Genomic DNA, 72089 nt, shown 5'->3' on the forward strand with positions numbered 1-72089 from the left:
GAGGAAGGAATTTGAGTAAGAGTCTCAGATTCACAGTCCACTGGTTAGAACTGGTTTTCATCTTCCTACTCCACTGCCAAGCCCTTTGATAGGAGGCTGTTTTGGGAGGGTTGTAACAGCCTTTGAATTCAGTCGCGGATTATCGGCAGCAGGATGGTGTGTTTTGGCAAAGGCAACTAGAAAAATATACTGAACCAATATATAAATGCAACATGTAAAGTTTTGGTCGCATGTTTCATGAGCTGAAATAAAAGATTCCAGAAATGTTCCATATGCACAAAAAGCCATTTTTGCTCAAATGTTGTTTACATCCCTGTTAGTGAGCATTTCTTCTTTGCCAAGATAATCCATCCACCTGACAGGTGTGGCATATCAAGAAGCTGATTAAACAGCATGATAATTACACAGGTGCACCTTGTGCTGGGGAAAATAAAAGGCCACTCTAAAATTAGCAGTTTTGTCCCAGAACACAATGCCACAGATGTCTCAAGTTTTGAGAGAGTGTGCAAATTGCATGCTGACTGCAGCAATGTCCATCAGAGCTATTGTCAGATAATTTAATGTTCCTTTCTCTACCATAAGCCGCCTCCAACGTTGTTTTAGAAAATTTGGCAGTCCGTCCAACCAGCATCACAACCATAGACCACATGTAACCATGCCAGCCCGGGACCTCTCATAAGGCTTCTTTGCCTGCGGGATCGTCTGAGACAAGCCACCAGGACAGCTGATGAAACTGAGGAGTATTTATGTCTGTAATAAAGCATATTCTGATTGGCTGGGCCTGGCTCACCAGTGGGTGGACCTGACTCCCAAGTGGGTTGGCCTATGGCTGAGCCCCTGCCCAGTCATGTGAAATCCATAGATTAGGGCCTAATTTATTTATTTCAATTGACTAATTTCCTGATATGAACTTTAATTCAGTAAAATCATTGAAATTGTTGCATGTTGAGCTTATATTTTTGTTCAGTATATATTTCAAAAAGAATGTGTGTGCTTGTGTAAAGGACGGCACACTGCTTGCTAAGCGAGTACCACTTCCTCCCGATTCGGCCCGTACCGGGCGCGAACTGGGGACCTCTGCCTTGCTAGCAATACGTGACCGTTCCTCCCTCAAGCGTCTTAGCCGGTCGCAACACCTCAGAAGCTACAGTAGCTAATGAGGCGACGCAAGCCGGACACTTAGGTCTGCGGAGTAAGTTTCACACATCCCCATGTGCTACGCTTGCTACTCTTGAATCATTTGTAAAAAAGTAGTAGTAAAGTGGAGGCTGCTGAGGGAAGGACGGCTCATAATAATGTCTGGATCGGAACGAATGGTATTGCAACAAACACATGGAAACCATAGAAACCACGTGTTTAATGTATATGATACCATTCCACTCCAGCCGTTACCACAAGCCCGTCCTCCCCAATTAAGGTGCCGCCAACCTCCTGTGTGGTAGTAGGTAGTAGTAACATAGTAGTAGATAGTAGCAACGACAGTAGGGTTGTCATAGGCTAGGCTATGGGTTAGTTTAGTGAGCAATTTTTTGGGTGGTTTGTAGGTGTGGAGTATCACAGTGGGTTAGTATAGTAGGCAGGCTAGAGTAAGTACTATAGCATCAAAAGCCACCGAATGTGTTTTAAAAATCACAAAATGTTTTAGTTTCAAGATTCTGAACGTTCTGCATGAAGACTCAAAATGTTTGAGTCTGCGTTACACTATTGAAATAAATGTGGGTACAGAAAGCTTCATGGTTTTAAAAGTAAAAATTGGAGCAAATTACTATACTGAAGCAATCTAAGATGAGAAAGTCTGCATATTTCAAAGTTGGTTTGGTGTTTGTAGCTAAAATGGTAAAGTGCAGTGGCAAATGCTAAAATCTACTATAATAGCCCATGGATCTTGTATGCAAATGTAATATGCTTTTAGTTCAAAAGTATAAATATGATCAACAATCTTCTGACAAGCAAAAGTCAACTTCCACATTTTAACATTGGTTCCATGTTTGTATTTTAAACAATTCTAGAGCAGTGGCGAATCCAGGAATGACCCATTGTAGTTTATGGAGCCTTAATGCACATTTTAAATGGCTATAGTTAAAAATAATAAACAGTATCAAATCTCTTTTGACAAGCAATCTACTCTGAGTCAGTCTGCACGTTTTAAAGTTGGTTTGGTGTTTGTAGCTTAAACAGTCGAAGACCTGATATTTTTTTATTCAAGTTTATGGTCCTTGAAATGGATTGGGATTCATTCCAATATGATTGTAGTATGAAAAGTATAACAGTATCAACATATTTTTTCAAGCAACCAGAAGACAGTCAGCCTGCACGTTTTAAAGTTGGTAGCTTTTACGGTTGTCACTACAAGTTCCAGCATAAGGCGATTAATAAGAAGTAATTTTGTTTTAATTTTAGTAGGTTAGTTGTTCTTGATTTCAGCAAGCACGCTAATAGAGGCAGTATAAACCCAGGGGGATTTAAAAAATTTTAGTAGCCTACATTTATGCACTGCAGTATTGTAGAAATCCTGGGTTGTTTCTTTTTAGTATCTCATTTCGTGCATCTGCGCTACTTTGTGTTGCTTTTCCATAGAGCTGAGGCTGTGCAAGGCAATTGAACATGAGTAGATCAGCTGACAGTTAGGCTGTATTGAGTAGAGCTATATTTGATGTGGAAGCTTTAGACTATTATTCTGATCTGTCTGCAAGATTAGATCGGCTAGGCATGGTGTAAATATAGTCTACACAGAAGTAAAATACCAACTTTGTTTCAATATTTTGTTTCCTTAATTTGCAGTTCAATTCCATATCATTCACTTATGCCCCGCCCCCCCCCCCCCCCTCCGCCAAAAAAAAGATCGAGGAAAGGACGGTTCTTTTATACCTCAATTGAAAGAACCACAACACCACATTACACATCCTATAGTGTGTTGTCGAGCAGCATTCGATTGCAACTTGCCTCTTTCTTTGAAGATGCGCGAAAGCATGCATTCCGTTTCGACTTTGCATTTCAGATCTAAGCCTGAAGAAATGTCGATGTTCGCCGGAATGAATAGGGTTTGACTAGCTCAGGTAAGGCATTTTATCATCTTTGTATCAGACAGAGCAATCAATGATGCCATGGGTATTTCAAACAGAGGGATATGATGAGAGGGACGCTTACATAGAGATCACAAAGGGTTTCGACCTGTGCCATGGAAAAGGGGGCATGCAGAATGTCCCTGGCTTCCATCCGAAATATAGCGTGAATTACAAAGTTGCCCACATCATAACAACATTGGCAAAACGTAATGTGTGCCTATTTCATCTACCACAAAAATATGGGTTCCCATCGAACTGCAAACGCCAGTGATATTATATTGTTGTCTAATTGGAATATGTATCAATATTTTGTAACAGTACACAGTCATAATTCCTCCAGTGAACTGATCCCACAGCACACCTATTGAGTGTTATGTGAAGGCTTTTATTATATTTATTTCACCTTTATTTAACCAGGTAGGCTAGTTGACAACAAGTTCTCATTTACAACTGCGACCTGGCCAAGATAAAGCGTAGCAATTCGACACAACAACACAGAGTTACACATGGAATAAACAAAACATACAGTCAATAATACAGTAAAACAAAAGAAAACAAAAAGTCTATATACAGTGAGTGCAAATTAGGTAAGTTAAGGAAATAAATAGGCCATGGTGGCGAAGTACTTACAATATAGCAATTAAACACTGGAATGGTAGATCGGCAGAAGATGAATGTGCAGGTAGAGATACTGGGGTGCAAAGGAGCAAAAATAAATAAATAAATACCAGTATGGGGATGAGGTAGGTAGATGGGCTGTTTACAGATAGGCTAAGTACAGGTGCAGTGATCTGTAAACTGCTCTGACAGCTGGTGCTTAAAGCTAGTGAGGGAGATGTGAGTCTCCAGCTTCAGAGATTTTTGCAATTCGTTCCAGTCATGGGCAGCAGAGAACTGGAAGGAAAGACGACCAAAGGAAGAATTGACTTTGGGGGTGACCAGTGAGATATACCTGCTGGAGCGCGTGCTACGAGTGGGTGCTGCTATGGTGACCAGTGAGCTGAGATAAGGTGGGGCTTTACCTAGCAGAGACTTGTAGATAACCTGTAGCCAGTGGGTTTGGCGCCGAGTATGAAGCGAGGGCCAACCAACGAGAGCGTACAGGTCGCAATGGTGGGTAGTGTATGGGGCTTTGGTGACAAAACGGATGGCACTGTGATAGACTGCATCCAGTTTGTTGAGTAGAGTGTTGGAGGCTATTTTATAGATGACATCACCGAAGTCGAGGATCGGTAGGATGGTCAGTTTTACGAGGGTATGTTTGGCAGCATGAGTGAAGGATGCTTTGTTGCGATATAGGAAGCCGATTCTAGATTTAATTTAGGATTGGAGATGCTTAATATGAGTCTGGAAGGAGTTTACAGTCTAACCAGACACCCAGGTATTTGTAGTTGTCCATGTATTCTAAGTCAGAGCCGTCCAGAGTAGTGATGCTGGACGGGCGAGCAGGTGCGGGCAGCGATCGATTGAAAAGCATGCATTTAGTTTTACTTGCGTTTAAAAGCAGTTGGAGGCCACGGAAGGAGAGTTGTATGGCATTGAAGCTCGTCTGGAGGTTAGTTAACATAGTGTCCAAGGAGGGGCCAGAAGTATACAGAATGGTGTCGTCTGCGTAGAGGTGGATCAGAGAATCACCAGCAGCAAGAGCAACATCATTGATGTATACTGAAAAGAGACTCGGCCCGAGAATTGAACCCTGTGGCACACCCATAGAGACTGTCAGAGGTCCAGACAACAGGCCCTCCGATTTGACACACTGAACTCTATCAGAGAAGTAGTTGGTAAACCAGGCGAGGCAATCATTTGAGAAACCAAGGCTGTCGAGTCTGCCAATAAGAATGTTGTGATTGACAGCGTCGAAAGCCTTGGCCAGGTCGATGAATACGGCTGCACAGTAATGTCTCTTATCGATGGCGGTTATGATGTTGTTTAGAACCTTGAGCGTGGCTGAGGTGCACCCATGACCAGCTCTGAAACCAGATTGCATAGCGGAGAAGGTATGGTGGGATTCGAAATGGTCAGTAATCTGTTTGTTAACTTGGCTTTCGAAGACCTTAGAAAGACAGGGTAGGATAGATATAGGTCTGTAGCAGTTTGGGTCTAGAGTGTCACCGCCTTTGAAGAGGGGATGACCGCGGCAGCTTTCCAATCTTTGGAATCTCAGACGATACAAAAGAGAGGTTGAACAGGCTAGTAATAGGGGTTGCAACAATTTCGGCAGATAATTTTAGAAAGAGAGGGTCCAGATTGTCTAGCCCGACTGATTTGTAGGGGTCCAGATTTTGCAGCTCTTTCAGAACATCGGCTATCTGAATTTGGGTGAAGGAGAAATGGTGGGGGCTTTGGTGGGTTGCTGTGGAGGGTGCCGGGCAGTTGACCGGGGTAGGGGTAGCCATGTGGAAAGCATGGCCAGCCGTAGAGAAATGCTTATTGAAATTCTCAATTATAGTGGATTTATCAGTGGTGACAATGTTTCCTAGCCTCAGAGCGGTGGGCAGCTGGGAGGAGGTGCTCTTATTCTCCATGGACTTTACAGTGTCCCAGAACTTTTTTGAGTTAGTACTACAGGATGCAAATTTCTGTTTGAAAAAGCTTGCCTTAGCTTTTCTAACTGCCTGTGTATATTGGTTCCTAACTTCCCTGAAAAGTTGCATATCACGGGGGCTATTCGATGCTAATGCAGAACGCCACAGGATGTTTTTGTGCTGGTCAAGGGCAGTTAGGTCTGGCGTGAACCAAGGACTATATCTATTCCTAGTTCTACATTTTTTGAGAGGGGCATGCTTATTTAAGATGGTGAGGAAGGCACTTTTAAAGAATAGCCAGGCATCATCTACTGACGGGATGAGGTCAATGTCATTCCAGGATACCCCGGCCAGGTCGATTAGAAAGGTCTGCTCGCAGAAGTGTTTCAGGAAGCGTTTGACAGTGATGAGGGGTGGTCGTTTGGTCTCAGACCCATTACGGATGCAGGCAGTGATCGCTGAGATCTTGATTGAAAACAGCAGAGGTGTATTTGGAGGGCGAATTAGTTAGGATGACATCTATGAGGGTGCCCGTGTTTATTGATTTGGGGTTGTACCTGGTAGGTTCATTGATAATTTGTGTGAGATTGAGGGCATCAAGCTTAGTTTGTAGGATGGCCGGGGTGTTAAGCATGTCCCAGTTTAGGTCACCTAGTAGCACGAGCTCAGAAGATAGATGGGGGGCAATCAGTTCACATATAGTATCGAGGACACAGCTGGGGGCAGAGGGAGGTCTATAGCAAGCGGCAACAGTGAGAGACTTGTTTCTGGAAAGGTGCATTTTTTATAAGTAGAAGCTCAAATTGTTTGGGTACAGACTTAGAAAGTAATACATTTTAATCAGTATTGTCTCTCAAAAGTCACAACTTGGCTACATCATACAGCACAAAGAATCATACACACATTGGACTATTTTGACTCATCTTTTCATAATTTGACTATATTGTTTTACGTTTCAGACATTATAAACTACTTATTATTTCCCTATTGTCTCAGATCTACGCAAGTGCGTATCGCCGTAGTGTCAATTTTGGGATTTGGTGAGAACTTGACATGCAGGTAAAGAACACCTTGTCTCGCAATGTGGTGCCTAAGCAATAAGGCTTGAGGATGTGTGCTATATAACCAATGAATGCCAATAAACCACGGCTAAGGGCTTGCATAAGAACAGCCAATCAGCAGTCAGGGCTCAAACCATCCAGTTTAGATGGTTAAATAAACACCTTCACAGACATGTTGAAAGACAAACTTCCTGCGTTATGCTGAAAGATACAGCATTAATTTATTTCTGGGGCTGTTTGAAAGCTCAATGGTTTGTTCCAGATGGCATTTCCATGTAAAAAGCCCCATGAGCACTAACATGTGAGGTTCCTAGAAGCACATCAAATGAAAGCAAAGAGTCTGTATTTTGAGAAATTAAGGCATATCTAAAAAAAATTTTTTTATCTCCGTCCCAAAAAATTTGAATAAGCAAAGGCTTTGATTTCTAGTCAAACAGATGGAAAATGGGTCTTAGAAAACATGTAGCAGAAAGTATTAGAAATACATCAAAACACAATAACAATAATGTTGAAGTAAAGGCCCCTGCCAACTAATATCAACATTTATAGTAATTATTTTGGAATTATTTGCCTTCTGTAAGTTTAAGAAATATTGCCTAGTGTCTTGTCATTCTGTTACCAAAAACCCACATGTCTTTTAAGATACCATTTTACCATTTCTTTCCCTAATGAGGACAGAGGAGAATGAAAGCTCACGGAATTAACAAGTAAAGGTAGACCTACAAATTAGCTGTAGAGTTTTACTGATATCAATTTGGTTTTTGATTTATTAAGTGATTCAAACACGTCGTTCTGTTACCAAATCAGTAACTGACAGAATTACAAAAAAACTCATATTTTTATTTAACTAGGCAAGTCAGTTAAGAACAAATTCATATTTTCAATGACAGCCTAGGAACAGTGGAGGGTTTGAACTTGCAACCTTCCGGTTACTAGTCCAACGCTCTAACCACTAGGCTACCCTGCCGCCCCTAACAGAATGTCTTGAAACTGAATTGGCTGCAATGGGTATTTATAGTAGTCACAAACCACAGTTGGGTCACCTGCTACTGTCCTCCCTGCTACTGGCATATATTCAGCTCTTAACTGTTTACGTTCTCCTTCTGTCACGTGGTGGTCAAACCAAGAGTGTGAAAACAGTCTGGCCACCCCTCTCTCTCTCTCTCTCCCTGTCTCTCTTCTCTCTCTCTCTCTCTCTCTCCAGTTAATGTCACCTCTCTCAGCTATTACTGGCACCTCCCTATGAGCCCCCTCTCTTTCCATTTACTGTAACCAGCCCCTTCACCCACGGAACACTGACCGACAACGGACGTCCATGGATGTTGAAAATGTGGTCAGTCCAAATCTAAACCAATCAAGGACAGTACAGTAAAGGAAAGTACTGTACAGTAGCCAGGGTTGGGAAGTAACAGATTACAGATGGCTCCAGACTAACATTTTCCCCTGCTGGCACTGGTGACACTAGGATATTCAGTTGGTTGCACCAGTCCATGATTTGGTCTCACCCCAAAAACAATTGCTGCGTCACACAATAATATATATATATTTTTTTCTATCAACTTCTAAAGTAATTCAGTGCTTTATTCAGTGTAAGAGAATCCTGGGATGCTATTCAAGATGGTATTTCTTCATATTTTCATGTTGTGATTTGAATGTGCAACCTAATCCAGTCATTGTGATGCATTCTGGGTGAACAATTAGGCTATTGTTATTTTTGATTGTTAAAATAAGGCTCCAGATTTTTCTGATTTAGTTTTTTGTTCAATATAGATGAATTGTCTTGCATCTTTATGTGCACTTAGGGCTAGTTTACCACCCGAGTAAGTGCAAACTCCAAAAACTTTAGATCGCAATAAATATAATACTCACTGCTTTAAAAAAAAAACGTATTTAACTAGGCAAGTCAGTTAAGAACAAATTCTTATTTACAATGACAGCTTACCCCGGCCGATGCTGGGCCAATTGTGTGCTGCCCTATGGGACTTCCAATCATGTCCGGATGTGATACAGCCTGGATTCGAACCAGGGACTGCAGTGACACCTCATGCAGTGGCTTAGACCACTGCGCCATTCGGGAGCCGCAAGTAGATAGTGCATTGAGTTATATGTTATTTTGTATAACTTGGCAATCAATGTTTTTTGTTTGTCGTACTTTTAAAGTAAAAAATCAGAGTCTTAGCTTCATTCTGTTACCGAGGAATTGCCCCTATATCTGATTTACTATTTAAAAAATAGCTTGAACCCCCTGGCCCCTGCTGTGTGAGTCACTTCTGGTGCCAGCTTGCAGGCCCGCTACAGTAGTTGTTATGAGATATAATTTCATTCAGTCACACCAGACTCAGTCACAAGGCTTAGGCTTCACTTAACAGGGTTTCTCTCCCTAAAGCCACTAGGGTAGAGAGAGCTGTCTTGCTGCTCTCTTTTAATGCAAAACTGGAAACAAAACTGCTTGGTGAGTTTGTAGGCTATATTAAACTGGTCCACACAAGAAGAGACATAATGCCTCTGTCACAATTTTGCTTTTGGGATAGGATAACTGACTCGCCTCAAAGAAAGACTAGATGGAAGAGTAATCAGGCATTTTCCTTCATTCACTCCGGGATCATTTCTATTACCACAGTCGACCCCAGACTTTTATTTTGAATCCGTAGGGAGATGTATGAGGCCCTCAGGATGTTTGTGAATTTTAATACGTTGCCATTACAACCACACACTGGAGCTGAGTCAGCCAGCCTCTCTGTCTCAGGATGAGGTGTTTTTTGCTCTGGAGCCAATGAGAGTCAGAGAATCCTGAGGCTGACATCCATTTTGGGATAAGATAGCATGAAGACTGGGTCACAGGAGGTAGGACCTGATCACCACACATCCCCTAGGAGCCCATATATGTGTGACTCACTTTTCTTTAGTCTCCCATCAAACAAACACAGAACTTTGGTGTGTACTTCCTGACCACAGATGTTATCATGTATATTTTCTGTCCATGCATTGTGTGATATCTGCAGAAATCAGGAAGTGGAGAGGATTATGATCAAAGGTACTTTGTACCTAAGTACAATTATTATCATGATGCAGTGAAGAACATGCGTTTGCTGTCTCCACTGTCGTAGTGTTATCGAGGGAGAAACACGGACCTATAAGTGAATCGCAAGCCAACACAAAACACCTCTCCATTTGCCATTCGTTTTTCTATTCCAGTCATGTGGGCGTTGAGTCTCTATCTTCTACATGTGACGTGAGATGAGAGGCAGTAGAGTAGATTAGCCTGGTGACATAACGTGACGTGTCCTGTAAATTCCCCTCCTGCCATGGTTATTAGTTTGGTATGTTGTATACCATTAGTTTGGTATGTTGTATACCATTAGTTTGGTATGTTGTATACCATTAGTTTGGTATGTTGTATACCATTAGTTTGGTATGTTGTATACCATTAGTTTGGTATGTTGTATACCATTAGTTTGGTATGTTGTATACCATTAGTTTGGTATGTTGTGTTCATTCCATGTGTAACTCTGTGTTGTTGTATGTGTCGAATTGCTACGCTTTATCTTGGCCAGGTCGCAGTTGCAAATGAGAACTTGTTCTCTACTAGCTTAAATAAAAAAATAAAAAATGAGAGAGCCTCCCTCAATGGTGGTTTAGCCAGGAGCCAAAGCTACATTTACCTTCCTCCCACATTAAGATCTTTTGTCATGCACCACATCAATGGGTAGATAATAACAATAAGGCCTGAGGGGGTTCGGCATATGGCCAATATACCACAGCTAAAGGCTGTTCTTAAGCACGACGCAACGCGGAGTGCCTGGATACAGCCCTTAGCCATGGTATATTGGCCATATATCACAAACCCCCAAGGTGCCTTATTGTTATTATAAAAGGGTTACCAACGAAATTAGAGCAGTAGAAAGAGATGTTTTGTCATACCCGTGTGTATACGGTCTGATATACCATGTCTGTCAGCTAATCAGCACTCAGTGGCTCGAAGCAACCAGTTTATAATTCTGCATATACAGAATGCATTATGTGCCATGACAATGGCCATGCAGGAGTGCTTCCTAAACAGGCCATCACCACATGAGAGAAGAGGATAACAGAATAGATGGAGCTTAGCGAGGCGTGTCATTGAAGATGGAGGAAGGCATTTTGTCAGCAGAAACAGGACAGGGGGGATATCATCTCTCCACGGAGAGACCTCCTCCTGCTGCTGGCTCTCTAGAATGACTTCTACAGGCTGTGTGTGTGTGTGTGTGTGTGTGTGTGTGTGTTTGAGAGAGAGAGAGTGTGTGTGTCTCACTGTGTGCCAGTGTGAGTTTGTGTGAGTGTAGGTTTGCGCAAGTGTGTGTTTGCATTACTGGTTGTGTGTGCGTGGGCACTGCCGGAGAGACCAGGGGCCATGTGCCAAACCCCGGCTGTGGCCCATTGTGAGACCAGCTGGTGTGTGAAGAGGGCCAGCGGTCAGTTCAGTTCCCAACCAGACTGGAGCTGAAGATGTCTATATTTTCTACTATGAAATATAATACCTGCTATGTCTATGATTGGATATAAGGCAGGAACCAGGCCCTATCTCTATATTTTTCATCTTTCTATCTCCCCCTCTCTCAGATTTTGTTTTATGAATCATCTCAGTCATCTCAGAGGCACAGAGGAAACATCCACAGCTGTTGTTTGGCTTCCCTTGTCTATCTCAGCCATGCTGTTTCTGTTTTCGCCTACACCTTGACATTACCGTCAGGATCTAGATGGATTGTTTTTATGTGGAGAGGATCTGGCTGTATATGTATCTGTGGGGAGAGGTTCTGGGTGTATGTGTATCTGTGGGGAGAGGTTCTGGGTGTATGTGTATCTGTGGGGAGAGGTTCTGGGTGTATGTGTATCTGTGGGGAGAAGATCTTGGTTCGTTCTTATATGTTGTCTTAGCTAATGTGTGCTTGATGGAGCATTGTGTTATTGTTGTTACAGCACTGTGTTCAGGGTGTGTCGCTACAGCACTGCGTTTAGGCAGGCAAGTGACGCTCATGCTCTCCGCATTGCAATTTGTGACTATCTGGTTGGAGAGAAAGCAGAGGACCAATTGTGTTCCTTCTGGGGCAAGATTGTCTCTTTCTGATTGGAGACGGACGTGTGACCTCTGTGTCCTTATTAGGGGGGGGTGGGTTAGTGGTGCAGGGACCAGTTTAGGCCAGCCAGCTTCCCACAATGCTTTGTAGTGGGGGATATATAGTCAGTGCCAGTGGAGATGTCAGTTCATTCATGGTGTTTTTTGCTAAAAAAAACAAGGTTTGGGAAGCCCAATGTGTTTTTTTTCATCCATGCCATACTAATTCCACTCAAATCCTGCTTTTGAAATGGAGGGTTATCTTAAGTAACCTAGCTTAAGCAGTAATGAACTGAACAAAGAAAAGAGGCCCACATCTCTCTTCAGAATACTGCCAGTGGGTTACCCAGTGGAATTTCAATTCATTACCTTTATTTCCCCCTTTTCAGCAGTGTTTCCCTTTTCCTTTCTGTGCCCCAAGGCAGATTATTTCAGTTTAACCTTCCGTGTCATTCACGCTAGCTCCACTGCACTGGCTCACCGGTGGTGATGGGAAGACCCTTTGAAGATGTACTTTGTGTGGGTAAAGTCCTGAGAGAGAGGCTGGGGCTTGGTGGTTCCCTGCCTGGCCCTGCCCTGCGCAAGCTCTTGCTCTGAGGGGGAATCAGCCCTCTGACTCGTCAAACCCCCTAAACTCATAATTACGACACTAGGTTCTGGCAATACTTAACCTAGTCTACATGTTTGAACTCACATCTACTCTTAACTTAGACCTGTATCTCTCTTTTTTTCTCCTTCTCTCTCGCTCTTTCTCTCTCCTCTTTCTCCTCTCTCCCTTTCTCCTCTCTCTTTCTCTCTCACACGCTGACTCTCTGTCTGTCTATCTTTCATAGCTTAATACTTAGCTGTGATGGCTCAGTCTCTACCACTGCTGTTCGAAAACATCAAGGCTCTCTATTTAGTCTTAAAAGGCTCCAGGGGCCAATTCCACTACAAATTGGAGAACCGTCAACAATTAGCGAGTGCTGTTGTGAGAGCTACGATTAGCATTCTGCATTTGTGTGCCACCGCCTGTGTTTACATTTACCTGCTACTATAATGACTGCCACTGTTCTTGTTCATTTGGTCATCCAATATGTTCCCCCCCATTGGGAAAACTAGTTGACACGCTGGTAACAATTGGCTGCAGTTGCAAAAGAACGTGGCACAGTGGTGAATGGAGAAGAACATATACCAATCTTTTCTGTGGAAAAAATGGCACACCAATTATGTTTTTGCTCAAAAATATCCTTAAACGATGCACGTCACGTTACCTCAGGTTTCACTTCACAAACAGGTCCCACTGTGGATGATGATGATTAAGCATTTTCTACTGTGTGAAAAACTCTCTCTCTCTCTCTCTCTCTCTCTCTCTCTCTCTCTCTCTCTCTCTCTCTCTCTCTCTCTCTCTCTCTCTCTCTCTCTCTCTCTCTCTCTCTCTCTCTCTCTCTCTGTCTCTCTGTCTCTCTCTCTCTGTCTCTGTCTGCTTTGTGTTCACTGTGGTATGTGGGAGAGTTACAGCACAGCTCCCCAACCCTTCCTCTGACCCTGCCCATAGAGAATGTAAACAGACATGACCTGACCCAACCAACTCAGGGCCACAATGCTGTCAACCTCTACAGGATCAAAGAGTGAATGCGAGGATAGATGGAAGGACGGAGTGGATTATTATTCAAATGTTCCCTATTGCTTGGTAAAGCAGGAATCAGCACCTTCTATTTTAAATAGAAAGTTCTGACAAGGGCAGGATACATCCGAGAGAGAGGAAGGCTTTCATGTCTCAAAAGTAAAAGACAATCCAGTTCTGTTCGATCTTCAAAGCGGAGAAAGAAGGGCAGGAAGGAAGCATTTTCAACAAGGGAGATGTGTACATCCTGGTCTTTGTACTGTTTCTTATATATCTCTCTGTCCACGACCCTGTGGAAATCTAATTAGCATAACACAAAAATCACTATCACAATCTGTCCATTTAAGCTAGAGATATCTGTAGTTTTTGTTGTTGTTGTTGCATGGGCTGCATCTCAATCCACCGCCTCCAGTGTTTGTCAGACCAGGAGACATCTCTTCTCATGAAAACGTCTCTGTAGTGTCCGAACACACTACACCCACAAGCCTCACAAAACTCGTCTGTAGGTAGCCCGGTACCAGTTCAAACATTTTTATGGAAGTACTTTAGTGCCAAAAAAAAGGGGGCTAAATATGGGTTTAAAATATTAAAAATAAAAAAAAGTAAGATATAGGACAGACACTTCAAAACATTTTTTATTTAACCTTTTTTTTTATGATTTACTTATTTACAATGATGTCCTACTCCGGCCAAACCCAGACGAAGCTCGGCCAATTGTGAGCCGCCCGATGGGACTCCCAATCATGGCCGGATGTGTTACAGCCTGGATTTGAACCAGGGCTGTAGTGACACCTCTGTGCACTGAGATGCAGTGCCTTAGACCGCTGCGCCACTCGGGAGCCCTAACTTCCTTTTGATGTTTTTTTTTCACTATCTGTTTTGCCATGTATGAATATGTTATTTAATGCATGTCAATGGGCTAATAGCGTTAAGGGCAAATTCAACGTTTCATCAAATACATTTTATTTATAGATATTTTTACAGGGATTCTAAATCCGATAGCTAAATGTTCCTTAGTATGACCTTAAAATAATTCCATATGTTAGCTTAGTAGAAATCTGGGTCCTTAGACCTTATGGGTTAAGCTATTATAGTGCTTACACTTATGGATACATTGTATTGTATGAATTGGTGCGGTACTACTGAAGTTGATCATCTACTTTATTGTATGCAAATGTGCTATTCTAATAAAGTTTGACCTCTTTAGGCCTCATCCGGAGCACTGCCAGGTCGGCTTCTAGGGGTCGCTGACGGGACCGGACCCCAGCTGCACCCACCATGACTCCCAGGTCCTCCACCATGACCCCAACCATGAAGCAGTGGAGGCAGCTGGTTCTGGTGGTGATGCTGGCCTGGCTCCTCATCTTCCTGGCCCTGCTCTCCCACTTCCTGGACCCCCGGGATGTGGATCTCCGCTCGCCCTCCTCGCTCACCCACACCGAGACCCGCCGTCTGGCCTCCATCCAGGGTAGTCCATCGGGCATCAGGGCTTCTCCTCTTGAGGTGACATCCTCATCTTCCCCCACCAACCAGGATCCCAGCCACAGCCAACAGGGAAAACAGGAGGCCCTGGAGCTGAGCCAGAATGGTGACTTGGTGGTCTGGAAAAAGGTGAGCGACCAGGAGGAGAGGGTGTATCAGGAAAGGGAAGAGAAGATAAGGAGGGAGAGACTGAGAAGGAGGAGGAGGAAAGGGAGCATGTCCAGGGCTGAGCAGCGGGGCAGAGACGGCTACTATTTATCCCAGTCCAAGGTAGTGGTCCAGCAGCTGCGAAGGGGCATTGCCTCAGCGGGAATGCTCGCTCCACACCTGCAGAAGTCCATGAGGGACTACCTGAATCTCAACAGGCATCACGTGGCCTACAGGGGGCGGCGCAGGGGTAGGCAGAGCGGAAGGGAGGTACTCTGTGAACTGAAGGAGCAGGCCAGGTTGAGGACACTGGATGGGACAGAGCAACCCTTCTCTGGGCTGGCCTGGGACAGGCTAGTGCCCCCACGACCTCTGGAGCAGCTTTGGGGCCAGGGGTCAAAGTTCAAGTCGTGTGCGGTGGTCACCTCGGCCGGGGCTATCCTCAACTCTTCCCTAGGGAGAGAAATTGGTGAGTGCTGTAGGACAGGTATTTATAACGTAACTGTTAGCTCCATGTAAATAAAGACACTGCTGCCAAGTTCTGGTACAAATCCAGACGAAAGTAAAGCTCAAACTAAGTTTATTACACCCAGCAGGATGTTGCAACTGCATAACACAACATACAAGTCACACAACTAAGTCTGTTCTTTGTAGTGTCGTGGCCCGGCCTGAACACAGAACTTCCGTGTGTGTGTGTGAGAGAGAGAGTGATAAGGCTTCAGTTGGAGTGTTGTTGGGTTGGGACCCTTTGCCCCCCCCCCCCCCCTCCCAGAGGTCTCTTCTCTATTCAACTGTTGTCCTCACCTCAATGTTGACTTCCACATCTCTCCTGACTCTAGTTCCATTGAGACTAACCTAGCTTAACAGGAACTGAGGCTCCCTTTAACTACTTCCTTAAAAAATATTTATGACAAAGGAAGAACATGTCTGGACAGACAGACACTTTCTGTACTTCAAATCAAACTTTATTTGTCACATGCGCTGAATAAAACAAGTGTAGACTTTACCGTGAAATGCTTATTACTTCACTGCGATATTACACACACGCTTCAAAATCCTAAGTAATAACAAGTTAGTACTACTAATCAGACTGATTCTACAGGTATACAAGTTATTACAACTAATTGGCTGGTTGTCAGACTAGTCTTCATCACTGCATAAGTGTATTGCTTTGGTAGGTTTGATTTACCCTTAGAATTGAACTGGCCTCTACCCTTACAGTGCAGAAGAGCTCTGATGCTGGGAAGTTCCTCACGCCTATAGAAATCGCTCCGGCATTCAGTGCACGTGAATGGGAACGCTGACTTACTCTACGGGATCTTTAGACCACTCTACTTTGCATTCATTCAGTAGCCTTTCGTGTTGATACCATCAGATTGGCTTGTCACTCCTCATGGATTTGTTCATTTGATGTGATGAGTAGCCGGCGTGTCCTTGAAATGAGGAGGAAGAGCCATGACAGTAATGCAGGCACCTTTTTATAAATGAGACTTCAGCCGGGAAGATAAGACCTCCAAAGAAAAGGGTTTGCTGCTCTCTAGTGTTGGAGTTAAGTTAGTGATTCATAAGCGTCATGATAAGCATAATATTATGGTTTACCTGGACGAGATATACACTGAAAGAAAATAGAAACGAAACATGCAACAATTTCAAAGGTTTTACTGAGTTACAGTTCATATGAGGAAGTCGGTCAATTGAAATCAATTCATGAGGCCCTAATCTATGGATTTCACATGACTTGGAATACAGATATTCATCTGTTGATCAGAGATTCCTGGAAAAAAAAGAATGTAGGGGTGTGGATCAGAAAACCAGTTAGTATCTGGTGTGACCACCATTTGCCTCTTGCAGCACAACACATCTCCTTCTCATAGAGTTGATCAGGCTGTTGATTGTGGCCTGTGGGATGTTGTCCCACACCTCTTCAATGGCTGTGCTGGATATTGGCTGGAACACGCTGTCGTACAAGTTGGTCCAGAGCATCCCAAACATGCTCATTGAGGGACCTGTCTGGTGAGTATGCAGGCCATGGAAGAACTGGGACATTTTCAGCTTCCAGGAATTGTGTACAGATCCTTTCGACATGGGACCATGCATTGTCATGCTGAAACATGAGGGTATGGCGGCGGATTAATGGCACGACAATGGGCCTCAGGATCTCATCACGGTATTTCTGTGCATTCAAAATTGCCATAGATAAAATGCAATTGTGTTCGTTGTCCATACCATAACCCCACCTCCACCATGGGGCACTCTGTTCACAACGTTGACAGCAAACCGCTCGCCCACACGCTGTCTGCCATCTGCCCGGTACAGTTGCCAAGAGAGTGCATAGCCGTCATCAAAGCAAAGGATGGCTACTTTTAAGAATATAAAATATATTTCGATTTGTTTAACACTATTTTGGTTACTACATGTTTCCATATGTGTTATTTCATAGTTTTGATGTCTTCACTATTATTATACAATGTAGAAAATAGTAAAAATAAAGAACCCCTGGAATGAGTAGGTGTGTGTAAACTATTGACTGGTACTGTGTTTTATATATAAATATATATAAATATAAAATAAAACAAATTAGAGTACAGACTATTGTCCCCACTGAAAAGCTTTAAATACCACTGCACTCGAGCGAGACATTCACTAACAACATTACTTATGCTTGTAGATAAACCATGCCGTTTTCATGGTGCTGTTTCATGGGTGATGCATAGAGCTTATGTCCATACCCTGTACTCAGATTCCCATGAGGCTGTGCTTCGCTTCAACGCTGCTCCTACAGAGGGCTATGAGAATGACGTGGGCAACAAGACCACCATCCGCATCATCAACTCTCAGGTAGGTCGCCCACTTCTCCTCCTGTGACTTTTCTTTAGTACTCAGGACCACCTATTGATTGACAGTGGAATCACTGACACGCTGCCTTATGAAAATGATTTGAGTTGATCTAGAGCTGAGTGAAACCACTAGTCAGATCATTAAAGACAGTCTATCCCAGCACTACCACGCTTATCTAGTCAATCATTGATGATACACCTATCATTTGGGAGAGGGCAAGTTGGCGTATGGGATCTGTACATGTGGACTAGGTGAGATGTACTCGTATTGCTTGCCTCATTACATTTAGCCTGGGGTGCTGGAGAGCAGTACAGCAATCAGTCATTTGTCTCCCTGCAGATACTTGCCCGGCCCAGGCATCGCTTCACCACCAGCTCTTTGTATAAGGGTATGACACTGGTGGCCTGGGATCCTGCACCGTACTCTGTGGACCTGCCCAGGGTAGGTCTCTCTGCTCTTTCTCTCTCACTGTCAGTCACGCGCTGTAGTGTGCGTGTGTGTATGTCATTAATGACTTCTTAATCATCTCCTGGTTCATCTTAGGGAAAGTCTGGTGCAGAGTGAGTAAGCAAACATCGCCGTTGTGGCCTTAAGCAAAGCACTTAACACCCTACAATTGTTCCAGGAGCACTGTAGCCGACCCACTGCTTCCAGCCCATCTGGTGGTGTGTCTTGTGAGAGAGACGATAAGCACTCATTTCCATTCTAAATGGACTATTATCAAATATGAGGCATTTTATTGTCATCTTTAGGTTTTTACTGAATAATTCAGAAAGTGTCTGTGTGTCTATATTCAAGTTTCTGGTATGTAGCTCAGACAGGCCCCTTCCTGAGATGCTGTTAGCAGTAGCGGTCATGCTAACATTTTAGCAGAGGCTTTTCTCCAGTGCAACTAACAGTCAGTTAACCAACCAACGGGACCTTATAGAGACAGGTGTGTGCCTTAACAAATCATGTCAAATCAATTGAATTTATCTCAGGTGGACTCCAATCACGTTGTAGAAACATCTCAAGTCTCATAGCAAAGGGTCTGAATACATATTTACATAAGGTATTTCTGTTTTTAAAGTTTAATACATTTGCTAGATTTTCTAAAAAACTGTTTTCACCTTGTCATTATGGGGTATTGTGTGTAGATTACCGAGGAAAATGTTTTATTTAATCCATTTTTAGGATAAGGCTGTATATAACGTAACAAAATGTGAAAAAAGTTGTTTTTTCTGAAGGCACACTATATGGAGAACAATGTAATCAAGTGTTTCACATGACTTCTGCTGTCTGCCACACACATTGGCATGGCATTAGTTCAAATACAGATTGGAGACACACACACACACACACACACACACACACACGCACACACACATTCATAAGGCCAATGATCAAGGGCTGCATGTTAATCAAGGTATTCTAATGGCATCTACTTTGAAAATGAAAGCCATTGTTTGTATTTGTGTGCTTTTGTTTGTGTGTGCACATGCATGCGTGTGTGTTTGTGCGCTCGCAGTAGAGCATGTGTGTTTTTGTATAGCCTACTGTACTACATGCACCCAATTTGTACGGACGGTTGAACACATTCATTGGGACTTTTCCCAAGAAATTTGCTCCAGGCCCAGAATACATCTGAAACAAATTGCTGTTCTTTATCTGATGCTTAAAAGGCATAATTTACTCAATTTTGCCTCATGTTATCTCGACTGTTTGAAGAACCAGAGAGTTAACACGGTATCTGTCACCTAGCAGCTTAATGTTACCGGGTGTCAGAACAAAGGCTGATGTTTTCACTCTGCGGTCAAAGCATCCCCACATTTATTGAGCAGATTACCTCTGTCAAATTCTGCCACCATATTCCCTATTTAGTGCCCTTGTACTGTAGGGAATGCAAAATAAAATGAACTTCCAGAATAGAAAGTTAATTAAAGCATATCTGCTGAAGTCATTCATCAATACCTCCATTACACCTGCTATGGGTGCGGGGGAACGAGTATTTGGTGTAACAAACCTTGACTTTTAAAGGTTGGTCTCCCGTCATATTTTCAAGGGAAATATCCTGACTTTGTCCCCTGAATCATGGATTTAACTGACTCTTGTGTAAGCAGTGGTGTATGACAAGACCATGAATTTGTACAACATTTTAGCTTGGGGCGTTGGGATTCCTGTGGGGATGTCGTGAGTCAGTCAGTATGGTGGTGATGAATTCAAGCAAACCTGCATCACAATATTGGCACAATAGCTGTAGCATTTTAACATGCATTCTTTCCCGTAGTCAAATAAAAGCATAGTACTAATACTCATTTTAGGTGCTCTTGAAATACATTAGCAGGTAGACTGCTCCGTAGCAGGCTGCTGTGCTACCGGAGTAGTTAGATTTTTAACAAAGACACCGTGTCAACACTGCGGTGGCAGCAGTGAGTCTGACACTCGGCAGATGCTGTCATGATTGTGCTGACCCGGAGTAGCAGCGTTCTATTTCAGACAGGGTTAATAAAGATGCTTGGTGCTGACTGAAGTGTCCTCTCCTCTTCTCTTCAGTGGTACAGGAACCCAGACTATGACCTGTTCACCCCGTATGAAGAGCGCCGGCGGCTCCACCCCACACAACCGTTCTACATCCTCCACCCCAAGTTCATCTGGCAGCTGTGGGACGTGATCCAGGGGAACACCCAGGAGAACATCCAGCCTAACCCCCCGTCCTCTGGGTTCATAGGTGGGCAAGCGCCTCTGATCATCCACCCGGGCAACCCACTCATCCACTTATCGGTTTGACCGCTGTGTCTGAAATGGTACCCTGTTCCCCATGACAGGAACACGCTTCAGCCAACGTGCATCGAATTCATAAAACTTTATTAACTATTGAGATGCAGCACATACTGTAGGCCTAGTTCAGAACACATATGGTGGTATCCTTGGTTCAATGAGACGAGCAGGCTTTAAGTAAATGGCAGCCAGAAGGATGCATGTTTTTTTCTATTTTTTTTTGCTTTAGTGAGTGAGACCTGCGATTTCTCAAAGGTAAAAATATAACAAAGAGCTTCATTGTTGTTCCGTGTGTGTTCAACCTCAACATCTATTTACAAGGTTACACAGTCAAGAGGGCACAGGTGCTCAATAACAATTGGCATTCCAGGAAGTCAATCATTGATTTTCTAAACAAATACTAATTTTCAAGGTAGCCTGGTGGGTAGGAGCGTTGGGCCAGTAACCGAAAGGTTGCTGGATCAAATCCCAGAGCTGACAAGGTACAAATCTGTCATTCTGCCCTTGAGCAAGGCAGTTACTCCGCTGTTCCCCGGGCGCCGATGACGTAGATGTCAATGTAAAGCAGCCCCCCGCACCTCTCAGATTCAGAGGGGTTGGGTTAAATGTGGAAGACACATTTCAGTTGAAGACATTCAGTTGTACTGACCAGGAATCCCCCTTTCCCATATTGTGTCCCGTGTTGGTGTTTTGGAAGGGCAGAGCGGTGAGACATGAGAAATTATGTGAATATTATGGCAAGGCAAAAAAAAAGGCATCTAGTGGTTAGAGCGTTGGACTAGTAACTGGAAGGTTGCGAGTTCAAACCCCCGAGCTGACAAGGTACAAATCTGTCGTTCTGCCCCTGAACAGGCAGTTAACCCACTGTTCCTAGGCCGTCATTGAAAATAAGAATTTGTTCTTAACTGACTTGCCTGGTTAAATAAAGGTAAAATAAAATAAAAAACCTGCGTAAATATTACCTCTCACACATGGACCAAAAGCACAGAGGAGAGTCCAGAAAGAACAACATTCATTCCTGTGTTGTTTTTCCCCCTCTTGTTTTGTTCTCTTACGACATAGACCCCGTGGCAATTCCTGGAATCCCAGCAGGAGGGCTTGAGGGGGCTGTGTCGTCCTGAGCACGTTACTGCGCTACCACCACACACACACACACACACAGAAAGAGAACACACACTCACTGCCAGCAGCAGGACTCAGTGAGGCAGACCATGACTCACAGAAGGATTTTATTTGGGTTGCAGTCCATTTTATTTAACTGTTTTTGGGTTACAGTTTATTAGGCAGTGAGAGGCAGTGCTGTTCAGTATGTCATCTTGATAAAGACAAGCAAGTGCCGTATGATGGCTACAGCCAGCCACTTATGTGGCAGCCCAATGGGGTGCCAGGCTGTTTGACTGCCTGCTGGGAGCTTTAGACTTGTAGATTGAGGAACATGTCAACATGCAAAGCCAGATACTGCATGACTCAACACTACAGACACAGAAAGATGGTAACTTTAACAGGTTGTGGCTTTCATACAACGCCTGGCTGTCATCCCGACATGCAAATATTGGTTGGATCAACACTGTTTCCACATTGTCATAACTGTAAACAACATTTCAGTCAACTGACAATTGAACATTGTCATGATCTCTTTTGCCCAATGGGATGATGGCTTCAAGAGTGCAAGACAAGTGTTGCAAACATGAACACTTTCTGTTACACTTCTCCAACTGTTTCTGGTTTATTACCCTCCCCACCCTGCAGTGAAATGGAAAATCCCTTCACATTGTTCCCATACGTTTAATACCAGTTTCGGTTGTAATTACTAACCAGTTTTACACAGATCACCCAGGTGCATCATTTATAAAAAATGTTCTTACGCACATATGATAGTTGGAATCCACAGCTATATAGTGATTTAATATATAGTGATATATATTGATTTAGCAACTTAGTGTGATGTAGAAATGATCATGATTGTGTGTGATTTACACCCTTCGACATGTGTATAAACACTGTGATTGTTCTTCCTATTTGTTTCAAGAACTGATGGTATGCTGAAATGTAGAATAAAAACCGAGCAAATAAATGAGGCCCGAGGTGATTTGATGTCACAGATGAGGTACAAAGCATTCAGCTTCACCGGCATCATTCACATAGGCTTCATAGCTGCTTTAGAACAAATGAATAGATGGACTGTCTGTTATTGCACGTCATCGGAAATGGCCACGGTTATGACAGCACACTGTAACAGTTATGACCAAATAGTTTTTTGTACTGTAACAGCAACGACAACACTAAAGCCACTGCAGTCTTAATACAACTCTGGTGTCTATCGACGTAACACATGTAACAATATGATAACGGAGGTTGAGGAAAAATACACGTTTTTGTTTTTAAGTAAACAACACCACTGTTGCGTTTTCTCACGGCAAGACTTGACAGGAATTTATATCTACACCTTTACTGAGTGACAAAGTAACAGTTGACCATCTCTATGGGTTGGGGCGGTTGACACACCTTCTATAACGTGGATCATCAACTAGATTCAGCTGCGGGCCGACGTATCTATTTTTTGGGGGCCAGAACATAATTACTGCCAATTGACAGCAAGAAGCCCAAACAGATATAACGGTTAACTAAAGCATACTCATTTCAAAACAGATTTCAAAACTTTAAATCAATTGGCGCTGATTTCATGTTCTTACAGTCTCATATCCAACGACAAAAATACCACACAAAAAAAGATATGATTATTTATATTTGCCATGAACTTGGGGGGCCAAATAAATCCACCCGCAGGCCGCCAGCTGGGGTCCCCTGTTCTATAAGATAATAGAGCACAGTGTAGTTTCTGGGGTGATGATGTGGAATAGATCACTTTGTTCGTAGAAGATATTGATAGTTCTCTGTCTGGGTAACGTTGTGGATTAGATCACTTACTGTGTGTTTAGAAGAGTTCTCTGGTGACACAACGTTGTGATGGATCATTTATGGATCATTTATGGGTAGTCTGTTGTTGAGGCGTTCTCATGATGACAAATCACTATGGGGAGTTGTTGGGTGATGCCACATGATATATCGCTGTGTAGACTGAGTTTTTGGGCGACACCACATGACAACATCATGTCATGACACCACATGACAAATGCATGACAAATGCCAACACCGTATCCTCTAGAGTTCTCGGTGGTGACACTATCATATAACACAGTGGATCACTGGATAGCGTTTGTCACGTGGGGGAAAAGGGGGGCGGGTTGAGAGGGGCTTCGGGGGGTATGCGGCTGTCCACAGGAGGTGATCTCTTGGTTGGGGTCTGGGCTGGTCTGTTCGGAGACGGGGGTGGTGACTTCACGGTTGTTAGTGCTGCACTCCACCGTGTGGTTGTAGTTATGGTGGTTGGCGCCGGTGGAGAGCTGGGGCGTGACGGCTACGTTGTTACTGTGGCCCCGGCGGTTGAGCTGGATGACGGTGGTCTTAGAGGGCATGGAGGAGACGCCGTTCTCAGAACTGGGCCGCTTGCAGTGGAACAGGATCAGGAAACACCTGTAGAACTGCAAGGGAGGGACAAAGAGAGTGTGTGTGTGTGTGTGTGTGTGTGTGTGTGTGTGTGTGTGTGTGTGTGAGAGAGAGGGTGTGTGAGAGTGAGGGTGTTTGTGAGATGGGGGGGGGGGGGGGGGGTGTGATGAGGGGGGGGGGGGGTGAGAGAGAGGGTGTGTGTGAGATGGGGGGGGGGGGTGATGAGGGGGGTGTGCTTTGCTAAATAAAGTTACACGTTATTCAATCGTTGCACCCATAGTGCTTGCGTGTGCTAACGAGCATCTGCGTTGGCAGGCGCTAAAATAGAAGTTGCTTCTATTTGTGACGCCGAACGCGATGCAAGTCCTGCCTCTCCCATCTCCTCATTGGCTTTTAGAAGCATATACCCACGTGCCATCTCCTCATTGGTTATACCCACGTGGGTGATTGAAAGATGAACTGAGATCGGTTGGTCGGCTGTGGTAATACACCTTATTATGACGGTTAGTTATTATGAAAGTTAGATGCCAATTGCCATATAAAGTCCAAAGAAGAAAAAGCCTGGAAGAAGGAGAGATGACTAGAAACGATTCGGTTGACTGTTTTATGTGTGGATTAATTGGTGGAGTATAGGACCTTGTGCATTTCAGGTAAAATAACAACTCAATGTTTATATCCCATGACAAATTTAGCTAGCAACAACAAGCTAGCTAGCTAAATTGCCATAAATGTTTAATGCTTTTCGACCTGTCTCCAAATTAATATAATTGGTTCAGAATTGGTTCAGAGATGGTTTTGATACTTCAACCTGCGTTAGATTGCAGTATGAGCTGTAATGAATTCATCTTTGCCCTTTTTGTTTTGATTACAGGCATTGTCCTGATGATGTCGCTGTGCGAGGAGGTCCATGTCTATGAGTACATCCCTTCTCTGCGTCAGACAGACCTGTGCCACTACCACGAGCACCACTACGACCCAGCCTGCACCCTTGGGGCGTACCACCCCCTGCTCTTTGAGAAGCTACTGGTCCAGAGGATGAACAGCGCCTCCCAGCACGACCTCAAAACCAAGGGCAAGGTCACGCTGTCGGGGTTCAGCGCGATCAACTGTGGGCCATGACCCCTGACCTTTGACGACCTATGGCCATCAAGAGACAGAGAGTGCCGATACTAATCAAGCGACTGAAGAGGCTAAGTTGAGTCAGCACTGTCGTCCGTGGGCCATGATCTGGCTTTTGACCTTTGACCTGGACTGCTGTCTGGAAAATCAGGATGAAAGTGAAGAGGAGGAGAGTGTTGCCACTACTAATCAATCTTAGGCTATAGAGGCTAAGCGAGCGTGCTCGAGAACTGCGTTTGTCACAATGGATAGTGTCAATTGTTGAAAGGAGGGGGGTTTAGGGAATGTGGATATCATGTTGTTGTATTGTGTAATGAAGTAGTCCTTCAGGGATGTATTCCTACTGGAGAGATGGGTCATCTTTTTAAGGTATTGTTCTTGTGACACAATGTTGTACATGAGAGAGGTCTGGGTATGAATGTGGAAAAGTGATCTATAGATTCAAATATTGAACATCGGTCAAAGGCATGTTTTTCTGATTCAACGAATGGGGTGCATTGTCATGTTTAGAAACATGGATATAGAGAATTGAAAACATGCAGTGTAAAGGGTTTACTTGTGAGGGGAGGTTTGAATTTAAGCACTTCAAAAAGCATGTTGTGTTCCTTTTGGTATAAAAAAAAGAGCTCATTTGAGAAATTCAGGGATAGTAGTGTATGTTGGTCTATGAGGGAAAACAACCACTTTTCAGTTTTTTGTTGTTGTTGCATGAACCAGTCAACCTAACCACTGATCTGTGTGTATGTGAGTAAGGAACTGAAACTGTCTTATCAGTGTTCTCCTGTCCTCTGTACGTACGCTATTTAAAGTTACTGTACCTCAACGACCAGATGGTAAAACTGACAGCAGTTACTTATCCTGGCCTTGATATGATTCTACAGCCACACTGTAAATATAATGTAAATGTGGTTTGTTTGCCTGTAGAAGTCTGGTCAAGTGTAATGCAATGAATGTAGCTATGAATAGTTTGAGGCACATTTTTATAAAAAAAATAATTAAAAAAAAACCTTATTTAACTAGGCAAGTCAGTTGAGAACAGATTCTTATTTACAATGACGGCCTACCCTGGCCAAGCCTGGTGTGCGCCGCTCTATGGGACTGTAGTGACGCCTCTTGCACTGAGATGCAGTGCCTTAGACCGCTGCGCCACTCGGGAGCGCAGCGGTCTAAGGCTTTTGGCAATGGTGATATAGACTTGATAACGTGCCAAATGTTCCCTGTGTGAAGTTTACTGTTAGTTAACACTACGTCTTCTAGGAGTTAACCACTGCAAAAGCAAAGCAGAGGCCTCAGCTTGGAATAATATAAATGGACAGAATGTCCTTACGATGATTCACGTGTTTGTTTATATTGGGAATGGAATGCACCAAACACGGCAATAGAAATGTCATTTTTCTTTTGAATTGATTTTTTTTGAGAAGTGTTTGCTGATCTACTGTTGAGGGTAAACACTATAATATTCACACCTTTTTTGGGATCTTTAAACAAAAATCATGTTGTTTTTACAGATAATTTTCTATAGCCAGAATCAGTTTGTACTGAACATAATTTGTTAGTTTGTATAAAAATTCTACTTGTATAAAAATTTCTACTTAAACTGTTGTGAATAAAGATATTGTACTTGCCTTGTGATTTGACCCTTGTCTAACTAGCTGTTTAACTACATATCCCACAATTCAAGTGGCAAGGGCTGTATCTCAATTGCTTAAAAATGTATTACCTGCTCGTCTCCTCCCTTTGATTAAAAACACTTGACTAGTGTAAGAAATAATGTTGGAAGCTCGTCATTGGGCTGGCTTTCATCTGGTCACGTCTTTCACATCAACGTGACGAAGGAGGTGAGGTGAGTCGAGGACACATTTTTGGTTTAGGTTCTGCTCACCTGTTTGTTCATGAGTATATAGATGAGGGGGTTGATGACGGTGCTACTCTTAGCCATGATGGAGGGCACCACGGTCACGATGGGGGTGATAAGGCCCGGGTGTCCAAAGGTGGCCATCATGGCGATCACGCCGTAGGGCATCCAGCACAGCAGGTAACACACCACCGTGGTGATCACCATGAACAGGATGTGGAACTCTCTCCGCCGCGCCGCCGACTTACGGATCCTCCCCACCTGGGAGGAAATGATCATACATAAAGTTGTGCATAAATGCATGTCCTGAGAGGCCAATCACATAGGAGAATGTAGAAGGACATACAAGGTATTGTTACAATACTTAAGAGAAATGTAATTTCGTTCCTTCACTGCTTAGGCTAATCAATGTTTACATTTGTATTTTATATTTAAAAAATGCCTCCTTTCCCTCCTTAACAGGCTAATCAGTGTCATACTTATCACCAATACTTAAAAAAAACATCCTTCCTTGTGATAGGCTAATCACTGTTTCAATTGTTTTAATAATGAAGACTTTCCCTTCCTTCCCTAATTGACTTTAAAACAGGACTGGTTGAGTGTTCCAGTTCACTACCTTTTACTTATCCTGTCATGTCACATCAGTTATTGCTTAATCTTCCAGGAAGGCAGAGTGCTTTTCAAAAAGTATTCCAATAGGGCCACGCAAGTCGAAACACTTACAATCTCATTACCAGGCCAGACCTGTCTGATCGGAGTGTTCTGAAACACCTGTAGCCTTAAGATTCATCCCAGCTGAGAAAGAAAAAAACAACTGCCTAATTATCTAGTAACAAGATGTTTTCTTTCTAGGATAGTCTTAATTGCAGTGGAGGAAAGGGAACCAAGTGTTAAAAAAACACTAAAAAAACACCATCTGTCCAATGAACACAGTCTTAATCATGTAAAAGTACTGTTCAGTGTCTCTCTTTGCGCACACTCTCTCCTACTCTCTACTCTCAATCCTACCAATCCGTAACCACCAACTTCCTTTCCAAGCATCTCAGTCTACAGGCCACTTAAGACAGGGCATCTTTCTACAGGAAGTCCATATGAAGGAGAAGTACTGAGTGCATATTACGTCTCTCTATATATATATGTCATACACCTTATTACTTAAACAGGGGGTGGGGGGGGGGGGGGTGGAGACACCAGATAACGCTGACTGAGAGGGCGAGATATCACTACGCAGGGCTTCAGGGCTTCAGTATTCTACCCAATAACTGACAGTTTTAACGCTGCAAGTCTTTCTGATCATCAGTGGTTTATCAGCAGGTTCAGACCCTGTCCCAAAATGCTGATCTCCTCTGGTTCCTATCTCCTCTGTTCAAGCCTCACTTCTATTGATGTTATATTGACGAAAACACACACGTGCACTGGCAAACGTAGCCATCCATGTTGGTTTTAGGCACTGTAAACACCTACCACTTCTACAGATCACTTCTTCACAGGTAGATGATTACAGTTTTCAGAATAAGAAGTGTTTGCGTGAAGAGTAGCGAATAAACAGAATATGTGAAGGCTAAACATGGCACGGTGTGTTTGATTTCAAGCCATTTTTCATTTGAACCCATGTGGACAGGTGGGACAGCCCACCTGTTTGACAGCGTAGAGCAGCCTCCCGTAGCAGTAGACCATGACCAGCACAGGCAGCCCCAGACAGAAGATGAACAGGCAGATGATGTAGGAGTGAGACTGGGGTGTCTGGGATGTCCAGGTGACCGAGCAGCTGGTCCCGGCCCCCTCTAGGCCATAACTACTCCAGCCCAGCAGGGGGGGCACTGTCCAGAACAGGGAGTAGAGCCAGGAGCCCGCCACGGCCAGCAGAGGCTTACGGTAGTCGGGGGCTTGCTTGTTGTACACGGTTAAGGTGCTGTAGCGGTCATAGGAGAGGAAGGCCAGCGAGATTAGCGACACAATTCCTGAGAGATGGATAGAGAAATAGAGGGAGGTAGGGAGAGGAGGGAGGGAGAGAATGAGAGAAAGAGAGACAGACAGAGGGAGAGAGAGAGAGAGAGAGAACAAGAGGGATGGTGGTAGACCGTGATTACCCATGGATTGTTGCGAGAGCAGTCACTTGAGACAGATTATGGTGGGCAAACTGGCTGGCGTCGGTCGGTCGGTCGTGCGGGCGGTCGGTCGGGGTCGGTCGGTCGGTCGGTCTTCGGTCGGTCTCGGTTCGGTCGCGGTTGTCGGTCGGAGCGGGTTGGTCGGTCGGTCGGTCGTCGCTTCGGCGGTCGGCTCGGTCTCGGTCGGTCGTCGTCGGTCGGGCGGTCGGCGGTCGGTCTGGATCGGTTCGGAGGTCGGGTCGGTCGGTCGGCGGTCGGTCGGTCGGCTCGGGGGTCGGTCGGTCGGTCGGTCGGCGGTCGGTCGGTCGGTCGGTCGGTCGGTCGGTCGGTTCGCGGTCGGTCGGTCGGCGGTCGGTGGTCGGCGGTCGGTCGGTCGGGGCGGTCGTCGGTCGGTCGTCGGTCGTCGTCGGTCGGTCGGTCGGGGTCGGTCGGTCGGTCGGTCGGTCGGTCGGTCGGTCGGTCGGTCGGTCGGTCGGTCGGTCGGTCGGTCGGTCGGTCGGTCGGTCGGTCGGTCGGTCGGTCGGTCGGTCGGTCGGTCGGTCGGTCGGTCGGTCGGTCGGTCGGTCGGTCGGTCGGTCGGTCGGTCGGTCGGTCGGTCGGTCGGTCGGTCGGTCGGTCGGTCGGTCGGTCGGTCGGTCGGTCGGTCGGTCGGTCGGTCGGTCGGTCGGTCGGTCGGTCGGTCGGTCGGTCGGTCGGTCGGTCGGTCGGTCGGTCGGTCGGTCGGTCGGTCGGTCGGTCGGTCGGTCGGTCGGTCGGTCGTCGGTCGGTCGGGTCGGTCGGTCGGTCGGTCGGTCGGTCGGTCGGTCGGTCGGTCGGTCGGTCGGTCGGTCGGTCGGTCGGTCGGTCGGTCGGTCGGTCGGTCGGTCGGTCGGTCGGTCGGTCGGTCGGTCGGTCGGTCGGTCGGTCGGTCGGTCGGTCGGTCGGTCGGTCGGTCGGTCGGTCGGTCGGCGGTCGGTCGGTCGGTCGGTCGGTCGGTCGGTCGGTCGGTCGGGTCGGTCGGTCGGTCGGTCGGTCGGTCGGTCGGTCGGTCGGTCGGTCGGTCTGTCTGTCTGTCTGTCTGTCTGTCTGTCTGTCTGTCTGTCTGTCTGTCTGTCTGTCTGTCTGTCTGTCTGTCTGTCTGTCTGTCTGTCTGTCTGTCTGTCTGTCTGTCTGTCTGTCTGTCTGTCTGTCTGTCTGTCTGTCTGTCTGTCTGTCTGTCTGTCTGTCTGTCTGTCTGTCTGTCTGTCTGTCTGTCTGTCTGTCTGTCTGTCTGTCTGTCTGTCTGTCTGTCTGTCTGTCTGTCTGTCTGTCTGTCTGTCTGTCTGTCTGTCTGTCTGTCTGTCTGTCTGTCTGTCTGTCTGTCTGTCTGTCTGTCTGTCTGTCTGTCTGTCTGTCTGTCTGTCTGTCTGTCTGTCTGTCTGTCTGTCTGTCTGTCTGTCTGTCTGTCTGTCTGTCTGTCTGTCTGTCTGTCTGTCTGTCTGTCTGTCTGTCTGTCTGTCTGTCTGTCTGTCTGTCTGTCTGTCTGTCTGTCTGTCTGTCTGTCTGTCTGTCTGTCTGTCTGTCTGTCTGTCTGTCTGTCTGTCTGTCTGTCTGTCTGTCTGTCTGTCTGTCTGTCTGTCTGTCTGTCTGTCTGTCTGTCTGTCTGTCTGTCTGTCTGTCTGTCTGTCTGTCTGTCTGTCTGTCTGTCTGTCTGTCTGTCTGTCTGTCTGTCTGTCTGTCTGTCTGTCTGTCTGTCTGTCTGTCTGTCTGTCTGTCTGTCTGTCTGTCTGTCTGTCTGTCTGTCTGTCTGTCTGTCTGTCTGTCTGTCTGTCTGTCTGTCTGTCTGTCTGTCTGTCTGTCTGTCTGTCTGTCTGTCTGTCTGTCTGTCTGTCTGTCTGTCTGTCTGTCTGTCTGTCTGTCTGTCTGTCTGTCTGTCTGTCTGTCTGTCTGTCTGTCTGTCTGTCTGTCTGTCTGTCTGTCTGTCTTGTCTGTCTGTCTGTCTGTCTGTCTGTCTGTCTGTCTGTCTGTCTGTCTGTCTGTCTGTCTGTCTGTCTGTCTGTCTGTCTGTCTGTCTGTCTGTCTGTCTGTCTGTCTGTCTGTCTGTCTGTCTGTCTTGTCTGTCTGTCTGTCTGTCTGTCTGTCTGTCTGTCTGTCTGTCTGTCTGTCTGTCTCTGTCTGTCTGTCTGTCTGTCTGTCCTGTCTGTCTGTCTGTCTGTCTGTCTGTCTGTCTGTCTGTCGTCTGTCTGTCTGTCTGTCTGTCTGTCTGTCTGTCTGTCTGTCTGTCTGTCTGTCTGTCTGTCTGTCTGTGCCTATGTTTGTGTTGCTTCACAGTCCCCCGCTGTTCCATAAGGTGTTTTTTTTAATCAGTTTTTTTTAATCTAATTTTACTGCTTGTGTCAGAAACCTGATGTGGAATAGAGTTCCATGTCGTCATGGCTCTATGCAGTAGTGTGTGCCTCCCATAGTCTGTTCTGGACATGGGGACTGTGAAGAGACCTCTTGTGGCATGTCTTGTGGGGTATGCATGGGTGTCCGAGCTGCGTGCCAGTAGTTTAGACAGACAGCTCGGTGCATTCAACATGTCAATACCTCTCATAAATAACAGTTGTGATGAAGTCAATCTCTCCTCCACTTTCAGCCAGGAGAGATTGACACGCATATTATGAATATTAATATGTGCAAACCACGTTACATGTCTCAAGCCTGCAAAGTCTTCTACAATTATAAATACTTGTAAACAGTAAATAAATACTAATATAAATACTTATAAAACACTTACATGATTATAGCTTCCTTTGTAATTATAATATCCTTGGGTGAGTTTAAACCTACAGTGCATTTGGAAAAGTATTCAGACACCTTCTCCTTCCCACATTTTGTTATGTTACAGCCTTATTCTAAAATGGATTAAATTGTGTTTTTCCCTCAATCTACACACAATACCCCATAATGACAAAGCAAAAACAGGTTTTTAGACAATTTGGCAAATGTCTTACCTTATTTACATAAGTATTCAGACCCTTTGCTATGAGACTCGAAATTGAGCTCAGGTGCATCCTGTTTCCATTGATCATTGTTGAGATGATTCTACAACTTGACTGGAGTCCACCTGTGGTAAATTCAATTGATTGGGCATGATTTGGAAAGGCACATACCTGTCTATATAAGGTCCTACAGTTGACAGTGTATGTCAGAGCAAAAACCAAGCCATGAGGTCGAAGGAATTGTCTGCTGAGCTCTGAGATAGGATTGTGTCAAGGCACAGATCTGGAGAAGAGTACCAAAACATTTCTGCAGCCTGGAAGGTCCCCAAGAACACAGCGGCCTCCATCATTGTTGAATGGAAACGGTTTGGAACCACCAAGACTCTTCCTAGAGCTGGCCACCCGGCCAAACTGAGCAATCTAGGAAATAAGGGCCATGGTCAGGGAGTAGACCAAACACCCGATGGTCACTCTGACAGAGCTCCAGAGTTCCTCTGTCGAGATGGGAGAACCTTCCAGAAGGGCAACCATCTCTGCAGCACTCTACCAATCAGGACTTTATGGTAGAGTGGCCAGACGGAAGCCACTCCTCAGTAAAAGGCATATGACAGTCCACTTGGAGTTTGCCTAAAGGTACCTAAAGACTCTCAGACTACGAGAAACAAGATTCTCTGGTCTGATGAAACCAAGATTGAACGCTTTGGCCTAAATGCCAAGCGTCATGTCTGGAGGAAACCTGGCACCATCCCTACGTTGAAGCATGGTGGTGTTTTTCAGCGGCAGGGACTGGGAACTAGTCAGGGTTGAGGAAAAGATTCACAGAGAAAAGTACAGAGAGATCCTTGATGAAAACCTGCTCCAGAGCGCTCAGGACCTCAGACTGAGCGCCAAGACAACGTAGGAGTGGCTTCGGGACAAGTCTTTGAATGTCCTTGAGTGGCCCATCCTATTTTAAAATAAGGTTGTAACATAACACAATTATGTGAATAATTTCGGAATGCACTGTATGTAGCCTATCTGCACTGTAGTTTGGGAATCCCTCTTCACTGACAGAATTAGACCACAGAAACAAGCTAGGCCACCCAGAGTGTTTTTGATTTGTGTGTGTGTGTGTGTGTGTGTGTGTGTGTGTGTGTGTGTGTGTGTGTGTGTGTGTGTGTGTGTGTGTGTGTGTGTGTGTGTGTGTGTGTGTGTGTGTGTGTGTGTGTGTGTGTGTGTGTGTGTGTGTGTGTGTGTGTGTGTGTGTGTGTGTGTGTGTGTGTGAGACAAGATGTTATCATCAGGGCTTTTGTAGTATCCCAGCTCAGTGAGCGTGTTCCTGCTGAAAGACCTTCTCTTCCTGTCTAACCCAGGGGCAGGTTCCTGATGCACAACCCAGGACAGACAGGGACATCTCAATCTTGGAAACAAATAGATAGGGGGAGTAATACAAGGAGCCACTCCAGACACCATATAGCATCAAAGTTGTTAGAGTCAAGGTGATCGTTCCCACGAAGAAAGCCGGTCTCCAGCCACCGCTCTTCCTTGACAAGTCTATTATGGGAAGTGAAGACACGCATGCAGGTCCATGCACACACCCACAGACAAAAACGTGCACACACAAGTGGGAGAGAGAGACTCCCGGGGCGTCAACAGTAAAGGCGCCTGACAAGGCTTGTTTTCACATCACATATCAACGAAATGAGAAAATAGATGAGAAAATAAATTTTCCTTTCATATAATATTTCTCACCATCATGGCAAGTTAAGTGCGTGTGTGTGTGTGTGAGTGTGACTGCGGTATGTGTGTATAGGGGTATGAGGTGCTGTGTTGAAATGATGCATTTGCTGTAAATGAGTCACTGCATCACTCCATATGTTCCACTGTAATTACTGCATTATCAGATATCATTTCATTGACAGCTGATCAAGTGGTTCATATTATGCATTTGGAATAAGACACTATGTGAAATGCCTGCAGGGTATTAGCAACATGTACAGATGGCTTAATCAAATGCCAAAGTTGAGCAACTAATGTGTCAAAATCCCTCTTATTCCCTACTGAGACTCCTATCACTGCCATCAATTACATCGGTCCATTATCTGTCACAGTAGCTAGTGGTACACTGTGTTCTGTATTCCATCCTACCCAGAACCGATTCCAGCGAATCACACAATGGATCAACTGAAGTGATACTGGTTATAGCAGTGTGTGGATCTTTCTTTTCTTCTATGATATAATCAAATTATTTCCACGCACCTGTAAAAAGGCAACTCAGATGCTCCAGTGCTTTTTCTACAGTGAATCACACAATGGAAAATGTCACAGATGCTCTGCCCGCTGTGAACGTTTGCTTTCTCCATCAGTTACTTAACCTGTCTATGCTAATGACAACTATTTACAGAGCCCAAACAGGAACCCCCTATGATCCTCCAGCCCCCTGTATAATGAAGACACACAGATGATTAACAAAACCCCCTGTCACGGTTACCCTGTCCAGCCAAGAGGAGAGTATTCAGCCCAAACTGACTAATCTCTACAAGCAGTAGCATGCCCACCCATCTTAATTAACTCTCTCTGTCTTCAGGCTCTTCACACACAACCCCCAGGCCCAACAATTAATATTCATGTAATTTATTATATGTTAATAGAAAAAAAAATAGCCAATCATAATTCTAGGTAACAGAAAAAAATAGTTAATTATAATTCTAGGTAATAGAAAAAAATAGTTAATTATAATTCTAGGTAATGGAAACAAATATTTAAATATAATTATAGGTGATAGAAAAAATATTTAAATATGATTCTATGGTGTGGATTATGGTCATATATTTTGAGAAATTGATAATTGTGTTGGACAATTGGACATTATAATGGTAATGTTATGTCAATGTATAGGTCTTAAAGTTGAAATCATTGAAAAGAAATATACATTTTGCTTGTATATTGTGGAAGATTTAACCACACAGTTCATCTAGGTTCTATCATTTGTTTTTGGAGCGGTAACTGGGAAGCCAGTATTCATTAACTACAGTTGAAGTCGGAAGTTTACATACACTTATGTTGGAGTCATTAAAACTCGTTTTTCAACCACTCCACAAATTTCTTGTTAACAAACTATAGTTTTGGCACGTTGGTTAGGACATCTACTCTGTGCATGATGCAAGTCATTTTTCCAACAATTGTTTACAGACAGATTATTTCACTTATATTCACTGATCACAATTCCAGTGGGTCAGAACTTTACATACACTAAGTTGACTGTGCCTTTAAACAACTTGGAATATTCCATGGCTTTAGAAGCTTCTGATAGGCTAATTGACATAATTTGAGTCAATTGGAGGTGTACCTGTGGATGTATTTCAAGGCCTACCTTCAAACTCAGTGCCTCTTTGCTTGTCATCATGGGAAAATCAAAAGAAATCAGCCAACACCTCAGAAAACCATTGTAGACCTCCAAGAGTCTGGTTCATCCTTGGGAGCAATTTCCAAACGCCTGAAGGTACCACGTTCATCTGTACAAACAATAGTATGCAAGTATAAACCCCATGGTACCACGAAGCCGTCATACCGCTCAGGAAGGAGACGCATTCAGTCTCCTAGAGATGAATGTACATTGGTGCGAAAAGTTCAAATCAATCCCAGAACAACAGCAAAGGACCCTGTGAAGATGCTGGAGGAAAAAGGCACAAAGATATCTATATCCACAGTAAAATAAGTCCTATATCGACATAACCTGAAGGGCCACTCATCAAGGAACTGCTCCAAAACCGCCATAAAAACGCCAGACTACGGTTTTCAAATGCACAGGGGACAAAGATAGTACTTTTTGGAGAAATGTCTGATCTGGTCTGATGAAACAAAAATAGAACTGTTAGGCCATAATGACCATCGTTATGTTTGGAGGAAAAAGGGGGAGGCTTGCAAGCCGAAGAACACCATCCCAACTGTGAAGCACGGAGGTGGCAGCATTGTGGGGGTGCTTTGCTGCAGGAGGGTCTGGTGCACTTCACAAAATAGATGGCATGATGAGGAAGGAACATTATGTGGATGTATTGAAGCAACATCTCAAGACATCAGTCAGGTAGTGAAAGCTTGGTCGCAAATGGGTCTTCCAAATGGACAATGTGTCACATGACGCTAGAGAGGCGAAGCAGGTACGGGGAGTCAAACATTTAATGTAGAACGGACATGGAATGAGACAGGAACAGCGTCAGCAAACGAGTAACACAGACAAAAGCACTCAACGCAGCAGCGGGAACAGAACTGGGGAACTGACATGTACAGGGGAGGTAATAACAGGTGATGAGTGAGTCCAGGTGAGTACAGGTGAGTCCAATATGCGCGTGACGAGGGAAGGCAGGTGTGCGTAATGGATGATAGGAGTACGCGATGCAGGGCAGCGAGACAGGAACAGCATCAACTAACGAGTAACACAGACAAAAACACTCAACGCAGAAGCGGGGAACAGAGCTGGGGAACTGACAAATATATTGTGGCGTGGCGGTAATAACAGGTGATGAGTGAGTCCAGGTGAGTCCAATATCGCTGATGTGCGTGACGAGGGAAGGCAGGTGTGCGTAATGGATGATAGGAGTGCGTGATGCAGGGCAGCCTTGCGCCCTCAAGCACCGGGGGGCAGACATGACACAATGACCCCAAGCACACTTCCAAATGGCAAAATGGCTTAAGGACAACAAAGTCAAGGTATTGGAGTGGCCATCACAAAGCCCTGACCTCAATCCCATAGAACATTTGTGGGCAGAACTGAACAAGCGTGTGCGAGCAAGGAGGCCTATAAACCTGACTCAGTTACACCAGCTCTGTCAGGAGGAATGGGCCAAAATTCACCCAACTTATTGTGGGAAGCTTGTGGAAGGCTACTTGAAATGTTTGACCCAAGTTTAACAATTTAAAGGCAATGCTACCAAATACTAATTGAGTATATGTAAACTTCTGACCCACTTGGAATGTGATGAAAGAAATAAAAGCTGAAATAAATCCTTCTCTCTACTATTATTCTGACATTTCACATTCTTAAAATAAAGTGGTGATCCTAACTGACCTAAGACAGGGAATTTTTACTAGGATTAAGGAATCAGGAATTGTGAAAACTGAGTTTAAATGTAGTTAGCCAAGGTGTATGTAAACTTCCGACTTCAACTGTACATATACCCCTTGGCCATATCATCCCCCAACATGGTCTCCAATTCCACTGATGACACACAAATCCAAACCTACCTCTGACCCCCCCCCCCCCCCCCCCCCCCACGCATCAGCTGTTTAAAATACATAATATCATGGATAAGCTCAAACTTCCTGAAGCTCAAAATGTGCACCTTACAAATCCTCGCTTGGCTTGGCTCCCTCCTGTCTCTCTGACATGCTACACATCTACACCCCCATCCGCAGCCTTCCATCCTCTGACTCAGGCTTACGGGTCACCCCCCCCCCTCACCAGACTACACTCCATGGGGGATCGTGCCTTCCCTCTCTAGGACTCTCTCACCTCTGAACTCCTCGATTCCGACTCCATCCAAATCTTCAAAAACAACCATTTCAGACTAGCATTCAGCCTATAGCGTTTTAAACCGTCTAGCTCTTCTTCTTTTTCTACCTATCTTATTACAGAGGTCATTCAAGTAGCCTCTCGATTTCAACTGCCTTCATGAGCTTGACTTTGTTATTGCTGTTGTTGCTATTTTCCCCCATGTATTAATTATCTTGCTATTTTTGGAGTACCATGCGCCTTTGTTGTAATGCATTTGGCTCTAAGTCTTGTCATGTTTATATTGGCTATTTTATGTTTTACTCTGTAAGTGTCCCTAGGTATCTTGAAAGGCACAAATACAATATATTAGTAGTATTATTATTATATAAATGCTGCTGCAAATGAAAATGTTGCTGTAGGAAGATGCTGGGGCTGATGCTTTAATACGGACCTCTGAGCCCCGACTGGTAATCTTTCAACATACGTTCACTAATTTATCGAGCGGTGAGAAAGCGGTGTGAAATTCAGAAACAGCCTGGCTAAGCTCTGTAGCTCGCAACAGTGGGCACATGCTGCATGCCTGTCATTACAGATTGGATATTCAATCTACTCGGCTCCGCTCCCCAGTTACATTTCTTTGACTCAATCAGTGCAAGGCACACAATCACACTCCCTCCTTCGAGGACCAGAGGGTGGAAAAGACGCTACAGCAGCAAGGCCAGTGATTGGCTCTTCCCTCAGGTTGACCCTTAGGGGAGCCGACCTGTCAGTGCAGATGAGGAAGCGGCCGAGTTCATCCATGTCATTTAACCCTCTTCCCTCCACCAAGAGACTAGAGAGACAGTCAGACTCAGACCATGGTCCGTTTATCATGCCCAGGTTTCTCATATGCCAATATTCAATATTGAATTCCATCTAGAAATCTCATAGGAGTCCCTGATTGTATATAAAGCAACATTTCCCCTCTTGAGAAACCTCCGTGCCAAATGATACATTATGAATTTCCCAAGGTTTTCATCGATTAATTTGCCCTTTCATTTTTGTATTTGGTATCTCATCAACCTTTGGGTCGCCCTTACAGAGTAATTATATTTTCTCACATGTATCAGAATGTAACTATCTCAATATGACTATTTTCTATAAATAGATCCACAATAAACAGTGAACCAATACCGATAACTTACCAAGCTATAGTATGCATCCAGTAATTCACACAGAATGTATGTGATACATATATCAGTGGGCATTACATACATTCTTAATATATAATTCAATTAGATGTATGGAGTCACAAAGTGCCTTCGGAAAGTATTCAGACCCCTTGACTTTGTCAACATTTTGTTACGTCTTCTTCTAAAATGTATTAAATAGTTGTTTTTCCCTCATCAATCTACACACAATACCCCATAATGGCAAATTTATTTTAAAAAATTAAACTGAAATATCACATCTACATAAATATTCAGACCCTTTACTCAGTACCTTATTTTTTTATTTATTTTTTATTTAACTAGGCAAGTCAGTTAAGAACAAAATCTTATTTACAATGACACCCTAGGAACAGTGGGCTAACTGCCTTGTTCAGGAGCAGAAAGACAGATTTTTATCTTTGTCAGCTCGTGATTCGACCTAGCAGCCTTTCAGTTACTAGCCCAACCTTTGGCAGTGATTACAGCCTCGAGTCTTCTTGGGTATGATGCTACAAGCTTGGCACACCTGTATTTGGGGAGTTTCTCCCATTCCTCTCTGCAGATCCTCTCAACCTCTGTCAGGTTGGATGGGAAGCGTTGCTGCACAGCTATTTTCAGGTCTCTCCAAAGATGTTTGATCGGGTTCAAGTCCGGGCTCTGGCCGGGCCACTCAAGGACATTCAGAGCTGTGTGCTTAGGGTCGTTGTCCTGTTGGAAGGTGAACCTTCGCCCCAGTCTGAGGTCATGAGTACTCTGGAGCAGGTTTTCATCAAGGATCTCTCTGTACTTTGCTCCATTTATCTTTGCCTGGATCCTGACTCGTCTCCCAGTCCCTGCACTGAAAATCATCCCCACAGCATGATGCTGCCACCAACATGCTTCACCGTAGGGATGGTGCCAGGTTTCTTCCAGACGTGACGCTCAGAAATCAGGCCAAAGAGTTCAATCTTGGTTTCATCAGCTCAGAGAATCTTGTTTCATATGGTCTGAGAATCTTTAGGTGCCTTTTGTAAAAAGTCTGGTCACTCAACCATAAAGGCCTGATTGGTGGAGTGCTGCAGAGATGGTTGTCCTTCAGGTTCTCCCATCTCCACAGAGGAACTCTAGAGCTCTGTCAGAGTGACCATCTGGTTCTTGGTCACCTACCTGACCAAGGCCCTTCTTCCCCGATTGCTCAGTTTGGCCGGGCGGCCAGCTCTAGCCAAATTTGACAGATTGATGTTATTTTTTTTATTGAAGGAAAGCTTCTAAATTGCTTTCAACACTTCATGGACATTTGCATTGCATAGCGGTGGGTGCAATGTAGAGACGGTTAGCCTAACATAATAATTGGGGGTGTGGCCTATTGTGGGGCGTGTCTTTCAATTGGTTATTTTTGGTTTTTGTATTTTGTTTTTCATGATTATAGGTTTACTGCCAGCACTAAACCTTAACTGATATCTGTGTATGTACTGTGATACTAAAGAAATGGTCACAATTTGCTTAAAATAAGTCTTATTTAAAGAAAGTGTTTTGAGTTATGAAACCAACTTAATACAGTATCTTGACTACCGGGAAATATATTTAATTGTTTGGAACCCAATTGAAGTCAATCCGATAGTTAATTCCAAAGTGAAAAATCGACTTGGTAAAATTGTGTTGTATATTAGTTAGTATTTTTGTTATTTATTAGGTTTAACCAAATTGAGTTGTGAATGAAATAGGTTGCAACTTGAAATCTAGTTTTTTTAAATAATCAAATATAGCAGTTGGCATTGAATCATATATTTGGTTTCAACAAATATACTTTTTTTCAATTGAGGGAACCTAACTCATTTACTTGTAACATTTTTGGGGGTTGATCCAAAGAGTCATTTTTTTACAGAGTACATACTGCCTTCTACATTTGTATGTCATTCTATGTACTGTACATACAGTCACTTTGGGTTTACATCTAAAGCAGCCATTACACCATGCTTTGAACCATGATGACATGTGTAATCTCATCTTCCAATCTCCCACCATCTCCATCCCATGTTAGTTCATTTCTGTGAGCGTTCTTCCTACATTCCAGAAGGTCCTCCTCACAGCACAGGACAGCATGTTCTAACCTAAAAGCTCTTTTTAATCATGTCTATCAGCGCCCCTCCAGATTACAGTCGAAAACAGAGATTTGGGCCCTGCCACGCTTGAACACAGGACAAAAGATCCATTCCAGATAAAGATAAATGTTTATGGTTGTGCAGAGGTGTGTGGATCCCTTCTGTTTGGAGGCTGTTTTTTGGAGAGTAGACCTAAAAGTTTGTGGTTGTAGTCTATTTTTGTAGAAGAGTAGACGTTCGGGAGCTGTTTTTGCTTCAGACCTCCACTTTCGGGACTGATTGGTTAGCGGATGGCCGGGAGGCTAGGTTCGGAATGAGGACCCCACTCAACAGCTGTAGCCTATTACGTCGCCATCTGCCAAGTGACTTTGCATGGTAACCTCTCTTAATTTAACTACCCAAGATGCTTCAGAGGCCCAGGTCATCTGTTAATTATTCAACAGTAGTAGGGGCAAAAAGTCTAAATTATTGAACATTATATTATATGATTATGCAAGGTGCATCCACTTTGCTCAGAGTAAAGTTCCTACATCTATATTGATCTCATAACTAACAGCATATTACTGACCACTGCAGTACACGTCTTCTCCAGAGGGTTTCAACTGCACACAGTATGGCACATAGAAATATAGTTACTCTTCCTGCTTTACTTTGTGGTGGCTGGTCCACCCATCATGGCACATTGACTTCAATGGGGATGCCGGTTCTAGTAAGTTTATCTCTATGGTATCCCACCACCTACCACCTGCGGTGGAGTTAAGCTAAGCCCTGAGCACTACTGAGAAACAGGGAATGGATGGAGAGAGTGGGCGGGGCTGACTTTGTGCTCGGTGCGGTGTGACTCACAGAGGGAGAAATGTCTTGGTATTTCAGTGGCCATTCACAGTTCACACGCCATCCTGCAGATTCCATCTCAAAGGTTGAGGTCACCTTGGTGGACCAATAGTGACAACCAGCGGAGAGGAGGCTGGATGGCCATTTTTAACCAGGGGAGGAGTATAGGGACTTGTAGGTGAGAAAAATGTCTGTCATCTTCACTGTGTCATTGTGGTATGGGCTGCTGTTATGGAAAACCTACCCACACCTCTATTGGGTACATTTTGTCCACTAAAAGGCCAGGGTGTAAAATGAATGTGGTTTGGAGTTTCTGGATTCTGGAACACCATGTACTGCACCCTAATAAATTACCATAATACTTTGACATCAACACTTATGCTCCAATAGAGGGAAGCATTGGTATAATCCAGTAGTGTAACCCCTCTCAAATACTCATATTCAAAGCAAAATCACATTTGATCTGTCACATGCACCCAATACAACAGCTGTACACTCTTAGGAAAAAGGTGCTATCTAGAACCTAAACTGGTTCTTTGTATGTCCCCATATGAGAGCCCTTTGAAGAACCCTTTTTGGTCCCAAGTAGAACCCTTTTTGTGATCCATGTAGAACCCTTTACACACTTTTCTGTGTAAAGGGTTCTACATGAACCCACAAGAGTTCTACCTGGAACCAGAAAGAGTTATCCTATGGGGACAGCCAAATAACCTTTTTTCTACGAGTGCAGACTTTACCGTGAAATGCTTACTTATGAGCCCTTTCCTAACAACGTAGGGTTAAAAAGTATGACATTTGCACCAAAAAAAAAGAAGAATTAGTAACACAATAAAATAACAATAACGAGGCTATATACAAGGAGTACTGAGTCAATGTGCAGGGGTACGAGGCAGTTGAGGTGACTGAGGTAATACAGTATGTACATGTAGGTTGGGGTAAAAGGGACTAGGCAATCAGGATAGATCATGAACAGAGTAGCAGCAGCATATGTAAAGAGTGTGAATGTGTGCCTATGTGTGAGTGTGTGTGCAAGGCATCAATATGCATGTGTGGTTTGTGTGTGTGTATGCATGTGTTGGAATGTCAGTGTAGTATGTGTGCATAGAGCCAGTGCAAGAAAAAGGGGGTCAATGCAGAAAGTCTGGGTAGCCATATGATTAACTGTCTTATGGCTTGGGGGTAGAAGCTGTTCAGGAGCCTTTTGAGCATTTTTTTCGCTCCAGTACCGCTTGCCTTGCGGTAGCAGAGAAACCAGTCTATGACATGGGTGGCTAGAGTCTTTGACACCACCTGGTATAGAGGACCTGGATGGCAGGGAGCTCTGCCCCAGTGATGTACCCTCTGTAACGCAGTTACAGTTGCCATACCAAGCAGTGATTCAGTCAGTCAAGATGCTCTCAATGGTGCAGCTGTAGAACTTTTTGAGGATCTGAAGACCCATGCTAAATCTTTTCAGAGGCATTGTTGTACCGTCTTCACGATTGTGTTGGTGTGTTTGGACCATGATAGGTCCTTTGTGATGTGGACACCAAGGAACTTGAAGCACTCCACTATAGCCCCGTTGATGTGAATGGGGGTGTACGCTCCCCTCCGTTTCTGTAGTTCTGTAGTCCACAATCAGCTCCCTTGTCTTGCTGACGTTGAGGGAGAGGTTGTAGTCTTGGCACCACACTGCCAGGTCTCTGACCTCCTCCCTATAGGCTGGCTCATTGTCGTCAGGGTGATCAGGCCTACCACTATCGTGTTGACTGCAAACTTAATAATGGTGTTGGAGTTGTGCGTGGCCACACAGTCTTGGGTGAACAGAGAGTACAGGAGGGGACTAAGCATGAACTCCCGAGGGGCCCCCATGTTGAGAGTCAGGGTGGCGGATGTGTTGTTGCCTACCCTTCCCACCTGGGGTTATTTATAATGGTTTATAAATATTTTATAAACTGTTCATTTCTAGTTTGTAGTTCTATAATAAACGGTTGTTATAAACAGTTAACCCATTGTTTGAAATTGTGAGCTCGTTAGCTGCTTGTTAAATAATCAGCTCAGAAAATAAGAGCTTGCCTGTGACACAATTACTCCAACAGTTGATATTACTGAAAAAAAATCCATGACCTGATTGGTAAACACACAAAGGCCCAGAAGACTCTCCTTATCTTGTATTCTACCTAACAACTGCAGAGGGTAGCCTAGCAAGCCAACAGCCAGGCAGGGCTATGGCCTAACAGGTTCTGGGCTCAGTGCTCTGCTCTGCCAACACACCTCAGCCCGTTTTCAAAACACTTGGGTCATGTGATGTCACAAACACTGAGAATTGCTCTAGTTTTGCCCCTCAAACCAGAGACAAATGGGCTGGGCTTCATAGTGGATTGTATGTTGTACAGAAATAACTAAACATACCGAAAAGTTGCTGTATTGTTCAATGCACAAGTAACCAGGTCAAAAATCCCGACCTACACTTCGCTATGCTCCGACATAGGGATATACAGCCAGCAAGAAGAGCCGCTGATTTTAGGATTGTTTTATCGATTAACTCTCCTTAAATGGTGATTTATTCGTTTTAGTCTCTGAATCTTTTAATCAAACATTTCGCCACCAGTTCCTGATATCAAGGCACAAAAGCTACAATCTGTCTCCGGAAATAGCCTAGTGTGCATGGGCACACATGTCGTCTCAGTGCCGTACTCTTGACTCCAGCTGCAAAGAGGCTTTGGCAGATTTATTGCTGAGACAATTTGTTCCACATTTTTGTGGTAAAGAGCAACATAGCAGGCTGTAGAACATTGGTGGAATAATATCATCTCAGGGTAGCTAGAAGACGTAACAAATTGGCATTTTAAGAAACAGGACATGGTTATGCATTCTCCTTTTTTAATATTCAATGATAATTAAATGATAATGATATTCAAATCCTGGCATGCACTCACTTCTCAATTCCCCTCACCTGTGCGCCTTTTGTGGAAAGCTTTGTGGTAAAAAAAAAAAAAAACTCTTGGGGCAATTAGGAGTAGTAACAGAATGACATTTGAAGCAACAGGGCAACCTTATGCATTTGTCCTTTTTGATATTGAATGATATTGAATGATAATAATGATATTCAAAGCCCACCCTCCCTCCTCAATTCCCCTCCTGAGTGCACCTTTTGAAAGTGTGTTCATCTCCTCCTGCTGAACTTTCATCTCCATTTGATTTACAGAGAGTGAGTCCCACATCATATTTATTTTTTACTGTATTCTAGTCCAGGCTCATCATATAACTACTGCTGTACACTGCTTTTCTACTCATATTACTGTCCATACACACCATTATATACATATATATTTATGTTCCTGACATGGACATTGCTCGTTAGATTTTTTGGGATTATGTATGTATTGGAGTGTTAGGTATTACTGCACTGTTAGAGCTAGAAACATAAACATTTCGCTGAACCTTAACATCTGCAAAATATGTGAGCACAACCTATACATTGCATTTGATTTGATTTGGATTCTAAATAATTGACATTTTTTGTAGGGGCAAATCAAGTCTCAATCCCTCTCTTTCTTGACATGGCAGTGAGAGTAGAGAAGCAATAACTTCACACGTCAGAGGACTGGAGTCACAATTAAACGGATGTAACTGCTGACAAAACACTATCCATAAGACAATTCTGTGACATCAGGAACAATTGTGGGCCAACACGGTCTTGTGGCACGCAGGAGATCTGAAAGTTAAAGTCCATCACTTCGCTCAAATAATTTAATCTCTGTACCCCACACTGCACCTTTCATCGGCAACATTATCTGATACAAATTACCTACAGACAATCCCTAGTTCAGGACTCTCCAACCCTGTTCCTGGAGAGTAAACGTCCTTACGCAGCTGATTCTGATTATTAGCAGGTTGATAAGGTGAATCAACTCTTTGGCACCATGATTTCCTTAAACACATTGATGAGGCATCGAGGCTTTGATTGTGTAATTGTGAAAAACATATAGTTACTTTGGTGACTATTTTGTTACGTAACAGCTTACTTAGCTCACCGAAACAAGAGTTGGCGAAGCCGTACCACATGCACCCGTGCTTCCCGTACAGCCAGCGTGCCTGTAGACTGGATGCGAAGCTGAGCGTGGTGCCACAGAGGCACACCAGCATGTCACTCACGCTGATGTTCAGCAAAAGCATGTTCACAGGAGTCCGCAGAGTTTTGAACTTAATAAACAGGATCAATACCACCAGGTTATTGATGAAACCAAAAACCATAATAGATCCAAGGAAGACGGACATCACATGGTGTCCGGTCCGAGACAGTCTTTTCGCAGGGGGCTCGTTCCATTCTTGATCCAGAGAGCTCAGTGGATCCTCGATGCTTCCATTAGAGCTGAAGTTGAAATTAGCCACCTCGGTATACATCGTTTGCAGTGATCCACATTCGAGAATGTTTCACATGGAGATACAATTATAATATTTCAACCGTCAGTGAACAACAATAGGCAACAGCATCACGTTTTCAATTGGCAATATCAACTGCCGACAGAGTTGTAGGCTAGAGGTGGTAGTATAGAGCCCACGGTAAAAAACTTAAACTTCATTTTCTGAACATGAATCCAGACTCCTTGTATCCTCAAGAGGTGCAAAACAGGCTCATTCCGCTTGGAAACCGTAGTAGACAATTATGATGTTGCAAATTGGAGTTAAAAATAATGTTTAATGGAAATAGAAATAGTAATGATAAATCAATAATAATGATAAATCAATAATAATAGCCACTAATATCCGATCAATCCAGATGAATCCAAACAGGAATCAGGTCATCACCCTATAACACTTGCGTAAAATACACTATACTTGCGTAAAATAAAACTAGTCGAAGCATTATAATAAGATTATTATTAGAAGGTTACTTTAGTTGACTTGTCTCTCTCCAAAAGCTATGGCACAGACGAATACAATCCAATGGCACTTCTCTTCTCATAGCTCCACCACATTCTGATTAGAACGCATAGACTGAGCGCGCGTATTTTGGTTGGCCTTCCTTTAGTAGTGCCAATGGGTTGCGTTTATCTGTCGCGAAGGCGACTAGAGCGTAACATAATGACGCACTAAAAAAATCTACCACCTACCAAGTAGAGAGAAAAGCATTGTTGCCTTCCCCTTGTGTGTTGGTGTAACTCACCCATTCCCTGACAGGTGAGTCATTTCTGAGATCTATCACGCAAACAAGTCCAAAGGGGACAAGCCCCTGGTAGCCTATTTTATGGTGGGTAAGCAGGAACTTCAACTACCAGTGGTCATTATGATTAATAACACTAAACTAATTCCATTCCTATTGAATTTATTAAACAAGTTATTTAAATAAATGACACAAAGCCAAAAGTAAGAGTTTGTTCTACACAATGGCATAGAAAGGTGTTTCATGTTTCATGTGTTCGTTTTCATTTGGGGGCTGAAAAACGGGAAATTCCCAAGATAGGCCCTTTCATAGGTGATCATCGGGGGATTGAGTTCAACCACAACTCTATCTCCGAGATTCTGCTTTACTTGAACATTAAGGACATGGATTCTCACACTGATGTTCCCTCTCTATTCCACATAATATTAAGTTTACTGTTTACTGTTCCCTGCTTCCCTATAATTTGTAAAAAAAATCTAGCCCTCACGCATTTTCACTTGTGAAAAATGTTCAATGTGCAGTTTTCACGTTGAGCTGAAATTTTCACGTGAAAACAAGAGAAACCGGAGGTCAGTTGTTCAAACCATGTGTTCACCTGTATTACATCATGATATCACATTGAAATATTGCATCCCCATGTTGTCACATTTGTTTCACATGTGTAGATTCATGTTATCACATGTTGCTATTACATGTTGTCATATGTTATCACATCAACTAGCTACAGTTGAAGTCGGAAGTTTACATACACTTAGGTTGGAGTCATTAAAACTCGTTTTTCAACCACTCCACAAATTTCTTGTTAACAAACTAAGGTTTTGGCAAGTCAGTTAGGACATCTACTTTGTGTATGACACAAGTAACTTTTACCATAATTGTTTACAGACAGATTATTTCACTTATATTCACTGTATCACAATTCCAGTGGGTCAGAAGTTTACATACACCAGTTGACTGTGCCTTTAAACAGCTTGGAAAATTCCAGAAAATTATGTAATGGCTTTAGAAGCTTCTGATAGGCTAACTGACATCATTTGAGTCAATTTGAGGTGTACCTGTGGATGTATTTCAAGGCCTACCTTCAAACTCAGTGTCTCTTTGCTTTGACATCATGGGAAAATCAAAAGAAATCAGCCAAGACCTCAGAAAAAAAATTGTAGACCTCCGCAGGTCTGGTTCATCCTTGGAAGCAATATACAAACGCCTGAAGGTGCCACGTTCATCTGTACAAACAATAGTACGCCAGTATAAACACCATGGGACCACGAAGCCGTGGTCCCATGGTGTTCTGACATTTCACATTTTTTAAATAAAGTGGTGATCCTAACTGACCTAAAACAGAATTTTACTAGGATTAAATGTCAGGAATTGTGAAAAACTGTGTTTAAATGTACTTGGCTAAGGTGCATGTAAACGTCCGACTTCAACTGTATATGACCGAGTTCAAATGTATAGCGAGCACCTTTTCAAGGGCTGCAAAATGTACTATTCTTTTCATTAGACACATCCATCCTGGTCGATGGTACTTAGACATTTTGCATAGCACAGCACTGCCAAGTCACAACGACGCTCCCCCTCTCGTGTTTTATTGCTTTAATAGTATCTTCTTGTTCTTGTTACTCTTCATCACCACCACCATCATCATCATCACCCCCACATCAATATCCTTCACCAAACGACCTTCCCTGGCGTCATAATATAATCAATCAGCGTTTATTGGTCACGTACACAGATTTGCAGGTGTTACAGCAGGTGCAGCGAAATGCTTACGTTACTAGCTCCAACAGTGCAGTAGAATGTCTCACAAATAGAGTACAAATAAACATATCGTTAAAAAAATCTAAACGATAACTCAAGAAATGACAGAATGGGTCTAATCAACAACCTTGGGTAGATATATTAGAGGGAAAATGTGTCAGAATCCAGAATATAAATATGTGGTGTGTATAAACAACATATAAGTAAGGCAGCTCCTAGCATCTTCCCATTTACCAAATTGGCAGTCAAGGAGAAGTAAGTGCAGTGCTTCATCAGTGCCATTACCACCATCACCACCACCGTCATATTCATCACCACATCATCATCATCCTTCTCCACTAAGTCGACAGTCTCTTCCCTGACAATGTGAAGCAGCTCTGAGCGTCTTCCCATTTGCCAACTTGGCAGTGAAGGAGAAGTGGTACGGCGCGGTGCGTCTTCCTGTGTCCTTGCCCACCACCCGACCCTGTTAGTCATGGATTCATGCTCACGCTGCCCGTGTCGTTTATGTCCGGTCACAGTCCTGTAATCACGCTGTTATTTATGGATTTAATTCCTCTGTTGAAGGCCTGTAACTCATAATGCATTGATTAACCTTGTGCAAATCAAATCAACCCAAAGTGTATTTGTCACGTACAGAGATTAGCAGGTGTTAAAGCAGGTGCAGCGAAATGCATTTGTTTCCAGCTCCAGCAGTGCAGTAAATGTCTAAAAGTACTAATACACAAATAATCACAAGAAGAAAAATGATTTTCTTTAAAGAAGAAGAAACAAGAGATGAAGAAATATCAGAGTCTGGGATATACATATGTGGCGTGTATAGACAGTACGGACAGCATATAAGTAGGAATAAGGTACACTACCTGGCCAAAGGTATGTGGACACCCCTTCAAATTAGTGTGACTACCGTATTCCATATTAATGCCCATGATTTTGTAATGAGATGTTCGACGAGCCATGTAGTGTACAGCAGTTGTTATATAGGATGAGTTATGCCGAGACTACAATAATGTACGTATAAAGTGAGTAATCAATTGGCTACATTTTTCTGAGATCAAATTTACATTTCAACAGAATAATGTTGCAGGAATGCCAATCTTATCTGTTTCTCATTTACATTTCAGTCATTTAGGAGACACTCATCTGTTGTCCTGTTGCTTTGTGTGTGATTCTGATAATAATCTGTCTGGAGACAGAAAGACAGAGCATGTGGAGCACTGGAAGAGCTCCCAGACATGGAGCTCAGCATCTGGCTGGCGCACGCTGGTCAAGCCACAGGCACAGGTCCTTCTTGACCTTGAAACAAATACGGTAGAGTAAAAAATAATATGAGTGTTGAGGGACTGAATATAGTAGATTAATAGATGAACGGATGGACAGGCAGAAAGACAGATGCATAAGGTACAGTAGATTTCTACCAAGTGGCGCAGCAGCTAAGGCACTGCATCACAGACCCTGGTTCGACCCCGGGCTGTATCACAACTGGCCGTGATCAGGAGTCCCGTAGGGCGGTGCACAATTGGCCCAGCGTCGTCCGGGTTAGGGGAGGGTTTGTGTAGGGTAAGCAGTCATTGTAAATAAGAATTTGTTCTTATCTGACTTGCCTGGTCTCAGAGTATCCAGATGTGAAGCAAGGGGCTCAGTCCGTGGCAGGGGGCTTCCCCTCTGGGGCCCAGGAGATGAAGGCAGGGACATGGGGGACCAGGATGATTGAACAGGGAATACAGTCTGTGGTTCCGGGGAACCACGCGGTGACACAGGGAGGAAGACTGAATGAGTGGGCTGTCTGGAGCCTTGTCTGCGGCGCCTGGGGGTGGGTTCTTGGGGAGTGTTATTCCAGAGGAGGGAATTGTGGGGGTCCCTTGGGTTTGGGGAGAAGAGGCCCCTCTGTATGGGGCTAACATGTCCTGGTGCAGTGCTACCTTTCTTCCCCTGGGAGAAAGCTGCACCCGGTACACAATCTCCCCTACCCTCTCCATGACGCTGCAGGGCCCCACCCAGTGGCTGTCTAACTAACTTGGGGAATCTGCCTTTCTTTCTTAGGGGGCTGTAGACCCAGAACAGCTCCCTAGCCACAAAGTGCCTTCCCCGGGTGTGCACGTCATAGTTCCTCTTCTGCCTCACACCTGAATTCACCAGCTGCTCTCTGGTGAAGGTGTGGGCTGTCTCCAGGCGGTCCTGGTGTCTCCGGGCATACTCCGGCCCCGGGGGAACATGATGGCTATCCAGGGGCCGACCAAACACCTTCTCTGCTTGGGTGCGGATCTCTCTCCCAAGCATGAGGAGGGCAGGCCTGCAGGAGGTGGAGTCTTGGACAGCGGAGCGGCATGCTATGAGGACCATAGGCAGGTGCTTGTCCCAGTCACCCTGGTGTTTGGCTGAGATGATGGCCAGCTGCTGTCCAAGCGTTTAGTTGAAGCGCTCCACAAGGCCATCACTTTGAGGATGGAGAGGGGTAGTGCAGGTCTTGTGCATATCCAGCCTCTCACACATGGTGGCGAACACACGGGACTCAAAGGTTCTGCCTTGGTCGCTGTGGATGGACTCTGCAGCTCCAAACCTGCTGAACATCTCCGCTCTCAGGGAGTCGACGATGGTCTCTGACTCCTGGTCAGGCAGAGCATAGGAGTCAGGCCATTTTGTGAAATATTCCATGGCTGTGAGCACCCAGCGGTTTCCACTGTCTGTGGTGGGAAACAGCCCAACTACATCCACTCCAACCCTCTCCATGGGAGCCCCAACTGGGAACTGTTGGAGCTGAGCATGAGAACAGCATGGAGGGCCACCTCTCCTCTCCCATAGCTGGCTCCTTCCATGCCTACTGTAGCACGCCATTAGCCAGCCTCAGTCTCTCAAACTTTGACCATAACCCTTTGGTCACGAGTGAGAGCGCTGCCACCTCTTCCCATGGTGGCCTCACCTGCGCCTCTACCCACTGTAGCACTGGCTGGAGGGCGGTGTCCCATCCCTGCTGCTGCCCCCATTCAGCCACGTCGACAGTGTGCAGCTCACAGCAGACAGGCCCGCTCGCCCGACACACTGTGGCACAGACCCCCTCCTCCTCACACATCTCGCTCTCACGGGCCTCTCTCCGCTCACAGTGGCAGTGCTCGTCTGCAGTACAGGGCTGACGGGACATGGCGTTGGCATTGGAGTGGCGTGCCCCTGCCCTGTGCACCACTGTGAAGTCGTACGGCTAAAGCTCCTCCAACCAGCGTGCCACCTGCCCCTCTGGCTCTCTGAAAGACATGAGCCACTGGAGAGCAGAGTGGTCAGTCCTTACAGTAAAGGGCAGGCCACCCAGGTAGTACTTCAAGTGTTTGATGGAAGCCACAACAGCAAGGAGCTCCCGCCCTGTGACACAGTAGCGGCACTTATGTTTGTTGAATGTTTTGCTGAAGTATGCCACCACTCTCTCCCCCTCTGGCCCCACCTGGGCCAGCACCGCACCCATGCAGGCGGTTCAGGGGATCAGCAACGCTTGAGAAGCCCCGTACAAACCTCCTGTAGTAAGAGGCCAGGCCCAGGAAGCGCTTCAGCTGATGCTGGTCGGTGGGGGTGGACCAAATTCGGACAGCCCCCACCTTGTCCTCCATGGTGCTGATCCCCTCTTTCCCCACTCGGTGGCCCAAGAAGGACACCTCTCTCCTCATGAAGTGACACTTCTTGGGGTGGAGCTTCAGGCCTGTGGCAGCCACCCTCTCCAGCACATGCCGTAGTGCCCCCAGGGCTGACTTGAAGGAGCTGCCATGGGACAGGATGTTGTCGAGGATGTTGTTGCTACCTCACGGCAAGCGGTACCGGAGCGCCAAGTCTAGGTCCAAGAGGCTTCTAAACAGCTTCTACCCCCAAGCCATAAGACTCCTGAACATCTAGTCAAATGGCTACCCAGACTATTCACATCACCCCCCCCCCCTCCCCTCTCCACAACACTGCCACTCTCTGTTGTCATCTATACATAGTCACTTTAATTAACTCTACCTACATGTACATACTACCTCAACTAACCGGTGCCCCCGCACTTTGTACCTGTACCGGCACCCCCTGTATATATTGTTATTTTTTACTGCTCCTCTTTAATTACTTGTTACTTTTATCTCTTATTCTTATCCGTATTTTTTGAAACTGCACTGTTGGTTAGGGGCTTGTAAGTAAGCCTTTCACTGTAAGGTGAACCTGTTGTATTCGGCGCATGTGACTAATAACATTTAATTTGATATGGGGTATGAGTCCTTCCTGGTTACCTCATTCAGCCACCTGTAGTCCGCACAGAACCTCAGCTTGCCCCCCTTGTTAGGAACCATGACGACTGGCGTCTCCCAGGGGCTGTCTGAGGGCTCGATGAAGTCTGCCCGCTGCATCTCCAACACAGCCTTGTCTGCCACCTCCTGGCGTGCCAGCGGGATACGGCGGGGACGCATCTTGATGGGCCGAGCATCACCTGTGTCGATCTCATGCTGCACCAGATGGGTCTCACCCACCTCTTCCTCACTCAGCGCAAAGCTGTCTCTGAATTCAAACAGCAACTGCCACAACCGTTCCTGCTACTCAGGGGCAAGACCAACACAGTTCCTTCCCCATATCTCCCTCACTGCAGACAGTGTCCTCTCCTCTTCCATCTTGCGTCCCGGCCCGGACCCGCGGAGGGATGTGTCATGGAGGTAGCTGGGGGAATGTAACACACAGCAGTAGGTGACAGAGAGGCTGGGAAGAAGTCACACACAGATGTGGGGGAGGGGTGGCAGCCATGAGTCTCTGCTGCTTTAACTGGTGGAGTAAAGGGGTTGTTGGGTTGTGTGAATGTGATATTAGGGGGGGTCATGGTGACTGCTGGCCCTACCTGGGAGCTCAGTGTGCCCCCATTTAGGTCTAACTGGCAGCCTGTGCTCCTAAGAAAGTCCAACCCCAGGGTAGAAGGGTCCTGCACAGCCGCCACCCACACAGGATGACTGACGTACAGTCCTGCCCCCTACTGTCAGAGTTATTGTTTCCTTCCCTTTCATGGGTGCCAGCTTCAACTGTGACTGTGCGGAGCTGCACAGTTGTGGGCTCAAACTGAGTCCACCCTGGCACAATATCTGGCCTCATCAGGGTTACTGTGGACCCAGTGTCCACCAGGGCAGAACAGGGCACCCCTCCACAGTGACATGACAAAAGTCCCCAACACAGGTCCAGCCAACCACAACAGGCTCCATCCGCTTGGACTCGTCTGCTTTTGGGGGACAAGGAGCCTTGCTCCCTGTCCGTGCCGGTGGGCTCCTCCTGAAGATGGTTGTGGGTGGGAAATAGAGCCAGGCGTCCACACTGCCTCGTCTATGCGGACCCCAAGCCGTTTCCCTGAGTTTTGGGGGACATGGGGCAATCCCGGTGCAGATGGCGTTGCTGGCCACACCCCCAGCAGACCATGGGACCAGGGCATGTGTTGCGTGCCACCTGTAGCGACACAGCATGAATGAGTTCATTCGTTTCCGCCACCCATGCAGGCTTTTCCAGCTCTGGGCTGCTCTCTCCTCCAGCCTGCACAGTGGGTGTGTCTCCCTGCACCCCCACCGAAGCCCCAGGTGAAGCCCCAGCCCACACGAGCTCCCTCTCAAAAGCCATCTCCAAGGCTATCTGCAATGAATCAGGATTAACCAGCTGGGTCTGTAGGAGGAGAGAGAGCCTGTATGAACTGGTCCCGTGCTAGCTCGTGCTGCACATTGCTCCTTGGGTGCCGATGATGTGTACATTGATTAAGACAGCCCCCCCCCCCGTACCTCACCGATTCAGGGGAGTTGGATTAAATGCGGAAGACACATTTCGGTTGAATGCATTCAGTTGTGCGGTCGACTAGGTGTGCCCTTCCATCATTTCATTGCCCATCAGGCAAACCTGAGAAAACAAATTTGAAGAGGTCCAATAATTATATCCGTAGCATGTTGTGAAAACAGTCTTTGAATGAAAAGAGAGCTCTGTTGAAGCGCAGGATGTGTGTGATGTAAAAAATGTCACTCGCCATTTGCCAATATCATGTGCTTATCAAGAACATTGATGTTGCATTTGGTTGAGAGAACACGTCTTTTTTTACCCTCATTTTGACAGGGAGTCATGCTGAGACCAAGGTCTCTTACACATCAGTACACACGAGCACACATCAATATTAACATCAATACACAAAAAGCAAAACACAATCATAGAAAACAAACACATTCTTCAGTAAAAAGCTCACAAGCTCAGAGAACGGGAACACTGAGTGCCGAAGCGTGTAGCGTGTAAAAATCGTCTGTCCTCAGTTGCAATACTCACTACCGAGTTCCAAACTGCCTTTGGAAGCAGCGTCAGCTTAGCCACTCACAAGCCTAAGATCATCATGCACAATGCGTCAGCTGAAGTGATGTAAAGCTCGCTGCCATTGGACTCTGGAACAGTGGAAACATGTTCTCTGGAGTGATATTATTTTACAATAAAGAATCAAATAACAAAGAGAGCAATACTAACAATGACATTCATTGTACTGTTGAATGGGATGGACCATTTAGAGGACAAAACAAAACTCACACAAAACAAAATAAAACAACATCCTATTAGGTGGTACATGTATAAGAAGACAGCATATAGTCATTACAATCAGTGTAGTTAAGCCAAAAATAAATATTGAGTGGAGTACAGCACAGAGTAGCAGCAGATCGTCAACCCAGTTATGAAGCGGGACTAGACCATTTATCCAGTATCGGCTGCCATATTTTGTAAAACATTGGACTTCTGTTGGAGGTATTGTATCGAATCTTTTCCATATGTATTACATTCCCTAAATCCCGTAACCACATTTCAAAGGTAGGTACAGTCTCCAGTTTCCAAAATTGCAATATGAGCCTTTTGGCTAATAGAGTACAAAGAGAGACAGCTTTCCCTTTGTGGTTATTCCCATCAACTGTACCAGAGCGGTCAATGGGTCTGGGGCTAGAACTCTATCAAAGGCTCTATATAAATAATCAAAAATGAGAGCCCACTAAACATGTAGCTTAGGACATGTCCAGAATAAGTGGGTCAACGTCCCCTCATTCTGCTTGCACCTCTCACACAGTGGTGAGTTGTCCGGGAATATTTTATGCAGTTTTACTTTGAGTAATGTAACATGTGTATCACCTTAAACTGTACATGGTTGTGTCTGGCATTCACTGAACTGTGGTTTATATTCCTGAGAGCTTCTACCCAGTCCTCATCTGAGATTTCTGACCCAAGTTCTTGTTCCCAAGCCCTTTTAATGGTGTCTGTGGATACCTCTATGTGGGCCTGTAGCACATCATACAGTCTAGAGACCGACCCTTTTGAATGGGGTTTGACTAGGATCAAGCTGTCTAATGTAGGACTATTTGGCTTCATGCCATACTGTGGGATATGTGTCCTTACGAAATTCCTGATTTGGAGGTATCTGAAAAAATGTGTTGTTGGCATGTTGAACTTCCCTGTAATTGTTGAAATGAAGCTAACTGACCATCTTTGTATATATTTCCAATTGTTGTGAGCCCCTTCTCCCTCCACTGTGAAAACACCACATCATCCAATGCGGGGTGGAAAGCATGATTCAGGCAAATCGGGCTGTCAATGTATACAGTGGGTATGTTAAGAAAATACCTAATCTGTTTCCAGATCCTAAGCGTATGACAAATGACTGGGTTAGAGTCATAAGTGGATTTTTTCACATATGATGGGCTATTAACAAGTGCAGGGATTGAGGAACGTTGACAGGAGGCCTGCTCAATCAAAAGCCATGCAGGCATATCCTTCTGTCTCATCGCAGGTAAGCTTTCCCTCCAGAAAGACACAATGTTCAGATTAGCAGCCCAATAATACAGTTTCAGTTTAAAGTGAGGAAGGCCAAATCCCCCCTCTATCTTGTACTTGCATAAATGCTTCTTTGAAATTCTGGCTGCCTTGTTATCCCATAAAAATGGAGTTACTATTGAATCCAGTTTCTTAAAATAGCTTTGTGGTATGAAATTGGGTAGACATTGGAAGAGGTAAAGAAACCTGGGTAGGACAACCATTTTAATAGCGTTTATACGACCAACCAAGGAGATAGGCAGAGTTTTCCAAAAATCTATATTTTGTTTAAGCTGATATATTTTCATGTCCCAATTCGCTTTCAATAGCTGATCAAGGTCTCCTGTCACTACAATCCCAAGGCTTGTGAACTTGTCCATCACTGTTCTAAACGGGGTAGATTGCAGAAATTGCATATCCACAGGCCGTGATATTGGCATCAACTCACTTTTTTTGCCAGTTTATCTTGTAGCCAGAGAAGGAGCCAAATGTGTTTATCAAGTTAAGTAAGGGTGGAATAGAAGTTTTAGGTTTGGACAAAAACAAAAGAACATCGTCTGCATATAGGGAAATGTTGTGCTGTGTGAACCTTTATTTTAACAGAAGCTATATCGGCACATGCCCGAATGCGAGTAGCAAGGGGTTCCATGGCTATAGCGAAGAGAGCAGGCGAAATAGGGCACCCCTGTCGGCACCCCTTGAACAAGCGGAATGACTGCGACATTTCTTGATTGGTTACCACGGACGCCATTGGGTGTGCATAATTCTTATCCAATTAATAAATTCCTTTCCGAACCCAAAGTGCTCCAGAACCGACATCATATATTTCCACTCAATCCGGTCAAACGCCTTCTCTGCATCAAGAGCTATTACCACTGCCTCAACCTTATGATCGTGATACATTATGTTGAAAAGACGTCTCAAATTGTAGTGTATATGTCGGCCCGGGATAAAAACCTGTCTGGTCAGGGTGTATGATGTCAGAAATATATGTTTTCAATCGGTTTGCCAATATCTTTGTCAACACCTTGTTTTCTATGGGGAGTAACGACACGGGGCGATAAGACGACATCTCCATGGAATCTCTATCTTTTTTTCAAGATCAGTGCTATTGTAGTCTCATACAGTGTTTGCGGGAGTTTGGCATTTTCTTTGGATTGTTTAAACATTCACAACATAAGTGGAGCTAGACTGGCGCAGTACTTCTTATAGAATTCTATTACATATTCATCGGGCCCAGGGGCCTTGCTGTTTGGAAATTGTGCTATCGCTGTGTTAATTTCCTCCAAAGTTATCCCTGCATCGAGTGCAGAAGCTGCCCCCCTGTCTAGTTTAGGAAGTTCACATTCAGCGAGAAAGCGTTCCATAGTTTGTGGATCAGTAGCATCGCATTTTGATTGGTATACTGTAGCTCTGAGTAAAACTGCGCAAAGCATTTATTAATATCCTGCGGATCTGTTACTATTTTACCCTTGTCTTTTATTTTGTGAATATCTCTAGATGCCTGTACATGCCTTAGCTGCCTTGCTAATAATTTATGTGGTTTGTCACCCAGTTCAAAATAACTTTGTCGCGTTCTAGCAAGTAAAGAGCCCACCCGTTTCGAAAGGATGGTATTGTATTCATATTTGAACTTTGTGATCTTCTCAACGACTGTATACGAGGAATTCATCCTAAAAACGTTCTCCTGTTCCCCTAACTCTCTTTCAATTTCTCTCAGCCTAGTATTTGCGCGTTTCTTCCTCTCTGATGTATAAGAAATAACGTAACCTTTAATCATAGCCTTTAGAGATTCCCAAAGGGTGGAGTCGTCAACATCCCCCGTGTCGTTAGTTCCGAGGAAAAAGGCAATCTGCTCCTTCAAATACTGACAAAAAGCCTCATCTTTCAGCAGGTATGCGTCTAAGCACCACGGTCGCCGACCTGTCGACATATTGTCGAGTTTCAGCACCATGGACACAGGAGAGTGGTCCGTAATTAGAATAGGGTGACCGACTCAGCTGCTGAAATTAGTTTAGAGTCCAACAAAAAATAGTCAATTCTGGAATATGATTTATGAACTGATGAAAAGAAAGAGTAATCCCTGTCTGTTGGGTGCGTCAGTCTCCAAATATCGACAATGTTAAGGTTTGTCATCAATGTATTTAGACAGACACTGGCATTTGATTGTTGAAGTGACCTTGATAGCTGTTTATCTAAAAGAGGACCTAACGTACAGTTAAAGTCCCCTCCAACAATAACACTTGTATCCGAGATATTTGTTATGTCCTTAAATACCCTTTGAAAAAATAATGGATCATCGAAGTTGGGTCCATATAAATTGACCAAGGTTACTGGTTTCGAATTCAGTGTACCAGCCACAATAATATACCGACCATTAGGATCTGAAATCGAGGATGAGTAAACAAACAGAATGTTTTTCCTTATCAGGATTGCTACCCCTCTCGCTTTTGCATCAAAGTTAGACTGGTATATCTGACCGATCCAGCCGACTCGTAGCTTGGCCTGAGCGGAGCGTTTAATATGAGTTTCTTGAAGAAACACTATGTCAGCACCCAGTGATTTAAGATGAGAAAAAACCTTAGCTCGTTTCACCACATGCCCTAAGCCATTACAGTTACAATTCCACCTGGTCTACTCTGTGCTCTGTCACTATGTGGCATTTCTTATTTTAGAGCAAATTGTTGCTGTCATACAAAACTCAGAAGAAAAACGTCCCGCCGTGCGGGAGCTTGTCATGCCACCTGTAATAATAATAAACTTGAACATAAAACACAGACCCCGTCCCCCCTCCCATCCCTTTACTGAGTGACTTCCCCAAACGAAGCACTCCTTGGCTAACACACAAACCTTAGGGTGTCTAGACATACAGCTTGAACTAACTCGTCGTCTATAGATGCTCCGCATATACGCTAATATTAAATAACACTTAACTCTCACGTTAGGGGGTGAGTGGCACTAAAACATCATGTGCCAAACAATGCTATATTAGCCACAACATCTCACCAATCATAAGTCCCAAATTCTGATCTTCTAATCGAAAAGCCTTAGTCCGGAAATCCAAACACATTCCTGGCCTGTATTTGGTCATTTAGCCGGCTGACACAGCCGTTCTGTATCCTCAGCCAGGGAGCTTGCTTGTCAAGAACCGATCGGCCTCTTTTGGGTTGTCAAACGTACGTGTTGATCCTTCGACTGTCACCTTAAACCGGGCTGGGAAGAGCAATCCATATCGGATGTTGGCCGCCCTGCATTTGTTGCGTACCTCATCATACTCTTTCCGTTGGTTCCTCACCTCCAAGGTAAGATCTGGGTAGAAAGACACCCTGGCTCTGTTGAAGTTAAGGGGGAACTTTTGACTAGCCAGCTTGAGGATGAGATCCCTGGTCTGGGGATAGTGCAGCCGTACAATGAATGGCCTTGGTGGCCCTCCCTTGGCCAGCTTCGTTGCCTGAGATCTGTGTGCGCGGTCGATCAGGATGGCCGTTTTGAAGTGTTCACTCCCCAGCAGGGCCGGTATCAGCTCCGAGACAAATTCAGTGGGTTTCCCTTTCTCAGCGTCCTCCTGGATGCCACATATTCGGATGTTCTGGTGTCTTGAATGCGACTCGAGCATTTCCAGTCGGGCTTTCAGCGTTTTGTTGTCGTTTTTGAACGTTGCGCACTGTTTCTCTATGTCCTGTAGCCTGGCCTCGTGCTCGACTGTCGTCTGCTCAACCTCATGCACCCTTCCCTGAGTTACCTTCACAGTTTCGGCCAAAGTCCCAATCCTCTTTGAGATATCAGCCAACCTTGTGTCCACCTTCTTGCTTAGTGAGTTTATGGCAGCCAGTATGTCACTTTGCGTAGGCTCTTTGGGGGACTCTTGGAAGCTAGCCTCTTCAGCTAACTCCTCGTGGGTTGGCGACGTTGAAATTGGTTCGTTGTCTATCTCATTCAAGTTATCTTGTTTAGCGCTCCCTTTTCTGGTGCCTTTTCCCTTTGTCATATTTGTTTGAAGATATAGGTCGTGAGAGGTTAAGATAAATACTAATTTGTTTCAAACTGGAGCGGAGCTCTAGCAAAGCACGTCTACTCCATAGCACGCTCTCTAGCGCCCCCCCTCTCTGGAGTGATTAATCCCACTTCATCATCTGGCAGTCCGACAGACGAATCTGAGTTTGGCGGCTGCCAGGAGAACACTACCTGCCCGAATGCATAGTGCACACTGTAAAGTTTGGTGGAGGAGGAATAATGGTCTGGGGCTGTTTTTCATGATTCGGGCTAGGCCCCTTATTTCCAATGAAGGGAAGGCTTAACGCTACAACATACAATGACATTGAGGACGATTATGTGCTTTGAACTTTTGGGGAAGGAGGGCCTTCCTTATTTCAGCGTGACAATGCCCCTGTGCACAAAGAGAGAGGTCCATACAGAAATGGTTTGTCAAGATCGGTGTGGAATAACTTGACTGGCCTGCACAGAACCCTGACCTTCACCCCATTCGACACCTTTTGGGATGAATTGGAACACCGACTGCGAGCCAGGCCTAATCGCCAAACATCAGTGCCCGACCTCACAAATTATCTTGTGGCTGAATGGAAGCAAGTCCCAACAGCAATGTTACAACATCTAATGGAAAGCCTTCCCAGAAGAGTGAAGGCTGTTATATCAGCAAAGGGCAAACAAGAAAACACTCACCCAGAGGTAGCGCTCCCACTAGCCGGGGACTTTAATGCAGGGAAAATTAAATCAGTTTTACCAAATTTCTATCAGCAGGTTAAATGTGCAACCAGAGGAAAAATAACTCTGGACCACCTTTACTCCACACACAGAGATGCATACAAAGCTCTCTCTCGCCCTCCATTTGGCAAATCTGACCATAATTCTATCCTCCTGATTCCTGCTTACAAGCAAAAATTTAAGCAGGAAGCACCAGTGACTAGATCAATAAAAAAGTGGTCAGATGAAGCAGATGCTAAGCTACAGGACTGTTTTGCTAGCACAGACTGGAATATGTTCCGGGATTCTTCTGATGGCATTGAGGAGTACACAGCATCAGTCATCGGCATCGTCAATAAGTACGTCAATGACATCATCCCCACAGTGACAGTACGTACATACCCCAACCAGAAGCCATGGATTACAGGCAGCATCCGCACTGAGCTAAAGGCTAGAGGGCAATAAATAGGCCATAGTAGTGAAGAAATGACAATTTAGCAAATTAACACTGGGGTGATAGATGAGCAGATGATGATGTGCAAGTAGAAATACAGGTGTGCAAAAGAGCCGAAAAGTAAATAAAAACAATATGGGGAGGAGGTAGGCAGATCGGGTGGGCTATTTACAGATGGGCTATGTACAGCTGCAGCGATCGGTTAGCTGCTCAGATAGCTGATGTTTAAAGTTAGTGAGGGAAATATAAGTTTCCAACTTCAGGGATTTCTGTGTCAGTGCTGCCAATTCGTTCCAGTCATTGGCAGCAGAGAACTGGAAGGAAAGGTGGCCAAAGGAGGTCTTGGCTTTGGGGATGACCAGTGAGACCAGCTGTTCCGGAAGACTGTGTGATCATGCTCTCCGCAGCCTATGTGAGTAAGACCTTTAAACATGTCAACATTCACAAGGCCGCAGGGCCAGACGGATTACCAGGATGTGTACTGCGAGCATGCGCTGGCCAACTGGCACGTGTCTTCACTGACATTTTCAACCACTCCCTGTTGGAGTCCTCTCCTGTACTCCCTGTTCACTCATGCCTGCATGGCCAGGCACGACTCCAGCACCATCATTACATTTGCTGATGACACAACAGTGGTAGGCCTGATCACCAACAACGACGAGACAGCCTATAGGGAGGAGGTCAGAGACCTGGCCGTGTGGTGCCAGGACAACAACCTCTCCTCAACGTGATCAAAACAAAGGAGATGATTTTGGGCTACTGGAAAAAGAGGACCGAATACGCCCCTATTCTCATTGACAGGGCTGCAGTGGAGCAGGTTGAGAGCTTCAAGTTCCTTGGTGTCCACATCACCAACAAACTAACATGGTCCAAGCACACCAAGACAGTTGTGCTGAGGGCACAACAAAACCTATTCCCCTTCAGGAGACTGAAAAGATTTGGCATGGGTCCTCAGCTCATCAAAAGGTTCTATAGCTGCACCATCGAGAGCATCCTGACTGGTTGCATCCCTGCCTAGTATGGCAACTGCTTGGCCTCTGATCGCAAGGCACTACAGATGGTAGTGCGTACGGACCAGTACATCACTGGGGCCAAGCTTCCTGCCAATCCATCCAGGACCACTATACCAGGCGGTGTCAGAGGAAGGCCCTAACAATTGTCAAAGACTCCAGCCACCCTAGTCATTGACAGTTCTCTCTGCTACCGGAGCGCCAAGTCTTGGTACAAGAGGCTTCTAAACAGCTTCTACCCCCAGCCATAAGACTCCTTAACATCTAATCAAATGGCTACCCAGACTATTCACAACGCCCCCTCACCCCTCTTTACACCACTGCTACTCTCTGTTGTCATCTACGCATAGTCACTTTAATATCTCTACCTACATGTACATACTAACTCAAATAACCGGTGCCCCCACACATTGACTCTGTATTGGTACCCTCCCTATATATAGTCTCGCAATTATTATTTCACTGCTACTCTTTAGTTACTTGTTACTTTTATCTCTTCTTATCTGTATTTTTTAAACTGCAATGTTGGTTAGGGGCTCGTAAGTACGCATTTCACTGTAAGGTCTACACCTGTTGTATGCGGCGCATGTGGCTAATAAAAATTGGATTTGATCTGGGCTTCTAGGAATAGAAGGAATTATGGTTAACAATGTGATAGGGAACACTGTTGATGCAGCCTCAGACACGTACCCTCAGAGATGATCCTCCCCTGTCACAGTAGTGTGTTATGTTCTGTCATCCAGATCTTGAACAAACCTAGCCGTTACCTTGTTAACCTAGGCTACGTTTTGGAGCAGGCGCAAGAGCTCTCACGAGTTACCGTTTAATCCAGGAATTACCTCTTGAAAATACTTTTCAATGTTTTCTGGCAGCAAATCAGAAGATCACCTCATTAAAAGGCAATGTAATCCTTCACCTCTCCAGGACAATGAGGATTAGATGATATGGTGTTCACACCACTGTGCTTACTGTCTATGGTTTGGGACAGCACCTGTCCAGACATCATGTGGACAGTCTGGACACTGTTCACGGGCCCTTCTGTACCTCCCTGTGATTAGCCTTTGACGGTAACAGTCTGTGAATACCATAAGCCTTCTGGTTTGTTTTATCACCTTTCCCAGGAACCTGTTTTTACATTTATATCACTATAATACTCTACCTCGATCAAACTGATGAGGGATGAATTCAATCCAAATTAATTCCTCCCATCCTGCTTGTCTGCCCGACGATTTTTTACTGTATCTGACAGGAAGCGTTCTTAACTTGACTTGCAAAGCAGCAGTTCACCTTCAGAGAGGACCTTGCTTTGATATCGACTCCTCATTGCGCTGTTATCTTGTCATTTTGACTAATGCGTCACACTGAACAGTGTCTCGACCAGCAACCTGTAACAATAATGGAAATGAAAGTAGGAGAACAAATACTATTCAAGGACAACACAAGGCTGAAGAAGAAGAAGAAGAAGAAGAAGGCCTATATGGCTCTAGAATCTCAAGTTTATGGTAGAAACATCCCACAGTTTGAGAAGTCCCCCAAAATGAATTTCAACTAATAGGTGAATTTAGAGAAACGACACATACAAAGATCTAAAGACGAAATAAATTGAAGAGAAGCAACATTTGAGGAATCTGTTGTTGTTGATTGACAGTGGACACAAGAGCCAACTCGAGCCACACTGACTGCAAGGCAATGCTACCCATACACAACTGCTTCAAAAACGGAAGTTTTGCACAACAGGATTGAAAAGTAGGCCAGAGAATTGTTCGATCACTTCTTCTGTGACTGTGTGTCTGTGCATTCCTTTGAAAGTATTTGTTTCTGTGTGTGATCGTTTGTTTATTCATTTCATTTGTGGCCAAGCCAGTGGGATTCAGGAAAGGAGTCTCATTGAATGAGGAACTTAGTACACTACTGTTCCATAGATTTATTGAATTCCACACTCCTTTTGTCTTTGCCAGGAGGGCTCGTCATAAGAAATCATTCAGAATTATGACCACCGACCATATCAATTGTTGTATCTTCATAAGAGGTTTTGCTAAAAATGATTATTTTGATATTGACACAGGGGTACTTTGTGCAGTGTCAGTCTAGCACTGGAAGGAATAGTCTCCCAATTGAGAGTTCCAACCACAGCCAGGTATGAGGTCTCTTGGGGTCAAGAGACATGGCGGTGAGCATGGGTGTCTAGATGGGCCAAGGGAGAGAGAGCCTGAAGAGTCACCCAAACATGATGTGTGCGGAGGGATCGCCTGCGGTAAACAGACTGGCACATTGATGGGCCCCCGAGACCCTCTGCAGCCCATACGTAGTATTATCTTCAGAAACAACAGCTGTTGCATGTACATTATTTACCACACTCTACTGGGATTGGACAGGGTTGATAATGAAGTTCAGTGCAATGTTCAGTACACTGAGTAACTAACCTCTCATTGTGTTATTGTAGCTAGCTACACTATATACCAGGGCTGCCCAAACCTCTTCCTGGAGATCTACCGTTCTGTGGGTTTTTAGTCCAAACCTCATTTAACACACCTGATTCTACTAATTAACTGCTCAACAAGACCTTGATTAGCTGAATCAGATATGCTAAATTAGGGTTGGACTGAAAAGCTACAGGACAGTGAATCTCCAGGAAGAGGGTTGGGCAGCCCTGCCATCTACAGTATACCAAAGTATGTCGAAACCCCTTCAAATGAGTGGATTCGACTATTTCAGCCACACAACAGTTGTATAACATTGAACACACAGCCATCTCCATAAATAAACATGGTCAGTGACATTCAACGTGGCACCGACATATGATGTCACCTTTCCAGCAAGTCAGTTCGTCAAATTTGTGCTGCCCCGGTCAACTGTAAGTGCTATTATTGTGAAAGTAGAAATGTTTTGGTGGTACAACGACTAAGCCACCAAGTGGTAGGCCACACAAGCTCACAGAACGTGACTACCGAGTGCTGAAGCACGTAACGAGTAAAAATATGTGGAGCAGTGGAAATGTGTTTTCTGGAGTGATGAATCACACTTCACCATCTGGCAGTCTGATGGACGAATCTGGGTTTGGCAGATGCCAGGAGAACTCTACCTGCCCCAATGCATAATGCTGACTGTAAAGTTTGGTGGATGAGGAATAATTGTCTGGAGCTGTTTCTTATGGTTTGGGCTAGGCCCCTTAGTATCAGTGAAAGGAAATCTTAATGCTACAGCATACAATGACATTCTAGGCAGTTTTGTGCTTCCAACTTTGTGGCAGCAGTTTGAGAAATGCCCTTTCCGGTTTCAGCATGACAATTGCCCCGTGCACAAAGCGAGGTCCATACAGAAATGGTTTGTCGAGATCGGTGTGGAAGAACTTGACTGGCTTGCACAGATCCCCGAACTCCGACTGCGAGCCAGGTCTAATTGCCCAAAATTAGTGCCTGACCTCACTAATGCTCTTGTGGCTGAATGGAAGCATGCCTTCCCAGAAGAGTGGAGGCTGTTATAGCGGCAAAGGGGGACCAACTCCTTATTAATGCCCATGGAATGAGATGTTCGACAAGCAGGTGTCCACATACATTTGATTATGTAGTGTACAAAATCAGAGCAGGTGTTCAGATGAGTTATAATAGGCTACTGGTTGAATTCTCTTCAGTCCTGTCATAACCAATCCATGTTGATTACTGTACGAGTGTCTTGGAGCAGCATGTTGGAAACACAAACAAACACACACACGCACGTTATGTTCTTCTATTGTTGTGGGGACCTTTATTTCCATTCAAAATATTATTTTCCTTAACACCTAACCCTAAATCTAACCCTAACATTTACCCTTACCATAACCCTAACCTTAACCCTAACCCTAATGCTAATGCTAAACCTAACCCCTAAGCTTAAAATAGCCTTTGTCGCCATGGGGACATGGGAAATTTTCGGTCCCCACAAGGATAGAAGGGACCAACCAACACACACACACAATTACTAAGCAGTCTGGTCGAGGCATTGTCCTGTCCTCTCCCCAGCAATGGAACTGAACACACACTGTCTGATTACATAATCATCCAATTACTTTAACATGTCCCTGTTGTTCTCTCTTTACTCTCGGTTGATAAGGTTTTGTTCCTCCACACTCTGACACAAAAGAAGTATTATTCTGTTGGCTCAATGCATGACACTTGCATTGACTGATCTCATCCAAACACAGCAGAAAATCCATCTAACACCTTCAATTAACACCAGCCTGCCTGCTCTTATATAGTGTTTAAATAAATATATTTCCAGGAAAAAGAGTAGGCTGGCTAAGTGTTGTTGGAATGTGTCACAATCATATAACTATAACTGTGCCTGTCCATGTTTGACATATTGCCAGTGAAGAGGACAGGTTAGTGCTGGAGATCAGCTGCACATAGACAGGAAGGAGCTCTTCAGAGGGATGTGAAGGGATGTGTATCCAGCATCTCCTTGACGATCAACTGTCACATCACAGAACTACAGTTTGAATGGCATTCTATTCTCATTCTATTTCAGTCTGCCACATCCTGTGGCCTGATGGGAGATGGGATCCATAGGTCCACGAATGGATAACACACAAATGAGGACAACATCTCATTGTTTGACAACCTAGTGACTACTAGAATAGTGTTCTATGCTGGGCAAAACCAATGTTCCTGGGTGCGTTCTAGATTTAGGCTACGGACTCGGCTGCTCTGTACAGATGATTTGATTGTGATATTGATGTGTTTCCTGAGGTGAGAACACTTCTCCGGAAAGACCTAATAATCTTCACAGACCTGCACATCATTTGTGTAGGCCTATCTGAGATAGCGCCAACTTGTTAAGTGTCTTTTTTGGCCATGATGTCATATCTGTCCTCAATGTATTGCATGTTATCTCCAGAGGTGCCACCATCGACACTGTTGTAAATGACAGTACAGCAAAGGTTTCTCTAAACACTAGTCAAATGTCACTTGTTGCCGATCAGTCACAGTGTAAATAACATTAACAACCCACTGGCAAACACTGTTTGAATCAAATTTGTTTCCATGTCATTTCAAGCAACAGAACCTATGAGACGACGTTGAAATCAACATGGAAAACTGATTGGATTTGCAAAAAGTCATCAACGTCAGGGCATTTCTTCGTTTTTTCCTCCCAGATTTGTACCTAAATCCAGTGACATGGGGAGATGTTGTTGTTTTCATATTGAATTCCCTTTAGCTGACAACTCAACCAAATGTAAATCAAAACTAGACGTTGAACTGACGTCTGTGCCCAGTGGGAAAGAGACATAACTGGCTAAAAAGAGCGAGTGGTTTATAAAGTGAATGGTAATGCTTCTTGACCTTTCTCCTTGGAGATTCTTCATTAGGCAGATTGACTCACATCACACCACTATTCAGTTTCAAGACATGTTCTGTTTCTCCAGAGCACTGGGACTGGGATTCCAGGAAGATGTTCATCTCTCAAGCCTAGGCTTCACAATATGCTCTTTGTGTAGGAATTATAGTTTCATAATTTTTTTGTCTTAGTCTGCCAAGTTGAGGAAAAATGGACCTGGTTTTCAGCTCAGCAACTCTGAGATTAGGTCTATGTATTGAAGTTAAATGTGAGTAGGGGTAAAGTAGAAAAAACAAACGATGTAGACATTGTATATTATGCTACGCTGGAAAGATGAGTTCAGATTGTACAGTTAAAGTCATAAGTTTACATACACTTATGTTGGAGTCATTCGTTTTGGCAAGTCGGTTAGGTCATCAACTTTGTGCATGACGGAAGTCATTTTTACAACAGTTGTTTACAGACAGATTGGAAAATTCCAGAAAATGATGTCATGCTTTAGAAGCTTTTGATAGGCTAATTGACGTAATTTGAGTCAATTGGAAGTGTACCCGTGGATGTATTTCAAGGCCTACCTTCAAACTCAGTGCCTGTCTGCTTGACATCATGGGAAAATCTAAAGAAATCATCCAAGACATCAGGAAAAAAAAATTTGACCTCCACAAGTCTGGTTCATCCTTGGGAGCAATTTCCAAACGCCTGAAGGTACCACGTTCATCTGTACAAACAATAGTACGCAAGTATAAACCCCATGGGACCACGCAGCCGTCATACCGCTCAGGAAGGGGACTCATTCTGTCTCCTAGAGATGAATGTACTTTGGTGCGAAAAGTGCAAATCAGAACAACAGTAAAGGACCTTGTGAAGATGCTGGAGAAAACAAAAGTATCTATATCCACAGTAAAACGAGTCCTATATCGACATGACCTGAAAGGCTGCTCAGCAAGGAAGAAGCCACTGCTCCAAAACCGCCATAAAAAAGCCAGACTATGGTTTGCAACTGCACGTGGGGACATAGATCGTACTTTTTGGAGAAATGTCCACTGGTCTGATGAAACAAAAATAGAACTGTTTGGCCATAAAGACCATCGTGAGGGTTTGGAGGAAAAAGGGGGTGGCTTGCAAGCCGAAGATCACCATCACAACCATGGAGCACGGGGGTGGCAGCATCATGTTGTGGGGGTGCTTTGCTGCAGGAGGGACTAATGCACTTCACAAAATAGATGGCATCATGAAGGAGGAAAATTATGTGGATATATTAAAGCAACATCTCAAGACATAAATCAGGAAGTGAAAGCTTGGTCGCAAATGGGTCTTCCAAATGGACAATGACCCCAAGCATACTTCCAAAGCTGTGGCAAAATGGCTTAAGCACAACAAAGTCAAGGTATTGGAGTGGCCATCACAAAGCCCTGACCTCAATCCTATAGAACATTTGTGGGCAGAACTAAAAAAAGCGTGTGCAAGCAAGGAGTCCTACAAACCTGACTCAGTTACACCAGCTCTGTCAGGAGGAATGGGCCAAAATTCACCCAACTTATTGTGGGAAGCTTGTGGAAGGCTAAATAAAGTTAAATAAATCATTTAAAGTAACGCTTTATACACACCAAATACTAATTGAGTGTATGTAAACGTCTGACCCACTTGGAATGCGATGAAAGAAATCAAAGCTGAAATAAATTATTCTCTCTACTATTATACTGACATTTCACATTCTGAAAATAAAGTGGTGATCCAAACTGACCTAAGACAGGAAATTGTTACTAGGATTAAATGTCAGGAATTGTGAAAAACTGAGTTTAAATGTATTTGGCTAAGGTGTATGTAAACTTCCGACTTCAACTGTGTATGTCAGCACAGACTATCAGTTTTCTTATGTCTGCAGCAGTAGAATAGATGATTTTCATTCTGTCAGATTGACATTTCAGGCTTTTCAATAGTATCCCATTCATACCACAACTAAAACCTGACAACTGTTTGCACACTTTATATACAGTACCAGTCAAAAGTCTGGTCACACCTACTCATTCCAGGGCTCTTCTTTATTTGTACTATTTTATACATTGTACAATAATAGTGAAGACATCTAAACTATGAAATAACACACATGGAATCATGTAGTAACCAAAAAGGTGTGAAACAAATCAAAATACATTTTATATTTGAGAATCTTTTAAAGTAGCCACCTTTTGTCTTGATGACAGCTTTGCACACTCTTTGGTATTATCTTCATGAGGAATGCATTTCTGGAATGCATTTCAATTAACAGGTGTGCTTTGTGTAGCAGACACATCTCAACATCAACTGTTCAGAGGAGACTGCGTGAATCAGGCCTTCATGGTCAAATTGCTGCAAAGAAACCACTACTAAAGGACAGCAATAAGAAAAAAATACTTGATTGGGCCAAAAAACACGAGCAATGGACATTAGACCGGTGGAAATCAGTCTAATGAAAATATATATATATATTTAAAAAACCTTGAATGAGTAGGTGTGTCCAAACTTTTGACTTATACTGTATCTGAAAGGTATTGCCGGTAACAAAGCCTGTACTTTTTTCCCCGTCATCGGCGGTAGTAATGATGGCTGTATTATGTTTAAAAGTCCCGCCAACGCCTCAGAATAAAACTTCCCCTTTCATTTTACCGGCTTTGGTACGCATTAAATCATGAACAATTCATTGTTGTCCGACATCAAACTTGTCCTTGTCAATCACAAAGCTTCACAGAAATTTTTGTAATGCATTTATTCTCTCCATTTCAATGTATGTAGTTGTCCACACATTCCACACAGTTGCAGTTGTCCACACATTTCACACAGTTGTAGTTGTCCACACATTCCACACAGTTGTAGTTGTCCACACATTCCACACAGTTGTAGTTGTCCACACATTCCACACAGCTGTAGTTGTCCACACATTCCACACAGTTGCAGTTGTCCACACATTTCACACAGTTGTAGTTGTCCACACATTCCACACAGTTGTAGTTGTCCACACATTCCACACAGTTGTAGTTGTCCACACATTCCACACAGTTGCAGTTGTCCACACATTTCACACAGTTGTAGTTGTCCACACATTCCACACAGTTGTAATTGTCCACACATTCCACACAGTTGCAGTTGTCCACACATTCCACACAGTTGTAGTTGTCCACACATTCCACACAGTTGTAATTGTCCACACATTCCACACAGTTGTAGTTGTCCACACATTCCACACAGTTGTAATTGTCCACACATTCCACACAGTTGTAATTGTCCACACATTCCACACAGTTGTAGTTGTCCACACATTCCACACAGCTGTAGTTGTCCACACATTCCACACAGTTGTAATTGTCCACACATTCCACACAGTTGTAGTTGTCCACACATTCCACACAGCTGTAGTTGTCCACACATTCCACACAGCTGTAGTTGTCCACACATTCCACACAGCTGTAGTTGTCCACACATTCCACACAGCTGTAGTTGTCCACACATTCCACACAGCTGTAGTTGTCCACACATTCCACACAGCTGTAGTTGTCCACACATTCCCATGACATTGAAGTTGTGGGGGAAAAAATAGTATTCATATTTTATTGTCATTTTCCATTATATTCTTACTATAAGACTTGTGTGTCGACTGTGATCAGGGCAGGGGAATGTAAGTGTGTTGTGACTGTTTAATGAACAAAATAATGAACTATTGATTTCATTTGAATGGTGCAGCCATGCAGCTTCATAGGCTGCACAGACAAATAACATTATTCAACTGAAAATATGCCATTTTGAAAGTACATTTTATTAGTCTTGTTTCTTAGAACCTGCCTAAACTAATTAATAATGGATTTCTTTGTGATGGTGTATATTCAATGGATTTATTAAAATTGACGCCCAGCTACATCAGCCCACCCCTACTTCCATTCCTCAACATGCCAGTGTAGCAGTGTGATGTTGTTCCCCTAGATTATGCACCAAGTTGCACACAAGAACCAATTCAAATAGGCCAGGTCAAGAGGGGATGTTAATAATTTGATGATAATAATAATAATAATTCAGTGTATTTTTTAAATTTAATTACAGCTGCATAGCTAATGTTTTTCTTTGGTGTACAAACACTTTTTCATATCAATATTGTACATACATGTGATTGTAAAAGTTGAGTATATTTTGGTTTGGCCCATCGCGGGTTATCTGTATTTCCGCACCCCCTTATTGTTCTCTTTTGCCTGACCTT

General features: G+C 44.3%; 2 protein-coding genes across 2 annotated transcripts; one reads left to right on the forward strand and one right to left on the reverse strand.

Annotated features, from left to right (window-relative positions):
• The first annotated feature begins 2820 nt into the window (after positions 1–2820).
• Positions 2821–26831, forward strand: LOC109890621 (beta-galactoside alpha-2,6-sialyltransferase 2). The gene is made up of 6 exons (XM_020482573.2): positions 2821–3056; positions 14557–15447; positions 17719–17816; positions 18156–18257; positions 20349–20523; positions 24952–26831. Exons 2-6 carry the CDS (start codon positions 14628–14630, stop codon positions 25197–25199), a joined length of 1443 nt encoding a protein of 480 aa, XP_020338162.1. The 5' UTR covers positions 2821–3056; positions 14557–14627; the 3' UTR covers positions 25200–26831.
• LOC109890419 (pinopsin-like) lies at positions 21758–46661 on the reverse strand. The gene is made up of 4 exons (XM_031824362.1): positions 45696–46661; positions 28690–29015; positions 27082–27315; positions 21758–24115 (listed from the first exon to the last, which is right to left on the reverse strand). The coding sequence occupies exons 1-4, from the start codon at positions 46063–46065 to the stop codon at positions 23777–23779; spliced, it is 1269 nt and encodes a 422-aa protein (XP_031680222.1). The 5' UTR covers positions 46066–46661; the 3' UTR covers positions 21758–23776.
• Between the last annotated feature and the right edge of the window lie 25428 nt (positions 46662–72089).

This window comes from Oncorhynchus kisutch, linkage group LG5 (assembly GCF_002021735.2).
Source record: "Oncorhynchus kisutch isolate 150728-3 linkage group LG5, Okis_V2, whole genome shotgun sequence".
Lineage (NCBI taxonomy): Eukaryota > Metazoa > Chordata > Actinopteri > Salmoniformes > Salmonidae > Oncorhynchus > Oncorhynchus kisutch.

Bases quoted from the DNA above. Each gene is read 5' to 3' on its own strand.
- LOC109890621 (XM_020482573.2), top strand. From the start codon at position 14,628: ATGACTCCCAGGTCCTCCACCATGACCCCAACCATGAAGCAGTGGAGG. The intron at 18,258-20,348 runs GTAGGTCTCTCT...TCTTCTCTTCAG, and splicing joins ACTCTGTGGACCTGCCCAGG to TGGTACAGGAACCCAGACTA. The intron at 20,524-24,951 runs GTGGGCAAGCGC...TTTTGATTACAG, and splicing joins CCCGTCCTCTGGGTTCATAG to GCATTGTCCTGATGATGTCG.
- LOC109890419 (XM_031824362.1), bottom strand. From the start codon at position 46,065: ATGTATACCGAGGTGGCTAATTTCAACTTCAGCTCTAATGGAAGCATC. The intron at 27,316-28,689 runs GTGGGCTGTCCC...ATTTCCTCCCAG, and splicing joins TGCTCTACGCTGTCAAACAG to GTGGGGAGGATCCGTAAGTC. The intron at 24,116-27,081 runs GTGAGCAGAACC...CCTCCCTTGCAG, and splicing joins ATATACTCATGAACAAACAG to TTCTACAGGTGTTTCCTGAT.